Source organism: Phoxinus phoxinus, assembly GCF_949152265.1.
Source record: "Phoxinus phoxinus genome assembly, chromosome: 6".
Taxonomy (NCBI): domain Eukaryota; kingdom Metazoa; phylum Chordata; class Actinopteri; order Cypriniformes; family Leuciscidae; genus Phoxinus; species Phoxinus phoxinus.
In genome coordinates this window covers 42,271,674-42,342,502 of record NC_136881.1, presented here as the reverse complement: position 1 = coordinate 42,342,502, position 70,829 = coordinate 42,271,674, and the positions used below count along the sequence as shown (strand labels likewise).

General features: G+C 39.2%; 8 protein-coding genes and 1 long non-coding RNA gene across 12 annotated transcripts in view; 1 reads left to right on the top strand and 8 right to left on the bottom strand.

Annotated features, from left to right (window-relative positions):
• LOC306999931 (polymeric immunoglobulin receptor-like) overlaps positions 1–7,178 on the bottom strand; it is an 8,829-nt gene extending 1,651 nt beyond the window's left edge. The window contains exons 1-7 of one of the 2 annotated variants that reach the window (XM_079615044.1): positions 7,066–7,178; positions 6,682–6,978; positions 6,274–6,591; positions 5,783–6,100; positions 5,431–5,706; positions 1,950–2,036; positions 64–154 (exon numbers count right to left, since the gene is read on the bottom strand). In XM_079615044.1, coding sequence (XP_079471170.1) covers positions 1,951–2,036; positions 5,431–5,706; positions 5,783–6,100; positions 6,274–6,591; positions 6,682–6,978; positions 7,066–7,108 — 1,338 coding nt within the window. In that variant the 5' untranslated portion in view covers positions 7,109–7,178 and the 3' untranslated portion in view covers positions 64–154; position 1,950. Of the gene's footprint in view, positions 1–63; positions 155–1,949; positions 2,037–3,127; positions 3,294–5,430; positions 5,707–5,782; positions 6,101–6,273; positions 6,592–6,681; positions 6,979–7,065 lie in introns of those variants that run through there. The other variant, XM_079615045.1, reaches the window with a different exon arrangement.
• An 8,043-nt stretch (positions 7,179–15,221) lies between these two features.
• LOC306999977 (polymeric immunoglobulin receptor-like) lies at positions 15,222–21,666 on the bottom strand. The gene is made up of 9 exons (XM_079615137.1): positions 21,553–21,666; positions 21,169–21,465; positions 20,741–21,058; positions 19,798–20,100; positions 19,402–19,719; positions 19,050–19,325; positions 17,411–17,506; positions 17,190–17,230; positions 15,222–15,682 (listed from the first exon to the last, which is right to left on the bottom strand). Exons 1-9 carry the CDS (start codon positions 21,593–21,595, stop codon positions 15,461–15,463), a joined length of 1,914 nt encoding a protein of 637 aa, XP_079471263.1. The 5' UTR covers positions 21,596–21,666; the 3' UTR covers positions 15,222–15,460.
• Positions 21,667–27,442: 5,776 nt separating this feature from the next.
• LOC307000570 (CMRF35-like molecule 8) lies at positions 27,443–30,078 on the bottom strand (the record flags this gene model as incomplete). Its single annotated transcript, XM_079616213.1, has 4 exons — positions 29,893–30,078; positions 29,428–29,766; positions 27,995–28,072; positions 27,443–27,588 (listed from the first exon to the last, which is right to left on the bottom strand). Exons 1-4 carry the CDS (start codon positions 29,930–29,932, stop codon positions 27,443–27,445), a joined length of 603 nt encoding a protein of 200 aa, XP_079472339.1. The 5' UTR covers positions 29,933–30,078.
• Positions 30,079–31,641: 1,563 nt separating this feature from the next.
• LOC307000569 (polymeric immunoglobulin receptor-like) lies at positions 31,642–45,961 on the bottom strand (the record flags this gene model as incomplete). Its single annotated transcript, XM_079616212.1, has 8 exons — positions 31,642–33,810; positions 33,909–33,952; positions 34,175–34,276; positions 34,362–34,463; positions 44,533–44,856; positions 44,952–45,257; positions 45,474–45,791; positions 45,922–45,961. The coding sequence occupies 8 exons, from the start codon at positions 45,959–45,961 to the stop codon at positions 33,559–33,561; spliced, it is 1,488 nt and encodes a 495-aa protein (XP_079472338.1). The 3' UTR covers positions 31,642–33,558.
• Positions 34,929–36,462, top strand: LOC307000237 (uncharacterized protein; the record flags this gene model as incomplete). Its single annotated transcript, XM_079615672.1, has 3 exons — positions 34,929–35,260; positions 35,433–35,715; positions 35,803–36,462. Exons 1-3 carry the CDS (start codon positions 34,995–34,997, stop codon positions 36,460–36,462), a joined length of 1,209 nt encoding a protein of 402 aa, XP_079471798.1. The 5' UTR covers positions 34,929–34,994.
• Positions 45,962–50,408: 4,447 nt separating the features above from the next.
• LOC307001017 (polymeric immunoglobulin receptor-like) lies at positions 50,409–54,836 on the bottom strand. Of its 3 annotated transcripts, XM_079617106.1 has the most exons (10): positions 54,725–54,836; positions 54,341–54,637; positions 53,915–54,235; positions 53,499–53,813; positions 53,112–53,423; positions 52,716–53,033; positions 52,364–52,639; positions 51,268–51,354; positions 50,636–50,668; positions 50,409–50,547 (listed from the first exon to the last, which is right to left on the bottom strand). In XM_079617106.1, the coding sequence occupies exons 1-8, from the start codon at positions 54,765–54,767 to the stop codon at positions 51,269–51,271; spliced, it is 1,968 nt and encodes a 655-aa protein (XP_079473232.1). In that variant the 5' UTR covers positions 54,768–54,836; the 3' UTR covers positions 50,409–50,547; positions 50,636–50,668; position 51,268. The 3 variants fall into 3 exon arrangements, 2 of the variants coding, with proteins under 2 accessions (XP_079473232.1, XP_079473231.1); XR_013798147.1 differs by having other exon boundaries at positions 50,636–51,354; XM_079617105.1 differs by having other exon boundaries at positions 50,409–50,668.
• Positions 54,837–56,004: 1,168 nt separating this feature from the next.
• On the bottom strand, positions 56,005–61,145 carry LOC307000568 (uncharacterized protein; the record flags this gene model as incomplete). The annotated part of the gene is made up of 6 exons (XM_079616211.1): positions 56,005–56,816; positions 56,943–56,986; positions 57,186–57,281; positions 59,703–59,900; positions 60,384–60,710; positions 60,806–61,145. 6 exons carry the CDS (start codon positions 61,143–61,145, stop codon positions 56,463–56,465), a joined length of 1,359 nt encoding a protein of 452 aa, XP_079472337.1. The 3' UTR covers positions 56,005–56,462.
• A 414-nt stretch (positions 61,146–61,559) lies between these two features.
• LOC307001018 lies at positions 61,560–64,170 on the bottom strand. The gene is made up of 3 exons (XR_013798148.1): positions 63,861–64,170; positions 61,813–62,001; positions 61,560–61,672 (listed from the first exon to the last, which is right to left on the bottom strand). It is a non-coding gene; the product is annotated as an uncharacterized lncRNA (long non-coding RNA).
• Positions 64,171–65,719: 1,549 nt separating this feature from the next.
• LOC307000695 (uncharacterized protein) lies at positions 65,720–69,158 on the bottom strand. The gene is made up of 5 exons (XM_079616477.1): positions 69,039–69,158; positions 68,549–68,866; positions 66,986–67,387; positions 66,702–66,742; positions 65,720–66,614 (listed from the first exon to the last, which is right to left on the bottom strand). Exons 1-5 carry the CDS (start codon positions 69,076–69,078, stop codon positions 66,246–66,248), a joined length of 1,170 nt encoding a protein of 389 aa, XP_079472603.1. The 5' UTR covers positions 69,079–69,158; the 3' UTR covers positions 65,720–66,245.
• Positions 69,159–70,829: the final 1,671 nt, after the last annotated feature.

Here is a 70,829-nt window from a genome sequence, read left to right as displayed (position 1 = left end):
GCAGAGTTAAACTTACAGACAAAACCCACACAAGAACTTCAGTGAATGAAGACCCAGACTCACTGCTTCACTGTGTCTCGTTTGATGATGAACTCTACGACCACATTACATCATCAGCGATGAACAACAGTGAGATGCATCTGACAACACGTGACTTTGAAGATTTTAAAATGTAAAAAAAAAAATACTAATCATAAACATTTTTTGGGGTTAGTCTGTAGTTATAGTCAGCATCATATTAAACAGCAGTCAATTGACCGTTCGCAAAAGCCACGCCCCTTAGTTATTGTTACTACGCCCGTCAAACAATTGAGAACCATAGCCATGGCTGGGTTGAGATCCATACATTAAAGGGGGGGTACTGTACAATGGTGTTTCATGTATTCAGAGTTGTTTACAGAGTTAAAGAGATGGATTCTCATGCTAATAATGGCCAAAGTTTGAAAAGTTATTTTGAACGAATAACAGAGAATTTCTGTGCTGAAAATCATACTTCCGGGTTGCAACACGTTTCGGCTGGTTTTTTTCTATCGTAGATCTAATGACGTAGACCAGAGTGGAACTCCTTATATGAGCATTGCTCTCGGAAAAGCGCGTTCACGCACACGTCGACCAGAGGAGAGAAAGACCGCGCTCATCGGCGCATAGACATCATATATCTCTATATAATATCTATGCATCGACGCGCTACTACCAGAAATCATCATCAGCAGCGCTAAATAGGAATGGTTGATGTCAAGAATGTCTCCAAAAAAGTGTGTTTTGGGATGTGAGGGAAAGTTTACCTTGTTCAGCTTCCCAAAGAACCCAGTGTTACTGGAACAGTGGATGCAGTTTGTATTTCCGGGACAGCAAAGGAGTTTGGCAAGTGCGGTTTTGTGTTCTGGTCATTTCAGTGACGAATGTTTTATTAACAAGGCCGAGGTCGTTGCTGGATTTGCAAACCATATACTATATATATATATAGTAATATGACCTACCGCACCACGATCGATAATAAGCAAACCTTCCCGGGCGCTCCCGCTTGACTCTATAGCTCCGCCCACGCCCAGAATCAAGGACCTCGGCTTTTTCCGGTTAGAATCGGAAAGCTGTATTTTTATTTTATAAATATGATGAAACTAAAGACTTTTTGGAGATATGAAGGACGCACTATTACTCTATAGGTACTCAAGATTAACATGAGATTGACTGAAACTAAGTATTTTACCCCCCCTTTAAGTGATTGGTTTTGCAGTAATGCAGCAGACATATCCTTCAAGGCACAACAGAAAGTATAGACAGAATAGCGCATGGGAGCACATGCACAAAACAGTTTTGTAAAATTATATATCAATAATTTTTATTTGATCATATATAATTTTACAAAACTGTTTTGCGCATGTGTTCCCGCGCGCACTATTTCAGTCACAACACTGCAATCAGAGGACGCGCTGAAACCATCAACTCTCGATGCTGTTCTCTTCATTCATAACTCAACCGACTGAGAAGGATATATTTGTGTAAATAGTTGTGCAACTGCGCGGACTTTGTTTTGAAGTTTAATGCTTACGTTCCAGAGGAATTTGTGACTGTGTACCTGTTCAACCACATCAAAGTTTCGTAATTAGATCCGTGCCTTTTCTCTTTTTTCTCTCTTGTTTGCTGACTGATGAGTGGCCGCAGTGCCGTAGTGAAACAGTGTTTGTACATGTAGCCTATTTTTTTATAATAGTTGAAAGCAATCATAAAATACAGCAAGTTTTAAGCCCGTGCAGACCTCACTGCCATAGGCGCATCGTTTCACTATCTTGCTGAAATCGGAATGTTTGACGGAGGTCCTTCTCCTTAGTTACAGTTGCTGAGCTAGGATTGGACGAGAACCGTTCGAGGGCGGGGTTTTGCGAACGGTCAATTATATGTTCTCATTTAGATAAACATTTATGTGTGTGTGTGAAGGACAGCATCACCTCATCTTAATAAACACTCAGTCACAGTGAATCCTCCAATCAGCAGCAGAGTCAAACACAAACAAATAATGTTGATCAAAGAGAAATCTGGAAACACATAAACACACAGTGATGACTAGAGAGAAATTGGGATATATATATATATATATATATTTAAACAGCAAGCAAATAGAAAATTCATGGCAAATATACACAATTGTGAATTAATGAAACTGTAATATAGCTCGTCAGGGTTATGTTCAGTTTTCGTGTTTTGCTTTGCTCTAGTTCCCTTTCGAAAGGGATCTCGCACTGCGTCGATGACGCTATTGGGGAACACCCTTCACGTGAACCGGTGTATGAGAAGCTATCCAATCACGGCAATCGATATTGACCGGCGACAGCCTATGACGTCAGTGCGACCCGGAAGTATAAAAGGGGCGCCTGGAGAACATGTCATCTTCTTTTCATCTTCAGGGACTGTTTTGTTTGTAATCTTCAACCTGAAACTTCAAAAGGTAATCATGGCTTTATGAAAAATGCTTCAGGAAGTGTGTTGATCCGTGTCTAAGATATTGACACTTGATGATTCACACAACTTGTGTGTTTACTGTTTGGGCTCAGAGCAAGCACGATCAGTTCTGCTTGTGCCAACTGTGTTTTTTCCCTTGAGAAAATTCCTGTCTGGGCCTGTCCTCGAGGGAAGAGGGACAGACATCTGTGCAGGCGACTCAGGGACTCGAATCGTGGGGTTTCAGAGGGAGCTCGCCGAGGAGTTTCTATACAATGACATCAAGTTCAGCGTACAGCCATCGTCATTCGCGAGCAAACTACGCTGATGTTGAGGGGATGTGCGAACACAGGTATGTGTCGATGTGCGAACTATCTCACAGTTGGAGAGGCATCGACACGGAGTGCTCTGGCCCTGCCTTTTAAACAAACATCCCGCTTTAAAGTGCTGCAAGCACACCACGCTGATCTGCTGAAAGATTTGGACTTTCCCCTGACGCAGTGAAAACGAGCTGTGCCGCACTACAGATTAGCTCTCCGGGCCATTAATCACAGCCGCCGCGATCGTACGAACTCAATGGCGGCGATGGTGGCCAGGGATAGGCTTCTGTGGTTGAACTTTGACATTGGGGAGAAAGAAAGCTTTTCTTCTCGATGCATCAGTTTCACCTTCTGAACTTTTCAGCACCTCCTTAGAGACGGTGATGGGAAAGTTCAGAGAGACGAAGGCACGCTCGGCTGCATTAAATCTTGCATAACATTGCGGTCCGAATCTGCACACTTCCTATACCCTTCCCATAGGCCTCCTCTGATTGAGAGTCATCAGGCTTATATACTGTAGTGGGTAGTGCCAATCTGTGGAAGTGAACAGGTTGGCCGTATTATACAAAGAATTTCTAGTGAGGCCACCGTTCATCCGAGCTATATATTCAGACATATATTATTCGTGTGCCGCCTCGATATCTGGCTCAGGCTTAGTATTTAGTATTTTTGGAGGCGGTCTGCTAAGTATTCTCGCCTCGAGCCCCTCAGTATTTGAGTGTAGGTTCCTTTACATTTACATTTATTTATGTACATTTAGTTTCCTAGTACTAGCCTCCTCTTACTCAAGAGTCGTCTAGCCAATGTTCGCCTTTTGTATAGGTGTAAATGCTAGAAGAAGAACAAGTTTGATTTATATAGTGCCTTTCAGTAGCTCAGAGTCGCTTTACATTGTACATTACAATACATTTACACACCTGCACACACATTACAAACACATAGGACACATATAGCATTATCCAAAATACATGTTAAATATATATATATTTTTAGCTGAGTCTTGAATGTAGCCATATATGAGATATTACGAAGTGTAAGGAGTAGTGAGTTCCATAATTTAGGAGCAATAACACTAAATGACCTTCCACCTACAGTAGACAACCAGAAATGAGGGATGGACAATAAACCAAGTTCAGCTGATCTAAGGGAAAACTTTATTTCCCCATTGATTGACTGACAGCTCTCCTGCCCTCATGTTGAGGGAAAATGTGAGTAAGTGCGGAGGCGTTGGGTGCGCTGTGTGTGAACATGATGTTATTGCAATTCTAGACTAAATATGAGCATTTACTCATTTCACTGATACACAAACAGATTCAGTATTCCTCTAAATCAGGGGTGGGGAATGTTGGCCCAGGAGGGCCATTGTCCTGCAGAGTTTAGTTCCAACCCTAATTAAACACACCTGAACCAGCTAATCAATGTCTTCAGGCTATAATCAGGTGAGTTTTTTTCAGGGTTGGAGCTAAACTCTGCAGGACAATGGCCCTCCTGGACCAACATTCCCCACCCCTGATTTAGAGGAATACAAACTGTCAAATGTAAATTCTGAATATTACACAAACCTGCAATAATAATTAATAATGTATTTCATCTCACTTTATTAACCAATGTATTTGCTGCTGTCCGTCAATTATCCAATCCAACCATATACTTATAGGTAAAAATTACTCTAGATAAACATCACATTTGTGTTTAATTTTTTTGTTTTGTTTGTATTGCTAAAGTAAGAGTGTTGAACTTTCTTCTCCTGCGTGCTATTTCCCTGTATCCAGAAAGGAAGCAGCTGTGGTGTGTGTTTGAGCTGCGCACTACAGTACAGCTGGAGTTTATATTCCCTTCTGCCTTATTCATTTCACTTTTGGTGGGAAAAGTACTTTTATATTTGCCAAAAATAGTATTAATTTTGTTATTAAAAATCATAAAATTCAATTTTTTTTAATTAATCATAACTAACATTTATATTTATTGCAGGAATAACATTAATATGCTTTTGAATCATAAATGTTCCCAAAGCCTTTTACTGAAAAACTTGTGACTGAGTGTGTGTCCAAAAATAACACATAGGAGAAATGAAACTAGACAGATGTCTAGTTTTACAAACTAGTGATTTAGAGCAAACAAGAAACAGAGTTCTTCTACATAGTAACAGAAGGGTTTGCATATAAAGAATCAATCAAATTGTAGGGAAATTATGTAATGTATCATGTCACTTTTGCTATATGCTCCTGTTCTATAAAATCTGTTGTATTGTTTTTGCTGATATTTGTCTGAGATCCTCTGGCCGTGATTAAAGCATATGCAAAGGCCTTGTGTGGAGTCGGTTTAGTGCAGCAAGTGAGGGTTAGGGGACTCGGCCGACGTCGTTGAGTAGACGCGCTAGAGTATAAATATTATTGAACGGTGACCAGGTGCGAAAGAAGAAACAATCTACACTCGTTATTTTCCATAAAAAGTAACTAAGTCATGGAATTAGTTACTTTTTAAGGGAGTAACACAATATGGTAACATGTACTTTTAAAAGTAACTTTCCCCATCACTGGTCACATGCTCTAACAGGTGTGTGTTCTGTTCAATGTGCTTGAGACACGTTTTACACAGTTTCCGCGACCCAAAAAAACGTAATTACTTAATATTTTTTTAATCATTTTGTATTTAAAATTAAGTTATTTACCCTGTTTTACAGTGAGGTTGACTTTAGTGGTGATGTGAGATCCACACCAGTATATCCCAGAATCCTCTTCTCTCAGATCAGTGATGTTTACAGTAAAGACTCCAGAAGAAGCTTCATCACTGAAAGAGAATCGATCATCTCTGATCGTCTCCAATGAAACTCCATCCTTCACACACATGGAGGGTTCATGTGCTTTGCAGAAGCATTTCTGATGTTCATCATGATGTTTGCACTGGATTGACATGTCGTCTCCTTCATACTTAGTCAAGTTCAGCTCTGGAAATATTAGAAATATAAGAACATCAATACACAGCCATAGTTTCACATATTCAGATGTATAAACCTTCCTCACCCTCGTTCATGATGACGATCAGATGAGTGTAAAGATAATTCACGTCTCTCTCTAATGTCACTGCACACCAGTATTTCCCAGCATCCTCTGCTGTCAGTCCAGTGATGGTCCCAGTGAAGACACTTGCAGTGACGTCATCATTCAGAGTCAGTCGGTCAGTCTTGGTCTCTTTCTCTTCTCTCACAGTCTCATTGAGAGGATTTCTATCTCTAGTGGAGCACTTCCCCTTACAGAGAGACTTTGACTTTGATTTATAGGTTGAATCATAAGGGCAGAAGATCTCAGCAGATTCTCCTTCACGTCTCATTACTGGAGACACTGCAAACAAAGAACAGAATTATGGTGGTTATACAATATTTCTGTATTTGATGTAAACAATAAAACTTCAATTGCTCAGGTTCATCTTCAATTTCATGTCTGATCAATTCTACAACACACACTGATTTTAGAAACGTTTATGTAAGATTTGATTGAAAGGTTGTTTTACTTACTACCAATATATAGATGAACAGTATTAATAATGGAGTAACTGTACGAGTGTCTGTTGATCCAAACTCCACATAAATAAACTCCTCCATCATCTGGAGTCACAGCAGTAATTCTCACATTGAATGTATTTTTCAGTTTGTCCTCAGAAATATTGAATCTTTCGGTCTTCTTCAAGCTGCTGTAAATCGTCTCAATCGAGTCTTCTCCTTCTTTGAATATGATCTTAGGATCATTAATATGATTGTGTGAATATTCACAGCTGAAGTTTGCAGTTTCTCCAATATTCACCATCACTCTCTTTGACACGTTACAACATGAATCTGTTGTTTACAACAAAAAAACAAAAAACTTTTATACAGGCTTTAAAAATTATTTTGAATCACCGATATTTTGATCTTAAAATGACTGACCTTCTCCTACATTTAAAGTCATATCTATACCCCACTTGTAAAGAACACCAATCCAGTATCCTCCGGCGTCATGTTCATTCAAATCTCTGATGTAGATCATAAGGTTTCCCTCCTTATTTCTAAACAATGTGAATTTTCCATTATTGATCCATTTATCATGTTTCATATCATTCAAAATACTTCTCCACTCAGGTAATTTATTAAAGCTTTTAGTATTTTCACTGAACCAAAGTTTCCCAGAATCAACCAGAAGACTTCCTCCAGAATATCCAGTGACACTGACGCATCTCACTGCACCTGTCAATCAGATTGATACTGTGATCAGAAAGCTCATGAACAGAAAACAGCATCATTACTGCAGTGATGAAAGAGAAAAGCTCTGACCTGAGATCAGGGAGAAAGTGAAGAAGATGAGGAGGATCTTCATTGTGAGTTGAGTTCAGTCTTCTTTATGCTGAATGTTCTCTGTGTGAATCTCTCTGTCTCTACATCTGTGTGCTTTAGTTCCTCTTTCTTCAGCTCTTTATCAGTAATGATCAGCTTTACTGGCTCCTCCCACCATCAGCACTGACTGAATATTACATTCATCACACTGAAAGAGCGCCACCTAGTGGAGGTTACAGTGTCTGACACTGAGAGCTCATACTGGCTTCATCTTCTCTATAGAAGGTCTATGCAACAAATGTATCAGCACTGATGAAATCTTCCACTAGAGGGACATATATATAAACATATACACATGTACATTCAACGAGGTCACCTAGAGCCCAAGGTACTCTTAGAAATGGGGAAAATGCATCTGATACTTTGAGGAGTTTTACATTTTTCTCAGTTGTCAGAAACTTTAACAACTTATTAGAGTCACTGGAACTTCAGTTCATCTGCTTCCCTTTACTTTGTGGTCATTAAAACATCTACATGCACAATGAGTGTGGTAATGACCAAATATTAGGCCAAATTTAATTCCTACAGATTTACTCTTTCCATTAAAATATTATTTTCTCCATTCTGTCACCTGACAGAGTTTAGGTTCTTGCCACTGTCGCCTCTGGTTTGCTTCGTTGGGGACACATAATATTCAACGATAGTATTGATCTGATATACTGATGCTGTTGTGTGAGAACTGAACTGAGCTGAACAATGAATGTATCTAATGTAATCATTGATGATCAATAATAATTAAAAAAAGTTTACTCAGAAATTTAACATGAACTCACATTTGCCTCTAGATGGAGCCACAAGCTTTTTCAACACTTCTGACAGACACTAGATTGATATCGTGGTTAATATTCATACGCTGATTGTTCTCTGGGTAACACTTTATTTTAGAGTGTCCTTGTTGCATGTACTAACCATATAGTAAATGATGCATAATTACATGCAAATAACCCTCAACCAAATCATTATCTTACCCTAACCCTATATATATATATAAGTAAGTGCTTATATTGCTCAGTACTTAAATACAACATTACACTGTAACAATGACACCTTAAAATAAAGTGTAACCTATGTCTGTGTATTTCTAAATATGGCTGCAGTTTGTAATGTTTTGTACAAACTATGGATAATCAATATCAGACTACCACATCAGTGCTGGATCTTTTGTCTCTACATCTGTGTGCTTTAGTTCCTCTTTCTTCAGCTCTTTATCAGTAGTGATCAGCTTTACTGGCTCCTCCCACCATCAGCACTGACTGAATATTACATTCATCACACTGAAAGAGCGCCTGAGACTGCCCAACTAAAGGAAACACCGATAATAATAATGGTGATCAAACATTTTCAATAAAACATCAACATATAAACCTCTATTAATTCTTCTGTAGACGTATGACAGAAATAAAGTCAGTCTGGTTAGTAATAAGCTGGTAATGCTGTTTGTGGAGTTGTTTAATCCTCCTCTGCTGAGATCTTCACAGATTTAATGTCTTCTTTTCTCTTTAGTTGATTTCATCTAAGACTGTGACTGAAGTCAGTTGTAGTTCTTGTGTTTCTCTTTCTTTCAGAGATTCTGCTTGTTAACAGCAGGTGTTCATCAACAATGCCCAAACATCACATAATTAATCACTTCATTATCTCATTAACTCTTACACTGCTTTAGTGTAACTGAGGAACAGCTGTAAATATTAGGGATGCACCGAATCCAGGATTCGGTTTCGGATTCGGCCGAATACTCATTTTTTTAAAGGGGTTCGTTTACACTGCTTTAGTGTAACTTATAACACTGTAGAGTAGGACCAGTGGTCTGAGCAGTGTTGATTCTGCTGTCAAGTTCCAACAAGTGCATGCATACAACAGCTTTATTTGAGGAACAGCTGTAAATATTAGGGATGCATCGAATCCAGGATTCGGTTTCGGATTCGGCCGAATACGTTTTTTTTTTAAAGGGGTTCGGTTTCTGTCGAACCTTAGAATTTTTTCCCACCGAACCGAACCCTAGGCTTGCAATACATGCGGTACGATTGTCGACGTCACACCGCCGTTGATTACGGGAAAGTGTCTACGTAGTGTAACGCATTGTGTCAGGAAGAAAGATAGGGATACCGGTAGCTCACAGCTAAAGTTATAGCAGAGGCCAGACAGACTCATGGAGGCGATTGGCATCTTACAACTCGCACTTTAATCCCCAATCGAACTCATGTAACTGTCTGTCACACGTTCTACCATCCACAGCATTACTTAATAAAATAAGATAAAAATGAGCATCAAACACAAATAACCTGCATGGGGTAGAGGCGCATACAATACAATACAGACTGCCGACAGTTCAACAGGGCGCGTGCAGCTCTTAAAGGGGCCACACCTTATTTCCACTCGTTACAGTAGTGGACCGTTCGAATGCTGTAAGCTGTGAGAAAGTGAAAATGGAACTCGTAAGCAGAAAAGTGTTGTTTGGCAGTACTTTCAGTCAAAAGAAGGCAATTCAAGTCGAGCAGCCAGCTACATGTTCAATTTGCAATGACGATTTGTCTCGTGGTGGCACGGACCCTAAACAAATACAACATCACCGCTGTTAAAATGCATAATGTTGCTTAATCTTTTTCTTTTTTACAGTTAAAATAAAATAAAATGAAAAATCTACTGCTGTGATGGATTTCATTGATGTGTTTACTGTGTTAATGGACTGAGGATGGGAGTAGTATTCGGTATTCGGTTTTGGATTTGGCAGAATCTTAACCAGTGGATTCGGTATTTGGCCGAACCCCAAAAATCTGGATTCGGTGCATCCCTAGTAAATATAATTGATTACTCACAGAAAATATTCCTCTCTCTGATCTGCCTGTTCATTCATATAATGATTCTTCCCACTAACTTTTCCTAAGAAAAGGAAGGAGTGGAAACTGCACTTAAACGTCATTGGCTGTCACGTGTTTGTTGTTGTGCTATATTTGAATATGTAGGTTCTCTATGCCAATGTGGATGACAGAATACAGACACAACAACGACATTTCACATTTCTAATATTGATGTATTATTCCAGGTCTTCCAATTACAGAGTCATTGAAGGTTACGTAAAACAATATGTAAGGTCCCAGTGCGACAGAGAGCAATGTTTTATTTTTTTTACATTTGAAAAGCAAGTCGGTATTTTATAATGTACACTTATGATTGACATCTGAGGCTGAGACTAACTTATCTATGACTGCAGTTGGTTTGACTTATGAGCAAAATGCTTTATATCTCTCTAGAAAATATTTCAGATGACCAGAATAAAACTTTGTAGAAAGATATATTATAAACAAAGGTTTTTTTTTTTTTTTTTTTGCATTTTTATATATGTCCACTTTTATGGAGTAGACAATGGGTATTAAAAAACGATTTCCCTTTTCTTACTATTCCCTATTTCCAGCCGAAGGGCTTGTTGGTTTGACAAAAATAATTTGAATACAAGAACGAAGAAAACTGAAGAGCATCACATGTTGATCTTTATCACACTGACCACAGTATCAATCAACCCTGCAAACACAAAGCACCGAGATACTGAGTTAATGCCAAAAAATATTACAAATCTAAAAAATAAAAGACAAATGTACAAAAAAATATATAGGTGTTGCTTGTTTAAGAGGTTATTGACATTAAATAATGTTGGTACATTTATGTCAATGCACTAAATGCACAATGAAATGTCTGATATTTAAATTATTTTTACAGATATTCTGTCATTTAATTGTGGACTTGTTTTGTTTGATCTGTTTATAAAAGTAACACTGTCAAATCACACAATGGTAATTCATCTTGTTTCATAACTCAGTAAATGTTGTAGGCGAATTATTGAACGCAATCAACATTCATCTTCTGTCTGTTCAGTCGCATGTGTCTCTCTGTGGGTTTCCTGAGTAAGTGTGTTATATTAAACTGAACTGAGACCCTCGACCTTTTGTTGTTTTCTGTGGCTTTGAACGTTCATCATGCAAACAGAAAAAAACACCTCCAGCATTCGTGAAAAACTTTGTTAGAAAAACATCTCAGATTGACCTCAGATTAAAAATGACATTTCCAAGTCTTTGAATAATGACAATAGCGACAAATTGTACAAAAAAAGGTTCTGTTCAGACTTTAAAAAGAAACTGCTCTGACTATCTGTAAGAATTTTATCCAAAAAAATATCCAAAAATCACTTGCACAGTGTGATATATTTCCTGCAGTTGTGTACTTACAATATCCCAAAAGTTCCCAAAGATTTTTAATTTCAGAGAAATTCCAATTTTATTGGCTGTCCCGTAATCCCTGTTCACTTGTCGCCTGTGAAATGTTAGTAGGCTATATGATATGTATGTTATTTTAATGTTGATCTAGCTTACTGCTAGTCTCATATAGACAAACTAACACATAGAATGTATGTTATAATATTAACACTTTCAACACACTCAAATGCAGTTTAGTGTGATAGTGTAGAGCGAGTGAGACAGCGCTGTGTTACCTCACAAGTTTCACTTGTCTAATAAACTGAACTGTGTGAGTAATTCTGCGCTTGCGGGTAGTTCGGTAGAATTAAATGTCCTTATTCCTTTATATCCGCGGGACTCGCGTGTGTTGCTGATATCTGTCTCTCATTAGCAATCACGCCCTGCTTCACACCACAGTCATGATAAAAACATGAATGTATTCACTCATCCATAAACATTATTAGATTCTTTTAGCTTGACGACAAGTTGACGACAAGGAAAAGTAAGAATCTGTGTAGGTCTCACTTAACTGAATGAGAACGTGAAAAGGGGAAAGTTCATCTTGCCGACCACAGACAGCATCTTGCACAAACTGGCCGGAAGTAAGTTGTACACAACACTGGATGCTGCCAGTGGATTTTGGCAGATGGATCTGGATGAAGCAAGTTCAAAATGTACCACCAAATGAAAAACACCAAATGGTCGCTACTGTTTTAAACGGCTCCCATTCAGAATAACATCAGCACCAGAAATATTCCAAAGGAGGATGCAAGAACTACTGCATGATCATGAGGGCACAGTAGTTGTATATCGTATATCATATATGGGGCGGCAGTGGCTCAGTGGTTCATGTAGGTTGTCTACAGACCGAAAGGTTGGTGGTTCAATCCCCGGTTCCACCTGACCAAGTGTCGAAGTGTCCATGAGCAAGACACCTAACCCCAGCTGCTCCCGACGAGCTGGATGGCGCCTTGCATGGCTGACACCGCCGTCGGTGTGTGAATGGGTTAATGTGAGGCAATATGTAAAGCGCTTTGGTGGCCATTGGGTCTGTGAAAGCGCTATATAAATTCAGTCCATTTACCATTTACTTGTGTTTGGAGCCACTCTGGAAGAGCACGACAGCCGCCTGAAAAGGGTGATGGAGAGAATCCGCACATCTGGCCTAAAACTCAACCGCCAAAAGTGTAAGTTCAGGCAGGCTTCCCTTCACTTCCTGGGCCAGGTCATCAGTCAAGAAGGCGTGACTCCAATCCCAGAAAGAGTGTCCGCCATCACCGCTCTGGAGACACCTACAAATGTGAGTGAGTTAAAAAGAGTATTTGGTATGGTGAATAATGTTGGTAGATACATACCCAACTTGTCACAAATCCTTCATCCCCCTAATGAGTTGTTAAAAAATGCAGTAGCATGGGTGTGGGACTCACAGCAAGAAGCACCCTTCCAGAATGTAAAAACACTGATATCCTCTGCACCTGTTCTTCAGTACTTTGATCCAAAACTGCCCACTGTAGTAGGTGCAGAAGCATCCAGTTATGGACTAGGAGGAGTACTGCTGCAGAATCATGGAGGCACACTCAAACCAGTAGCCTACTGCTCTCGTACACTAAATGAAGCGGAAAAGAAGTAAGCTCAAATAGAAAAGGAGTGTCTTGCTAGTGTATGGGTGTATGGGCTTCGGAAAAGTTATATCTATACCTGTGTCGTCTAGAAAGCTACAAATTACTTACCGACCATAAACCACTCGTGACACTCATCAACCACAGAGACCTAGACAAAACTCCACTGAGGTGTCAGCGACTTCTGATCCGCCTAATGAAGTTCAACTGTGTTGCTGAGTACATCCCAGGTAAAAACCTGATAGTACCAGAAGTGTTGTCAAGGCACCCAGAGTCAAAAGTGGATGACACAAAACTGAGTGAGGACCTCCAGGCATACGTGGACGCCATCGAAGAGCTGGAAAGGCCTAAAACAGAGCTGGAGCGCATAAAGGCGGAGACAGAGAAGGATGAAACCCTGCAGAAAGTCAGACAATACATTAAGTCTGTCTGGCCGCGATACAAAAAGGATGTCGTAAGACCTGCTTTAGACTATTTTACGGAGAGAAGTAGTCTTAGTGAGCATGATGGACTGGTAAAGAAGGGAAACCAAATAGTGATCCCACAAACAATGAGAACTGAGATGCTGGAGAGAATCCACCATGGGCATCAAGGCCTAAACAAATCCAGGGAGAGATACAATGATGCCATCTGGTGGCTAATGATTATCCATGCAGTAAAAGAGAACGTTTCCTCATGCCCACACTGTAATGAGCACAAATCAAGCCAAAGCCGGGAACCACTCATCACAACACCTTTGCCGGAGCTCCCTTGGCTAAAACTAGCTGCAGATCTTTGCGAGTTTAAAGGAAAGCATTTCCTGGTTGTTATTGATTATTATTCAAGATGGCTTGAAGTATTGAGTCTTACCCAGACCACAAGTGAAGCAGTTATAAGTAAACTGATGAGCATATTTACACGGTTCGGGATACCTGAAGAGCTAATTACAGATAACGGCTCGCAGTTTGCCTCACGACAGTTCCAGGTCTTCACATCCAAGTATGACATCAAGCATACTACATCGAACCCATACTATCCCCAAGCTAATGGGATGGTGGAGCGAGCTGTAAGGACCGCTAAAAGCATCCTTAGGCAACAAGATCCACAGCTAGCTCTTCTGATCTACAGGAGCCAACAAAAGAAAGCCCGGCCAGACTCCTCATGGGAAGGAGACTGCGAACCACAGTGCACAAGGTCCATCATCAGTTGAAACCGGCATGGCCAAATCTGTCTATAGTCAGGCAGACAGATGCCAAAGCTAAGCAGACCTACGAATACACCTACAACAGAAGATACTCAGCAAAGCCGCTTCCCGCCTTAGGGGTCGGAGACAGAGTGCGACTGAAAACAGACTCAGAAAAGACATGGAGGGAACCGGGGTGATCCAGGCTTCGTGTTCAGCTCCCCGTTCGTTTGTGGTGAAAACGCTACAAGGAGACACCACCAGACGAAACCGGAGGCATCTGCAGATTGTCAACAAAGAAAGGAACGACTCTCCAACGCAGTCACCAAAAGTCTCCAGCCCGCCAGGTAGCATGGCATCTGCCACCTGTCCAACCCAAACTGACTCTGAGACTGGTAGCATACCATCGTCACCCAGAGTTTTGAGGACACGCTCTGGACGTGTTGTGAAACCTGCTGTCAAGCTGACTTACTAGTCAGAAGAAATGCGTTAACTAATATTGTTCACTAATGAGTACAGACCTGTGACGTAAAAGGGCAGAGAAGAAAGGTCTGAGCAGATTGTTTTTTTTATGTTTGCTAGTTCAGTTGTATTTTTGTTAATGTCTACTTAAAAAGTAAGTTTAAAATAATAATATTGATAAATAGAATAAGAGATATTGTGCTTATTGGATACATGGGTTTCTTAAAAGATGACTGCGGGAAAATATTGTGTTTTCATACAAAAAGGTAATTTCAGAATATGTTTCTGAGAAACAGTTGTTTTGTTTAATACTGTATGAAACCCCAGACTAAAAGTGGAAGATGTCACGTGAACCAGTTATGTTCTTTGATTGGATATACGTCAGTGACGGGTCATGCGTGACGAGCAGACAGAAAGATAACACGGAAGAGATTCACGTGTGTAAGAGAGCGTCATGTTGAAATAAAGTCGGGTTAAAGACGATCTACTGTGTCCTCATATATTATACGGAGTTAGTTACACTTCACATAGGGAGGGGACAGAATACTTAACAAACTACAGTAGAAAGCTTTAGAAACACAGACATGCATGCACAGAAAACAAGCTCAACATGTGACTGCCGGAGTTCATTTGTATCTCCTGTCGCTGTGCAGGCTCTCGTATTATTTATTTGCCAGGTTGCAAACACGTAAAACACGTAAAATAAACAACATGATCAGCAGAAACGTTAAATCTCTCATTATTCAACTCACTGTACTGATCGACCTTGATCAATACAACATCTGTTTAACACTAAATTATATGAAGCGATTTTATCAGCAAACTTTAAGCATAAGCAAATATGCTGATCTGTGATCTGTTTTAAGTTAGTTGAGTCTCATGCGGCGACTGACCGTGGCGTAATCACCGTCGATCTCGTTCTTACTGACAGTGACTGAAGCTTCACTGAGAGACTCTTCATGCTTCTTGAAACTGACAGACGCGTACAGGAGCTCATCAGAGAGGATTGTGGGTAGATCATCATGACTGTTAATCTGAGCTGATCCAGGATCTGTGAGAGAATCACGTCTGCTGTCTGCACATGATGACTGAACATGGATAAAATGTATTTTAAAATGAGAAAACATACACTCAAAAAAATAAATTGTTGAATGAACATGATTTAATCGTATCACCCATTATGCATCTAAGCAAGATTTGAATATTTTATTTGAACACAATATTGGTTTGTAAATTGAACATGATTGTAATATGTCAATGCAACTTCTTTGCAACTAATTGAATCAACATGTTTGTATTGTGTTAGACGAATCAAATGTATTCTCATTCACTCAAAGCACAGGAAAGCAGAATCACCAAAGGAGAAAATCTAATTTTTAAGTCACCATTATGGAGATCAGTGTGTGTTTTAGTTGGGCTCTTCACCCTTAAATTATTAACTTTAAGTTTTGTTTGACTATTGTACATAAGTTATAACAGCCAGATGAACAAATAGGAGGTGATCTGATGGTGTTGGTTGTGTATTAACATAACCATTATTTCACAATCATTTAACCTGAATCACTGAACTCATATAGAGTCCAACTTATGAGTTAGGTTTAATTTATTAATTTTAGCTGCATAATAGGTTTAGCCTTTTCGATGAAATTAAAACGATCAAATCAATACAAATCAAAATATATATATACACATTTCTTTTTTGGGCACAGACAGACATCAAGAATCAGTGTATGCATCTCAACAATGGTGACATTTATAAAGCATGTTGCAGTGCATTCTGTGTTGCACCAATCAAAACTCATTCATAGCTCCCATCATGCATTGCTGCATGAATAAATAATGAGCTTATGATCAGAGGTGATCTGTTTCTCACCATTGCTGAGATTCATACGTTAAATCTTGATGTCTGTGTGTGCCTAAAAAAGAAATGTATATATATATATTTTATTTTTATTGATTTGATCGTTTAATTTCATTGATAAGGCTAACATATTATGCAGCTAAAATTAATAAAATAAACCTAAATCATAAATTGGACCCTATATGAGTTCAGTGATTCAGGTTAAATGATTGTGAAATAATGGTTATGTTAATACACAATCAACACCATCAGATCACCATTCCTATTTGTTCATCTGGCTGTTATAACTCATGTACAGCAGCCAAACAAAACTTAAAGTTAATAATTTAAGAGTGAAGAGCCCAACTAAAACACACACTGATCTACCTAATGGTGACTTAAAAATTAGATTTTCTCCTTTGGTGATTCTGCTTTCCTGTGCTTTGAGTGAATGAGAATACATTTGATTAGTCTAACACAATACAAACATGTTGATTCAATTAGTTGCAAAGAAGTTGCATTGACATATTACAATCATGTTCAATTTACAAACCAATATTGTGTTCAAATAAAATATTCAAATCTTGCTTAGATGCATAATGGGTGATACGATTAAATCATGTTCATTCAACAATTTATTTTTTTGAGTGTATTATAGGCACAACATTTGGCGCACACACACACACACACACACACACACACACACACACACACACACACACACACACACACACACACACACACACACAACTCACCATTGCATTTGTATTTTTCTTGTCTGATGTCGTGGTTCTTCCTAATTGCAAAAAGAAAAAAAAAAGATCAGTAAGACAGAAAAACTAGATCAACGTCAGACATACAGCAGAATCTGAGACAGAAACTCATTGAGATTTTACTTCTGCAGATTGAAGCAGAACAGATACACTCAAATAACTTCAATTATTAATTTGTTTCAACAGATAATAAATGATCAAACCTCGTCTCTTGTGTCTTAATTTACACACAGTCAGAGTGAATCCACCAATCAGCAGCAGAATCACACACACACAAATAATGATGATCATGGAGAAACCTGAAAATAAAACACAAGCACACAGCGATATACAGGATTACAATAATATGTACACAAATATATTAAAATTATATTTAATTTCAGCCCTTTTGTATCCAACATAAATGTCTGTTTTAACACTTATGGATAATAAATATTCAACAACTTTAAGTACAAACATTTTATAAAAATGAAACACACTATACTGCTAAACGTTTTGGGATGTCTGCCTTTAAACTTGAAACATTTTGGTTACCTAGTAACAAGAGGACTCGTCTATGAAGAACCAATCAAATTAAGTAATGTTTCATGTCATTTTGCCATAACTCCTTATTCTATAAAAACTGTTGTATATGTGTTTACTGTGGGATTCTCAACTAAATTTGTCTGAGATCCTCCGGCCATGATGTATTCTTCTTTTTGGGGCAAATTCTCTAAGAACTGCTCGAGATCTCTCCCGGCCGTGATTAAAGCATTAAAAGGACATTTGCTGAAGTCTGTTTGTCGATTATTCCTCTCCAGGAAGCAAGTCAGAGAGGGAAGCAAGTTACGGTAAGAAACTCGAAGCCAGTTGTCGACAAAAGACGCAAGAGCTGGAGTACAAAGATTAAGTGTCGATGTGTAGACACTTGGGTGTCAGGTTTAGGGAAAAATCTACCACACCTTCAACTCAAGTATGTGGTTTTGATTGAGAATAAAAACAGCCTGTTCATCAAACACACTAAACACCTCCTGCTGTCATGTCTGTTTGTTCATTTTTCTTACTTTGTATTCATTCTCGAAATCATAGTTCCTGGTTTGTCATATACGTCCCAAGCTCCAACAGCCATGGAACTTAGTTCGCCATGGATCTCCTTGGTTACTGGATCAGTCTTGGTGCGGACGAGACTACAGAGGTCAGTGTGAGCGGTGAGCAAGTGAAGTGTGGTAAACCTAAGTCTAGTGGTCCTAAGTCCGGTGGTCCCCAAGTCTAAGTCTGGTGGTTCCTGAGATCATTCCTCTGTCCACGGTGCTTCTTGTATCCACTACACACTATCTCAGAGGAGGCGGCGTCTACTACAGATCATCCCCTGGTTGCAGCGTCCGCTCCTGAACCCTCTGCCTGTCCTGTTAAGACCAAGGAGGCCAACTGTGAACAATCTGTGCTCCCTGTCAAGGCTAAAGAGGCCACCTCCAAACTCCCTGATTGTCCTTTCTGCTGCGCCATGGCCTCCCGATCCACCAACTCCACCATCGTGGTCTCCTGCTCTACTGAGGTGGTGGTCATCTACCCCCAGTAGCTCCACTATGGTGGTCTCCATCTCTGCTGGTCCTGCCATGGCCACCTCATCTTCCATGTTCTTGTTATCTGCTCCCAGGTCCAGAAACATCATTGCTCCACAATCCAGGCCATGCTCCAGGCCCACCTTTGCTCCACGGGTAATGATCTAAGTCACCAAGTCACTATAGAATGACCTTCTCAGTGTCACTCTGGTAAATCCGCCCCTGAGTGATTGTTCAACTGCTGATATCTGAATATATAAATCTGACCCTCAGACAATGCAATTAAAATAAACTTTCTTACCCTGTTTTACAGTGAGGTTGACTTTAGTGATGATGTGAGATCCACACCAGTATATCCCAGAATCCTCTTCTCTCAGATCAGTGATGTTTACAGTAAAGACTCCAGAAGAAGCTTCATCACTGAAAGAGAATCGATCATCTCTGATCGTCTCCAATGAAACTCCATCCTTCACACACATGGAGGGTTCATGTGCTTTGCAGAAGCATTTCTGATGTTCATCATGATGTTTGCACTGGATTGACATGTCGTCTCCTTCATACTTAGTCAAGTCCAGCTCTGGAAATATTAGAAATATAAGAATATCAATCCACAGCCATAGTTTCACATATTCAGATGTATAAACCTTCCTCACCCTCGTTCATGATGACGATCAGATGTGTGTAAAGATAATTCACGTCTCTCTCTAATGTCACTGCACACCAGTATTTCCCAGCATCCTCTGCTGTCAGTCCAGTGATGGTCCCAGTGAAGACACTTGCAGTGACGTCATCATTCAGAGTCAGTCGGTCAGTCTTGGTCTCTTTCTCTTCTCTCACAGTCTCATTGAGAGTATTTCTATCTCTAGTGGAGCACTTCCCCTTACAGAGAGACTTTGACTTTGATTTATAGATTGAATCATAAGGGCAGAAGATCTCAGCAGATTCTCCTTCACGTCTCACTACTGGAGACACTGCAAACAAACACACATTTAACACACATGATTCTGAATATACTGTATTTACAGCAATAAACATCTGAATTCACTCACTGAAGAGGTCGAGCTGAATTTTGGTGGTCAGGGAGATGGAAGTCAAATGTGTGTCTCTGGTTTCTGCTCCACACCAGTAAACTCCAGCATCTCTCACGCTCACATTACTGATGCTCACTGTAAACACTCTCTCTTCATTTCTCTCAGATGAAGGACTCGTTTCTGTCACTGCAGATGTTCTCAATGTCTGACAGATGTGATCATCAATCTCTTTGCAGAAATTAACTTTATGTTCCTCTGGGATCTGACAGGTGATGTTGACTTCTTCACCAAGATGAGCAGATTCAGTCACAAATTTTGCATCTGTAAAGCAAGAGAAATTATTATATTTATTTATATATCTTCTCTGAACATCCATCTGGTTCTTTACATAAGTATTTTGGCTTGGTTTTGTGTTGAGGATGTTCACACTTGATCATCATACAACCTCCTGAGTGGCCGGTCACTCTAGACACGCCCACTTTAGCTGTTCTTCACAAATATCATTAAGGCCCCGTTTACACGATGGGAAAACGCAGATATTTCTCTGCGTTTTGGCCTGTCATTTACACGAAAACGCAGTTTTTATCCCAGAAAACGATTATTTCTAAAAACTCCGGCCAAAGTGGAGATTTCTGAAAACGCCGGTTATGTGTTGTCGTGTCAACTGGGAGAAACGGGGTTTTAGGTTCTCTCGTGTCGATTCTGAGGATTCTGATTGGCTTGCATGGCTTTATCCTTCTCCCTACACTGCCGCCCATAGGTTTGGCATAGTTATAAAGGCGCTCGACGGCGTATTTATGCGGGTTGTGTGCACGATGTTATTATTGAAAACGGAGGGGGGGGAAATATTTGTTTCTCTAAATACCCGGCTATGTGTAAATGTGGCCTAAATCTTCTAATCTAATTTCAAGTCAAATTTAATATTTTTTGCTAGATATAATTGAGAGTTTGTTGTACTTACTAATGCGTAGAAGAACAGTATTAATAATGGAGTAACTGTACGAGTGTCCGTAGACTGAAACTCCACATAAATAAACTCCTCCATCATCTGGTCTCACAGCAGTGATTCTCATAATAATGTGTTTATTGTGTATGTCATCAAAAATACTGAATCTTCTGTTCTTCTTCCATGTGCGGTTAATCATCTTCTCAATAGAGTATTTTCCTTCTTTGAATATTGTCTTGGTATCATTAATATGATTCTGTGAATATTCACAGCTGAAGTTTGTAGTTTCTCCAATATTCACCATCACTCTCTTTGACACATTACAACAGGAATCTGTAATAAAATATAAAATATAAGAAATAAATATATTTTATGAATATAAAAGCTTTGAAATTATCAGTAGTTTTACAACACAAAACCGTTGTGTTCTTAAAATGACCAACCTTCTTCCACATTCAAAGTCATATCAATGGACCACTGGTCTTCAACCCCAATCTCGTATCTTCCAGCATCTTGTTGATTTAAATCTCTGATGTAGATCATGAGTTGTTGCACGTTGTTTTGAAACAGTGTGAACCGTCCTTCATTAATCCAATTATCATGTTTCGTATCATTTATTATTGTTCTCCACTCAGGTAATTTGGCCATATATTTAGTGGAGTTACTGAACCAAATCTTCTGTGAATCAACCAGAAGACTTCCTCCAGAATATCCAGTGACACTGACGCATCTCACTGCACCTGTCAATCACATTGATACTGTGATCAGAAAGCTCATGAACAGAAAACAGCATCATTACTGCAGTGATGAAAGAGAAAAGCTCTGACCTGAGATCAGGGAGAAAGTGAAGAAGATGAGGAGGATCTTCATTGTGAGTTGAGTTCAGTCTTCTTTATGCTGAATGTTCTCTGTGTGAATCTCTCTGTCTCTACATCTGTGTGCTTTAGTTCCTCTTTCTTCAGCTCTTTATCAGTAATGATCAGCTTTACTGGCTCCTCCCACCATCAGCACTGACTGAATATTACATTCATCACACTGAAAGAGCGCCACCTAGTGGAGGTTACAGTGTCTGACACTGAGAGCTCATACTAGCTTCATCTTTCCCTATAGAAGGACAAATGACACTGAACATCCACTAGAGGGCGACAGTATGATTTACATGTAATGTGTCTATAGGGACCTCAGTAAACTTACAAAACATCTTCAAGATTAAAATGACTTAAAGTTAAAATAAAAGGTTAATACAACAAAACATAATGAAAATGCTAAAAATGCAAGATATAGTGCAAATACTAGATATAACTGACATAATTTGAAAATCAGGATATGTTGAATTACAAAGGCTGATTGACTCTTATATACAGAAACATATTGAGTGTTTTTTGTTTCTTTATTTAACAGCTTAATCTTGCAGAGACTTTGGGTTTCAAATCAGCTTTACAGTGATCAACAGGAAAACAGGAAAATGCTGAAGAATCAATGAAGAAAATTGAAACACAAGAACTAAAACTGACTTCCAGCCATAGCCTTAGGGGCTGTTTACACGACACCGGTTTCAACAAATTATTATTATTTTTTTAGCGTTTTGGCCGTTCATTTACACAACAACAGCGTTTTGGGGGTCTGAAAAAAAAAATATATATAAAGGCAGTATTGTGTTGTCCACAAGATTTCCCTATAACACTGTTATGTTAGGACAGTTTTTAAGTGCCGTTAGCTAAAGTTTGAGCCTCTTGATGTACCGTAGTGTTGATACGTGAGTAGTGCGTCATCTTTTCTTCAGTTCAAGTTATCAACTCTATATGACGTGCTGTGGAATAAACAGTCAAGCCACGATCCCGAACCCTTTTGTGTTTGCGTCCTCGCTCTATACCACCACCCACAAACATACACAACGCAGAGTAGCAGCGGCGGGGCTAGAGACCAGTAAGCACGCAGAGAGAAAGAGGGGTTACAGTGGTGACCCGGGTGGGAGTGAGGTTTGGGGGGTGAGTGTAACGGAGGCCAGCTAGTAGACACTGTGCGAGTAAACCTCACTCCTCTGATCTAAATAGGCTCTCTAGCGACAGATGCTAGAGGCTGCAGTCTTTAGCCTCCTTGTTAGAGCGCCCGACTTCCACGCCGGAGATCCAGGTTTGAGGACCGCACAGAACGGGGTAGGACCCGGGTGAGGGGTTACATTATAACCACTGTCCATATAAACGACCACAGCTATATATATCTGAAATAAAGGAGGAGCCCACCAACTATTTACTTAACGCTACTAACACCTATCTATGTATATTTCCCAGTGTGTTGTCACAAACAAATAAAAAAAAAACAGAATGAAATTATATCTTTATACAAGTTGTTGCGGTAATGATTTGATAGATCAGAAATCATAAACAGAACAAGTATGAATATATGTAAAAAAAAGAAAAATACTTTTGGTAAACCAGTACAGTAAGTCAAAAAGAATATAGAAAATCTTCAAAGTAAATTAAAGAAAAATAAATAAGGAAATGACAATAACAATAAAGAAACTTATATATATAATCAGTTCAGGGTTGGAGATTCCTTGGGAAAGAATAGATTCACTGCAATGAAAGTCAATTTTCAATGATGTTTGTGATGATGTCCCAGTACCACAATGGCTAGCAACATTGACCTTCAAAAACGCAAATAGTCCACAAAGTTACGATCCACCGTGGTTAATCATTACCCTCAGGACATTTATTAATCCATTAGGATTAAATGGATGAAAACCTTCTCTTTCTGGTAAACCTCAATATCCAAAAGGTGGGGCTTTAATGAATCGTACCGATTCCTCACACCATAATATAAGGTCACCTATAAAGAGTCCATCTACAAAAAAGGAACAAAAGTCTAGCATTAGCTATATAGGACCTAACATGAATAAACAAATGCACCACATAGAAGAAACAAAACTTACAAAATTGACCTGGAAACAAAGTTTCTCAATCTGGACTCCCAATAAGTGTTTGCTGGAGGTGCTAGGACAACACCATGCTTCCCGCTTCCAAACACAACTGACTTCCTCTACCCTACTACCAGTTTAAATCAAAGGAGTTTTAGCGCACAAGCGCCCCCTAGGAGTGTGTATGAAATATCACATGGGTAACAGCTAACACTGTTACAACATATAAAAGCAGAGTCCACACCAAAACTGAGAAATTATATGGTTGGGATCACTTTCAGAATGATTTTTCCAGCTGATGAACGATAAAAACATTGACAGCCAATCAGAATCCATCCTGCTTCAAAGAGTTCTGGTATTTAAAGCGACAGGAGACAAAACTCCAGCGCACTTATAATAAATTATATCGTCCATTGGTGTGGACGCTAATATAGTTATCATTATAGTTATCGTTCATGGTGTGAACCGGGCCATTTGACTTTTTTAACATTTGAAAAGCAAGCAGATCTTTTATAACGCACATTTATGACTGCATTTGGTTCAACTTATTAGCAAAAATAGTTTTGAAATTTCTCTTCCCTCCAGCAAATATTTCAGATGACCTGATTAAAACCTTTTGAAGTGAGAGCTGAAATATATTGTACATATTGTATTTTTTATATACTAAACAAATGCACATTTTGTTTTAAGGAGTGGAAAGTCTGTGCCCATCGATACTGAGATACACATCCTGTTCTTATCATATATACAGGCTGAAGGGTCCTGGTTTGACCCACAGTAGATAAATAGAGCAAAAGAAAACCACAAGCTGAAGAACATCTCATGTTGACGATCTTTAACTGACCGCAGTTTTAAACAACCCAGCAAACACAAAGCAAGTCTCTTTATAAGTAAAGAAAAAAAATACTGGGTTAAAGAGCATTTTTCTGAAACACTTTTGATTTTTAAAAATGCTAACACGTTCAAAGTTATGTTTTTTTTATTTAACACATTAGTTTAAACATTTAATGTAAAGAATAATTACACTGTTTATCATCTGTTTGCTGTCATCATACACATAATATCACAAACACATTTCACATTCACTGCAGTTACATCTATGTCTAGCTGACAATTGCGGCATTCAGAATAGCAGACTAGCATATTACTCTTAGTGCCATATAAAGATAACCTATGATACTTTGAATTTAGCCATGCAGAAAATAATGATGATAATCAGCTTCCGAATCAAATACAGCAAAACTACATTAAAACCCAGAGTTGTCGCTTGTTTAAAGTGATATTGGTGGAAATTGACCAACGTAAACAATACAAATGTCTGTCAATCTCTGTCATTTGGGCTCATTGATATGATCTAGTTTGATCTGAAGAGTACAATTGTAATATCACATGTGGATAATTGAAGAAAAAAAATTTTTTTACAGACATTGTTTGTCATTTAATTGTGGATTCAATGTTTTGATTTTAATATTTTTTGAAAGAAAATAGTCAAATCACACATGATCATAAAATTTTTTCAGTCTTTTCCTAAATTCATCACTTTCAGTAAATGTTTGAGGTGAATTACTGAAGGATCATCTAGTCTTTATTGTCTTCTGTTCATCTTCTGTCTCTCTGTTCAGTGTCGTGTGTCTCTCTGTGGGTTTCCTGAGTAAGTGTGTTTAACTAAACTGAACTGAGACCCTCAACCTTCACCTGTTTCTGTAGCTTTGAGCTGGACGGAAAAAAACTGTCGGTACATCCCGCAAACACAAACACACCTCCAGCATTCAACTTTGAGACAAAAAATGTAATCGCAGATTAAACAAATAAAAAAAATAAAAAAAACAGTAGGTGAAAAGTCTCCGGATGACCGACTACTTCCAGTGAGATTCTAAAGAGTGTATATGATGGACACTTTACAATCCCATGAGGCCACAGGAGAGGATTTGTGAATGACAGTGAAGCGACACGACTGACCATTATTGTGGGATTGACGATGCATTAAAAATTCATATTTTATCTTTACCTCAGAAAATGTAAAAGTTTTTACCTCAGATTAGATCTTGCTGAAGTACAAACAAATTAGAAAATAATATATATATATATTTTTTTTCAATACACTAATCTCTTATAAACAACTCTTATACATTAAGAATTGTAAAAGAGTCAGGATATTTAAATGTAAAGGAAAAAATCCATAAGAGGAACCAGACTCATCTGACAATACAATCAATCTACATATGATAAATATAATCTGTTTATACAGTACGCAGGGTTGCCAACTTTGGGATTTTGGCTGGATTGAAACTTTGTCAAATTTTAGTGTAACTAATTAACTAATTTTAAAAATGTCAGTACTTGTTTACTTAGTATAAACCCTGATTTATTCAAAAACAAAAAAAAACAAAAAAAAAAGAAGAAAAATAACCTAATAGAATGCAAATGCTTTTTCAAAATGTACAATTAATTTATTGATTGCACCATAAAAAAATGAAGATAGAGATGATTCAATAACAAACATGTAAAACACAACATCAAAACAATAAGAAATCTCAAAACAAAAGGGACACATAAAAGTTACTCCACCTCCCCAGAAAACCACAACACACACGTCTCACACATTCCCTGTTGTGTGGCAGTGGCAGTTTGGCCTCTTCACTACCTCTGCAGGAGCTCGTGTCTGAAGCGGGGTTCAAGGCTGCTCGTCTTCATTGTCATGATTGATGACAGGGTGCCGTAAAGTGACAGTGTTCCTGGTGTCAGTCTTGTTTAGACCAATAACTGACAAGGTTCGCATCCGCATTTGAGCAATGTTGGGTAAGTTACTTTAAAAAAGTAATTAGTTATAGTTACTTCTCACAAAAAGTAACTGAGTTAGTAATAGAGTTACATCAAAAGTAACGAATTACCAGCGAAAGTAACTGTTGCTTTACTTTAGATTTGGAGAACGTTCTTATAACATAAGTCTGTTAGCTGGGGTAACGGCGTTGTAACGGAGGAAACAGTAATTAGCTCAACAGAAAATGAACGGATTGAGAGGGGAGAAAATGGATTTTGCCGTGACATTTCTTGCGTGTGCGTGAGAGCGTGAGATTGATACTGAAAGCGTGAGAGTTGGCAACCCTGAGTGTGTGTGCTCAGATTAGACCCTGTTTATGTGAATCAGTCATTTACATCAGATGATCCGCTGTCGTAAGATGATTGACAGCGGCGTATTCACTGTAATCCTGATTATTCCTGAAACTGACACTGTCAGGACCGTCAGATTCCTTGTGGAAGTTCACCACTGCGTAGTTCAGATCCTCAGCAGATGTGAAGCAGCGCTGAGAGTCACCAGTGGCTTTCTCAACTGTAGCGTACACATAGTTAGAAGAAACAGAGGGGTTTGTGATGCGGTCACCAGTGGCTTTCTCAACTGTAGCGGGGGAATCAGAGGGGCTTGTGGGTAATTCTTTCTGGGCGTCTTTAATCTCCTTGTAATCACAACCAGCGTGAGATTCATGAGGGGAGACAAAACATGTATGTATTTAATAATAATTTGAATACAGCCTCAGTCTTTGAATCATCAGGTATGATATTTCATTCTCATTTTTTATATTTTTCCCAATCACAGTAATTCTACAAACCTCTTCATTGTTTCCTGGTGTGACTTGATATCTTTTGGGCGAGGAATCTGTCAAAGACAAGAAACATGAACTGTTTGGTAAATCTTTTCACATTCTCGTATTTCTCTATGTTGCTCATCTTGCAGCAAGCTGGAGTTATTTTATGAACAAAAGGGGAAATAAAAATCTCTATACAAATGTAAATGTGTCAGTTTAAAAAGTCCCTTTAAAGAGAGTAAAGATGGAAGAAAGAGTTTTACTGTGAGAGCGACGCCTCCTGCAGAGAGTCACGGTCACCAACACGAGTCCAGTGATGACCAGAAGCAGAAACACACACACACTGACCAGCAGAGGAGAGCCTGCACACACCAGAGTCACGATCCCAACCACAGATGCAAATGAGTGTGTTTAATTGTGTTTCAGAGTGTGTGTGTGTTTCAGAGTGTGTTTGTGTTTGTGTGTGTGTGTGTGTGTTTCAGAGTGTGTTTGTGTTTCAGAGTGTGTGTGTGTTTCAGAGTGTGTTTGTGTTTCAGAGTGTGTGTGTGTTTCAGAGTGTGTTTGTGTTTCAGAGTGTGTGTGTGTTTCAGAGTGTGTGTGTGTTTCAGATTGTGTTTGTGTTTAATAGAGTGTGTTTGTGTTTCAGTGTGTGTTTCAGAGTGTGTTTGTGTTTTAAGTGTGTGTGTGTGTGTGTGTGTTTCAGAGTATTTGTGTGTGTGTGTTTCAGAGTGTGTGTGTGTGTGTGTGTGTTTCAGAGTGTGTTTGTACCTGTTACAGGAGACGCAGATGTGATCGCTGGAGATTTAACTGATGATGATGATGATGTTGTTCTGTGATAATTTGTCTCTAAAACACAGAAATGTCAGTGTGTTTTCTTACGTTCTTCACTCACAGATCCTTTCATTTCCCTTTTCTCACAGACGCTGACTATTTTCACACATTATTCAACCATAAGACATGTTTCACACACTAAACCACAAAAGTGCCGACTTCTGCGCGTCTTGAAACTGTGTGCTGGATTTAATGAAATAAGTTTGCTAACACAGTATACATTTTAAAGGCCAATTTAAGATAATCGGTTTCCTCAAAAGAGTTAACACAGTTTTTAATTCAGTACAGGGTATTATTACATTAACACTGTAAAGTAGATTACGGTAAAGAACTGTAAATTCACAGCTGCTCTTGATTTGATGTTTTTACAGTATAATTGTACACTGTTAAAAAAACTGTGAAATTTACTGTTAAATATCGTCAGCTGTGGTTGCCAGTATTTTACCGTAAAAATTATGGTGGCAACCTTTTATGTTTTATGGGCAAAATAAAACACAATGTAAAGAAAACCTGTGAAATTTACCGTAACAAAATGTCAGCTTTGATGCCATTATTTTACCATAAAAAAATATGGTAGCAACCTTCCTTTGGACTTAAATTTACGACAGAAAATAAATGAATCAACAAAACATCAGCTGTGGTTCCCAATAATTTACCATTAATATACAGTAGCAACCGTTTAGTTTTTACAGGACAACCCTTATGTTTTCATTAGCCAATAAATATTATTATTCATTTTCACTAAAGTATTAAAATCTGCTTTTTAACTTTGTAATATACTGATAACCACCATAATAATACAGGCAGTAAATAATAAAAGAAAATCGCATTATGATTCAAAGTTCACCATTCGTTTTTCACAAGTTGAGGCACTCATTAATATATATTAGGTGCACAGTGTCATGCACATAAACACAAAACACCATCATGGTGACACACACACGACTCCAAATAAGTCGATAAACATTAAAACATTAAAAAAGAAGACATTAAATGTGTGAAGATCTCAGCAGAGGATTAAACATCTCCACAAACAGCATTACCATGATGGTGATCAGTATTTGCTTTAGTGGGGTCTTGACCTTTGACTTTCTAACATTAGTTTTTCTCTGTCTGATGTAATTCTGTGTTTATAAAACTCATTGATTATGGCAAGACAATCTGAGATAAAATAAATCAGGTAATGTTGGCTGTGTTTTGATGATTACATGACCATCATGTAGTTGCCGTAATCACTGAGCTCATTTATGAGTTTAAATCTTACATCAAGAGACAAAAAGGTTGTTGCTGGTTTCACGTGTGTTATTAGTCAGTGTCAGTATCGAGATGTTGTGGAGATCTTCATGAGTTTGAGGATCTCAGTTTCTCACCTGTTAAAACCTTCAGCTTCACTTCAGTGTAGGAATCTTTATATCTATTTATATCAACTGCACACTGGTACGTCCCAGAATCCCCTTCTCTCAGATCTCTGATGGTCACAGTGAAGACTGATGATCTTGTGTCGTCATACAGAGAGAATCTTCCAGACTGAACCCATTTATTCTTCTCATTAGTCTTGATGAGATCAGAACACCACACAAACTTTGGGTTTTTTGGCCTCTTTCCTCTACAAAAATACTTTGCATTTGCTGTATATTCTTCTTTATATCTGCATGTGATGTTGACTCCAGTTCCTGAATATCCTGTCACACCGGCGGAGCTCACGACACCTACAACACACCAGCATTTACATTCAATTAACTTACTGGTAATTCAATTCCACAACATGGACTGAAGATAAAGACGCTCCTCATCAAATCTGTGTTTCATGATTTACTCTGAGTTCAGATTCTTACCAGGAATCATCATCAGAGTGAAAGTCCAGATGATCTTCATTCTTCTCTCTTATTAAATGATCTCTTCTGTTGTTAGTAGATTCAGTTCTTCTGAAGCTCTCGGTGTGTGTTCAGATGAGTTTTGAGTGTTTCTTTCCTGGTTACATGTTTAACAGTAAGAGCTGAATGTGACAGAGACGCCCACTTCCTCTGAGAGAGAGAGAGAGAGAGAGAGAGAGAGAGAGAGAGAGAGAGAGAGAGAGAGAGAGAGAGAGAGAGAGAGAGAGAGAGAAGAAAGAGAGAGAGAGAGATTAATAAAGCGGGAAGTGCAACTAATGCTTCACATGTGCTTCAGTTGACAGTGACATCTGATGGAAACATACGCATACAGCAGCGCTTCATCATGCAACTATAAGTGCAGGTTTCTGATTGATCAACAACAGTGAGATATGACTGACAGAATAGAAAACAGAACTATGACAAAGTTCAGGGACAAACACAGAGAACGGAAGAGCTCCCCTTAAGGAGAGGATTCCCGACGCTCCACAAGAAACTGAAGTCCAGGAGGAATCGGGGAAGGGGGGGAGGGCTTGTGTGGTGGAAGAGGGCCTGGAGACTGAGAGGTCGACAGTGGGAAGACTTATATAGCACACCAACTCCACAAATATATATACACAGGGGCTAACAACCTTAACAAGAAATCAAGCTAACGGCACACCTGAAACCAACATGAAAAACTACAACAGGACTACAAAGATGGCAGACAGAACAGGAAACAGGAAGTATAACAATGTCCACGGACAAACAGAGAACAAAGGATACAATAAGACAATTCATTTGTTTTCTGAATGTTTAAATATGCAAATGGAGTATTTTATTGGAGTATTTCTAAAAAGAAATCTGAACATTAGAACTTTTGTTTAATTTTGTTGACACATTGATGTTTTTTCTTTTGTTTATAACTCCATAAATCAGAAAACACTGTCAACAGCCAGAGACAAACAGTTGAGCATATTTTCAAGAGTAAACTGTGAGTCTGATCTCCTGCTGGGGGAAGAGAGATGTTCAGCACCACGGACAGAGACTCTCTCTCTCACACACACACACACACACACACACACACACACACACACACACACACACACACACACACACACACACACACACACACACACACACACACACACACACAGTCTGTCCTGATGATCTTCTGTTCTCATCAACATCAAATTACTCTTCAGAAATCTCTTATGATGCTAGATAAGTGAACCTTCAATGAAACATTACATCAATCAACAAATCATAAATCAGTTTATTTGAACAGATGAGATTTATGTAGTGAGCAGATATTTATAAAAGCAATAAGTTCCATGAAACTGATTGAAGCTCTTTATAAATGTAGTTTGGCTTGGTTTTGTGTTGAGGATGTTCACACTTGATCATCATACGACCTCCTGATTGGCCCGTCGCTCTAGACACGCCCACTTTAGCTGTCAATCACACATATCTGACTGAATCAGTGTCTTCCTCAGTTTGAATGTGACATCTAGCAAATCCTGAAGCACACTGACTATGTGAACTTACTAAATGAGACTGATAGTTTGTTCTACTCGCCCATTATGTGCAAATAAACATTATTAATAATGGAGTAACTGTAATTTTCACAATTATGAGTTTCTGTTCAGTCACAGGATGTTTATCTTGTTTATGCTGAATGTTCTCTATGTTTTTAAAGTATGTGGCGAGCAGGACGAGGCAGAGGGCCGTGAGGCCGGTGGTGTGATTACTGATGAGCGGCACCTGTGAGACGTGCCGGTCTCGTATCTCTCACGGAGGAGCGGAAGCATAAAGGAGGAGCAACGACAGTGGAGATCGAGAGAGGACCAGGCCTGGATTTGTGTGATGTTTTGTGTGGCCAGCAGTCGTCCGCGAGAGGCTGCTGGCTTATACTTTCCTTTTTGAATTTGTTTTATTTTGTTATTAAAATTGTGAAAGGTTTGCCGGTTCCCGCATCCTTCTTCCCATAACAACGAACTGCGTTACAATATTTTTATTGTAATGTAATGTTATGTACTTTTAGACATGAGGTATAGCTTTACGTGGTCTCGAGATGCTTTGCAAACTTTGGTTTGTGCATTCATGTGTTTTGAAGGAGGCGTGGCTTTGGAGACGCTGAAGCGAGGGTGGGATCTAATGCTTTCAAAGCTAACTTGCTATAGCCACTCCGAAAATTGCCTACCCTTCCTTTAATAGCTGAAGTAAAAGAGACAAATGTGAAAACCCAGCAGAGAGGAACCTTTGGGAAGCAAGACTGGAAGCTTGTTAGAGTAAAAACCTTTACTTTCAACTTCAACACACTAAAACTGTGAGAATATATGAAAATGTAATCGCTGTGAGTCTGTTTATACGTTCGTACAGACACTAGAAACATCGGAACACCAATTAGGAGCAAAACTGAAACCTCAGAAATGAAGATCACTGAGATTATTACCAGGAATCATCAGCAGAGTGAATATAAAGATGTTCATTCTTCTCAGACTTTGCTCTTTATCTCTGGTCAAACGTTTCCCAACTAAATTCTCTATAGAATAATTTGACAAAAACTTCCTTTTTTGACTTCCTCTCTTCCTGTGTTTGTCAGAATATCTCTCTGATTTTCTGTTACACTAAAGGTGTTAAGTTTAAGCAGGGACGCGAGATGAGGATCTATACTGGAGCAGTTTAATTCAATAAACAAGACAATTACAACGGTTCCAGTGTAAGACCAAATATTGTCACCATAGTATGTGCTGTTGTCACCCTAAACCCTACCATCACAACAGTGCCTACTGCGGTCACAGAAATCATGGGCACAGAATTTGGTGTAACTCCGGCAAACACAAATGCAGCATGGCCAATCCTGATAGTCAACAGAACAAACTCAGAATCATACATGCACAGGATAATGATAAACTAAACTTGAAAAAGGTGAGGAACATAACCAATAACCAAATGAGAACATACTTAGAAACCATAGGGACTTAAGCAGCGGAGGATAGCTCCTATAACTATTGTCAGAAGTATCAGCTTTTTGGCGTTTTCGCACTGCAGGATCTCAATTTTAGTTATAGTAACACCTTTTAGGGGGACTAAATTAGCTCCTGTTTCAGAGTAGGGTCTAACTCAGCATCTCCAATCACGCTGTCCTCCATCCTCCAGTTGTTGACATTGTTGAATGCGGTGCTTAAATGACTTCGCTGTCGGCCGCTTATGTCACTTCAGAGTTCCTACTGGTGTTGCCAATGCAACCAGGAAATTGGCCCAGAGGGAAATTTGAGTTATCAGGGGACAAGCGTGGCTAGTTCTGTAACTACCTGGTGTGAAAGCCCCTCATGATCACCAAAGAAACAGGAACTAAGGACATAGGAACTATAGAATGAAACAAAAATCTAAATAAGAGCCCTTGAAAATAAATCAAAATAGATTTGACAGTACGGGATGGGAGTGAAGAAGGCCCTGACGGAAAGGGTCTCTCATTCTAGGGTATCCAGATCTGTGCTTGCTCCGGCATTGACATGGCAGCAAGCTCGGGGGCATACATGACCAACTAGTATTAGTAATAAAAATATCAAACATGGAAACTTAATGCCAAAGAAAAGGTGATAAAAACAAAACATTCTGCTCATGCATATCCTCTGCTGTGGCTCATCAAGCACTGAGATGATTGACAGCGGCGTATTCACTGTAATCCTGATTATTCCTGAAACTGACACTGTCAGGACCGTCAGATTTCTTGTGGAAGTTCACCACTGCGTAATTCAGATCCTCAGCAGATGTGAAGCAGTCACCAGTGGCTTTCTCAACTGTAGAGTACACACAGTTAGAAGAAACAGAGGGGCTTGTGGGTAATTCTTTGTGAGTATCTTTAATGTCCTCATAATCACAACCAGTGTGAGAAACCTGAGGAGAGACAGAGAAATGATTTACATCTCTGAAGATCGTCAGGATGGAAGGCATTCGATATTTAATTAAACATTTTATACAGTAACTGGACTCACAACTTCATGTTTTCCTGGTCCAGTCTGAGATGACGAATCACCAGCTGCCAAAAACAAGCGTCCTTTAATTAATTACATTATACATTATCACCTTTTAACAATTATGTATGTTGTAAATGTTTTTTAAAACATCATCAAATATCTGCATGTTGTATTTGTAGCCAATAGATGGCGACATATTTAAATTGGAAAAACAAATCTGTGTGTTTTACTCTCAGTATAAATGGAGAGCGTCTATATCTAAAGTAGTTAGGAAGGAGTTTTACCTTGAGACTGATTCTTCTTACAGAGAAACAGTAATAATAGTCCAGCGATGATCAGAAAAAGAAGAACCAGAACCAGAACCAGAGGGACGATCAGAGAAGAGCCTGAAAAAAATAGAGATAATAATAAGAGAATCTGATCACTTTGAGCTACATCAGATTATATGTTTATATTTCAGCACAAGAGCACCTGGAGACACTGATGTGATGTGAGATGTAGAAGTTTTGAAAACAGAAGCCGATGATGATGATGGTGGGGGCGATGTTGATAACGATGTCGTGTTTAGAACATCTAAAACAATAATACAATGGAGGGATAACTAAAAGTTTTTTTTTTTTTTTTTGATGCACAAAACACAGATCTTGACATCTTCTCTTTTACTGGTTTCTGATGTAATTCCCCTTCCCATAATTCATGTTTTCTGGTGCACAGAAGCCCAAAACCGCAAGCTGTTCATTTACAGTTTTTCTCATTTGCTAAGACACACTAAATGAAACTGGGATCCGCTTGATCTTCATCATCACATTATTAGCACAGCAGAAGTCTTCTCTTGCAAATGTTTTAACACTTTTTCATTTGTTTCACACATTTTTCACACGCTTTGTCAAAACAGTTACCACAGATCTCATTGAAAGACCCCAAACTCTTTTGGATTCACTGTGTTGAACAAAAGGAAAATATCTATTCACAGCTGATAGAAAGTACTTGCATAATTATAAATCTCTATGCACCTGTGTGAAACTCGTTTGCACAACTCTTCAATCAGCAATCAGTCCTCATCCATCTATAAAAGATGCCACCTCTGTGTTGCTATTTGCAAGCATGGATCAAAGAGGCCATAGGCACGGAAGGGGAGCAAGAGGCCATGGCAGAGGGGCCAGAGGAAGAGGAGTTTGTATGCGTGGTGGAGGAGCTGCAGCAGCAAGAGGACGAAATCGAGCTCAAGTTTCAAATGAAATTCGGGCAACAATTATTGACCATGTCATCAATCATGGCTTGTCCTTTAGAGAGGCTGGACAAAGGGTCCAGCCCATTCTGAGTCGGAGCACTGTGGCATCTATTGTCAGGCTTTTTCGGAATGAGAACAGGTAATTCACAGTGTTACTGTAATGTATACCACTGTGTATTTCAGCTTTACTGTGTTGCCCTGTTAGCAGAACAATCTGTGTCTACAGTAATGCAGATGTTTTATCAATCCCATTTATGTGACTGTCATACAGTAATGTCAATTTTGACATGCTTTTTGCTTTTACTTTATAGAATCCACACATTACCACACACTGGTGGCAGAGGAAAGATATTTACTATTGAACAGGAGTCTGCCATTGTAGATATGGTAGTGGCAAACAATGCAATCAGACTCCGTGAAATCCAGGCAGCAGTAATTGCAGATCAGGGAGCATTTAGAAATATAAACAGTGTGAGTTTGACAACTATAGATCGAGTCCTTAAACGAAACCATGTCAGAATGAAGCAGCCGTACAGAGTTCCATTTCAAAGAAACTCTGACATCGTTAAGGAGGCACGATTCCAGTATGTGCAGGTACATATTTTTTTATTGTGATGCATTGTTTACCCTAGTTACATGCAACTGGAATAATTTGCTTTATGAATTTTCTCTTTTTCTTAGAGAATAATGGAGCTTGAAGCTGAAGGGGCACATCACAAATTCATTTTTGTGGATGAAGCCGGCTTCAACCTCTGTAAAGTGAGGAGACGTGGGAGGAACATCATTGGGCAGAGGGCCACTGTCACAGTGCCAGGTCAGAGGGGTGCCAATATCACCATGTGTGCTGCCATCTCCAATGATGGGGTCCTGTGCCACATACCAACTATTGGCCCATACAATACAGAACGCCTCATCACATTTCTTGAGGCATTGAAAGAAATACTGATTCCACCCGAAGAGAGAGGGCTGTTGAGGCCTGGCATGACTCTGTATGTCATAATTTGGGACAATGTGGCTTTCCACCACTCTCGCCTTGTGAATAAATGGTTTGCAGCACAGCCTCGTATTATGATGCAATTCCTCCCTGCATACTCTCCTTTTCTGAACCCAATCGATGAGTTCTTCTCTGCTTGGAGGTGGAAGGTGTATGATCACCGGCCATATGAGCAGATGCCCCTCCTGGAGGCAATGAATGCTGGTTGCCTGGCAATAGGTGCAGAGGACTGCCAGGGATGGATACGCCATGCAAGGAGGTATTTCCCTCGGTGCATTGCAAGAGAAAACATTCAATGCGATGTTGATGAGAACCTGTGGCATAATCGTCAAGAACGAATGGACTAAATGTGAAAGATAATATTTTTTTTATTTTATTTTTTACAGTAAAGAAGGTATTTCCACCCATAAGTTTCCTTTGGTAGCTTTTTGTTTTTCCAGTATCCATTTAAGTTTGTAAAGTATCAAATTTCATATTGATGGCTGTATTTTGTATTTTGTTGTCCATTGTGTAATGATTGATTGAAAGAATAAATTAATTTGACCACAAGTTGTGGTGTTTGATGGAAATATTTGCTTATGTTGCATGTTTTTAATGTTTTGTGAGTGTTAGAGCATTTTGCTAACAAAATTAGTCATTTTGGCCATTGAGCTTCAGTTTTATCCTGTGTGTTAACTGTTTTAAAAATGTGATGTCAGAGTGGGCAAATGTGTTTAAGCAATCGAGAAAAACTGTAAGTTTGAGGAACTTATTAATAAGTATATATGTTTTCTCATGGTGAATAAAACAAAACAGCACAAATGAAGGAAAAAATAAAAATAAAAAAAAGTTTTTATTCTGTATGCACCCTTACCTTCAGTTTTAACTACAGTGTGGTAAAGTGGACTAACAGAAATACTGAAAACTGCACTTAATGTATCCACATTACAACACTAGTACTAATGTAAAAAGAGTGTAGTAAAACTGTGTCTAAATTGCCACACTAATGATGCAACACCAAATGACCACACACACTTTCACACTTTGCTCGGATATTCCTGAGTTCACACACTGCTGTATTTCTTCAAGAATATGACATGTAGACACTTCAGTATCTTCATCAATGTTTGATCCACTACAGGAGTCTCCAATCCTGTTCCCTGAGATCAAACCAACGCATTCTCATCCTAGGGCGTCATATACTGACACTTTTGACAAGAATCAGAAGAATCAGAAGATCAGAAGTAACTTTATTGCCAAGTATGTTTTACACATACGAGGAATTTGCTTTGGTCAAAGGTGCTACACGTAGACAAAACATACAGTTGACATAAAATATAAAACTATAAAATTTTGGAATGGACAATATATATATATATATATATATATATACATACAACAATAATAATTTAAAAAATAAATAAGATAAACAACAAATATGTGCAATGTACCAAGTTGTACATGATATCAAATAAAATAGTAATTGCATGTGCAAAGACATTTGTATAAGTTGCACGGGAGGGGGGGGGGGGGGGGGGGGGGGGGCAGTGGGGGCTGGGGCATTGGGGGCTGGGGCATTGGGGGCTGGGGCATTGGGGGCTGGGGCATTGGGGGCTGGGGCTGGGGCTGGGGAGTATCAGTGGGGGACCCGTGCCTTGTTAATGAGGCTAACTGCGGACGGGAAGAAACTGTTTTTGTGGCGAGAGGTTTTTGGTCCTGATAGACCGCAGCCTCCTGCCTGAGGGGAGGGGAGAGTCTGAAACAGTTTATGTCCGGGGTGAGAGGGGTCAGCTGCAATCTTACCTAATCGCCTCAGAGTCCTAGAGGCGTAAAGGTCCTGAAGTGATGGAAGATTGCAGCCAATCACCCTCTCTGCCGAGCGAATGATACGCTGCAGCCTGCTCTTGTCCTTGGCGGTGGCAGCATTGTACCAGATGGTGATGGAGGCGGTGATGATGGACTCAATGATGGCGATGTAGAAATTCACCATCATTTTCTTTGGCAAGCTGAACTTCTTCAGCTGCCGCAGGAAGTACATCCTCTGCTGGGCCTTTTTGGTGATGGAGGTGATATTCAGCTCCCACTTCAGGTCCTGGGAGATGATTGTGCCCAGGAAGCGGAAGGAGTCCACCGTGGTGACTTGGGAGTCAAACAGAGTGATAGGGGAAGGTGGGGCTGTGCTCTTTCTAAAATCCACGACCATCTCCACTGTCTTCAGAGCGTTAAGCTCCAAATTGTTTTGGCTGCACCAGGTCACCAGATGGTCGATCTCACACGTGTAGGCGGACTCATCCCCACCAGAGATGAGCCCAATGAGGGTGGTGTCGTCCGCAAACTTCAGGAGCTTGACGGTCTGGTGACTGGAGGTGCAGCTGTTGGTGTACAAGGAGAAAAGAAGGGGGGAAAGAACGCAGCCTTGAGGGGATCCGGTGCTTATGGTCCTGGAATCAGAGACATGTTTTCCCACTTTCACATGCTGCTTCCTGTCCGTCAGGAAGTGTAGTGAAGGGCCATGTTAACGGCATCGTCTACAGACCTGTTGGCTCTGTAGGCGAACTGCAGGGGGTCCAGGAGTGGGTCTGTGATGGATTTTAGGTGGGACAACACAAAACGTTCAAAGGTCTTCATAACCACAGAGGTCAGGGCTATGGGTCTGTAATCCTTTAGTCCTGTGGTCCTTGGTTTTTTGGGGACAGGGATGATGATGGAGTCTTTGAAGCAGGCTGGCACATGGCATGTCTTCAGTAAGATGTTACAAATATCTGTGAACACCGGAGACAGCTGATCAGCACAATGATTCAGGGTGGATGGAGACACGCAATCTGGCCCAGCTGCTTTGCGGGGTTTCTGCCTCCTAAATAGCCGGTTGACTTCCCCCTCTGAGATGGAGAGAGGAGTGGAGGGGGTAGAGCTGGTCAGCTCTGAGGAGGGAGGGGAAAAAGTGGTGGACTGAGGCAGAGGCTGAGCGAGGGAGTCACGAGGGATGGTGTCCGATTGGCTCTCAAAGCGGCAGTAAAACTGGTTCAGCTCATTTGCCAGGCGAGAGTCATTTATGGAGTGGGGGACTTTGGGTTTGTAGTTTGTAATCTGTCTGAACCCCCTCCATGCAGAAGTGGCGTCATTTGCTGAGAACTGGTTCTTTAGTCTCTCTGCGTACAACCGTTTAGCTTCTCGCACCTCTTTGCTAAACCTGTACTTTAACGCCCTGCACCCGGCCCTGTCACCACTCCTAAATGCCTCCTCCTTTTCCAACCTTAGCTGTCTGAGTTTAGCTATAAACCAGGGTTTGTCATTGCTATAACTTACCCTGGTGTGGTTGGTATACAGCTTTCTTCACAGAAGCTTATATAGGACGTCACCGCCTCTGTAAACTCATCTAGGTTGTTGGTAGCAGTCCTGAAAACATCCCAGTCAGTGCAGTCAAAACACGCCTGAAGATCCTCCACATCATCACTGGTACATTTCATTGATTTCCTCACTACAGGTTTACAGAGTTTTAATTTTTGTCTGTAAGCAGGAATCAGATGGACCATCGCATGATCAGAGTGTCCCAGTGGAGCGCGTGTGACGGTGTGATAGGCACAGCTAACTGTGGTGTAACAGTGATCCAAAGTGTTCCCCTCTCTGGTTGGACACTTAATAAACTGTCTGTATTTGGGAAGCTCTTGGCTGAGATTTCCCTTGTTAAAGTCACCGAGAACAATAACAAGGGAGTCCGGGTTTGTCTGCTCCAGACAGAGTATCTGGTCAGTCAGCATACGCTGCGCATCCTGCACATTGGCCTGGGGTGGAATGTAAACACCGACCAGCGTGAATGAAGCAAACTCACGGGGGGAGTAAAACGGTTTACAGTTTATGATAAAATATTCCAGATCAGGAGAACAGTGCTGGTGAATCACTGTCACGTCGGTACACCAGCCATTGTTAACCCCCTGGGGTCGGCAATCACGCCGGCGTGATCTGCTCGCTTTTTTTTCTTATCAGTGCAAAAGAGATTCAAAATACTCTGTTGGTTTTGATCTTACATTTAAGTGTTTTACATCATTCGATCCAGTTAAGTTTCTATTTTTTTTGTGTATACTCACAATAAAAACAAAGTGTTGTGTCTTTCGCCAAATAAAGAAAAATAAACATAATGCGAGTTCTGCCTTCTCTCTGTCAGGGAAGTCCATTCTGAAACCCGTCCGAAAATGAACTGTAACTCAGCGAATACTTGTCACTCAGGAACGAGAGATTTGTCTTTATGAAGCTAGAATTCTCTTCTTTTAAATGAAGTAATTTATATTAAAAAACACATATTCTTAGTTTATGTAATCCGTTTGAAACCAAGGAGAGGCGCAGTTTTTCGTTCTCTCTTCATTATTTTTAATGAGCTGATGCCGACACGCCCCCCGGCGCTATTCACATGCTAATAGTTTAGGTGATCTATACGCATCGCACACGCCCTCCGATCAATGCCATGATGACACGCAGTTTCTCGTCAGATTCACGGATAGTTCATCGCGTTTTGAGGATGGCACGCTTCTCTGGTAAAGTCGTCCTCCAGATGATTATGGACAGCGAGGAAGAATTCACCTTTTCCTCAGAGAAACGGTTGCATCTCAGACGGAGAACGGCTGCATTTTCAAGAGCGAATTGATCCCACAGAGGATACAAGTTCGAGTAAGTTGTTTAGTGTTATATAATTCTTTTTCTGATTATATAGAACTCATATGAATTTTCAGACTATATTTTGCTTAGTTTTGGTTAGCTTTTGACATCTTACAGGAAAGATTGCCTTACAATATCCCTAACATTCGTATATGGTCGTGTTTCAATGTGATATTACTCTCTAAACATATTGGTATTATATTTCAATCCGTTTTGATTAGCATGACACTGATTATCATGCTAAAAATACTGACTTTAGCGAATATCTGCTTAGGTGTAAATGATTTCGTGCAAATATATTTCAGCCTCCGGTAAAATGTGATACTGTCTAAATACTAGACATTATATTTTTATATATAAATGTTCGGTTTTGGTTAGCCTATGACACACGCTAAAATATTGCCACAGATGATTGTGAATGCAGGTGTAAATGTTTGAAATGCTCTAAATGTGTGCGCAGATAATAACAACAGCTCGCGGTGACGCATCTATGGCCCATAAATAGATATTATTCCGTCCTATGGCCCATCAACAGATATATAGACTACATGCATTGTGCGTCCATTCCCATTAATCGCCCATCTTTGGATAATGTATGCTAACACAGTTGTTTTTATTTTTTTAGGAATGTGTTTGCATCACGCTCTCCTTCTGCAGCAGAGGGACACGCAGGTGTCGTTCAGTTCTCAATCGAGAATGATGGTAAGTGCACAGACGTAATATTTTACTGATGAAATGTAATTGCAGTCGGAAAAAGGTGGCTTGCCTACTTCAGGTTGGTGGAGAGTTCCTGCCTCAAGTGGAGGAGTTCAAGTATCTTGGGGTCTTGTTCACGAGTGAGGGAAGGATGGAACGGGAGATTGACAGACGGATCGGTGCAGCTGCTGCAGTAATGCGGTCGATGTACCGGTCTGTCGTGGTGAAGAAAGAGCTGAGCCGCAAGGCGAAGCTCTCGATTTACCGGTCAATCTACGTTCCTACTCTCACCTATGGTCATGAGCTTTGGGTCATGACCGAAAGGACAAGATCCCGGATACAGGCGGCCGAAATGAGCTTTCTCCGCAGGGTGGCTGGGCGATCCCTTAGAGATAGGGTGAGGAGCTCGGTCACTCGGGAGGAGCTCAGAGTAGAGCCGCTGCTCCTCCACATCGAGAGGGGTCAGCTGAGGTGGCTTGGGCATCTGTTCCGGATGCATCCTGGACGCTTTCCCGGGAAGGTGTTCCGGGCACGTCCCACCGGGAAGAGACCCCGGGGAAGACCTAGGACACGCTGGAGAGACTATGTCTCTCGGCTGGCCTGGGAACGCCTCGGTGTCCCCCCGGAAGAGCTAGAGGAAGTGTCTAGGGAAAGGGAAGTCTGGGCATCTCTGCTTAGACTGCTGCCCCCGCGACCCGGCCCCGGATAAGCGGAAGAAGATGGATGGATGGATGGATGGAAATGTAATTGTGTTTACAATATACATAATATACAAGTAGTGCCTATTCTTGTGTGAAATTACAAAATCGGTTGTCTTTTTCTTAATCCATGGCCATAGTGATTGATAGCGATAATAATACAGTTTCTTTGATTGTGTTATCAATAGATGTGACAATGAACATGTCCAAGCACCGGTCCCGAAGAGAGCCATGGCAAACAAGCAACAGGTCCAAGTCCACCCTGTCATGGAAAACCGAGACTGATGTGGACATGGTTGCACAGACTGCGTGATTCCTGCCCGGGAAACTGGACCGCAAGTGACCTCTGTTTACTCACATTCGCCCATGAGTCTGTTTGTAACAGTATACACTACCTTTCTTTCTTTTTTTTAAAGGATGTGTTAAGTTATATTGTTAGGAAAGATTTCTATTTTGAATAAATGCTTTTCTTTTTAATCAGTGAATCCTGAAAAAAATATCACAGGTTATAAAAAAATATTAAGCAGCACAACGGTTTCCAACATTGATAATACCTGATTATCAAATCATGATATTAGAATGATTTCTGAAGGATCATGTGACACTGAAGACTGGAGTAAGGATGCTGAATATTCAGCTTTGATCAAAGAAATAAATTATATTTTAAAGTATATTAAAATAGAAAATCATTATTTTAAATTGTAATAATATTTCACAATATTACTGTTGTTTCTGTATTTTTGATCAAATAAATGCAGCCATCTTCCAAAAATATTAAAAATATTAAAAATGGTAATGTGTCCAAACGTTTGACTGGTACTATATGTTTATATATGTACGGTAGCACTGTGGTCTTGTAAAGCACAACATTTAGTTCCTCCACTTAGAGGAATTACAATAAAAACAGATTAAAAAACAAAACCTTTAAATGTCCTCTCATTCTCAGATTCTCCTCTCTGCCTCACAGCACCGTGATGGGGCATTAGCCATTGGGGGAGTGTCTATTGTCTCCCCTCATTCATATTCATGGCCATCAACACCCCTACGCATAAAGCAGTACTGGCACAAAAACTGACTTGCAAAGTTTAAATCATTATATTGTTGTTTTGTGAAAGAGTGATCAGAATGATTTTCACATCATTTTGTAGTAAACATTCTAGCCTACAAGAATGGTAACTCAAAAGTCTTGTGCCAAACTATTCAGTATGAGTTATATGGGCTCATTGCAGTGACAATTTTTTTCCCAAAACTTACTAACCACGCATAATATTTTTTTTCTATAAAATGCAAACATGTAACTTCCATTTTGCTCACATATTATTGTAGCAGAGTTTGTGCTGAATACAGCATAATTATGTGTTGGCCAAAGGTATGTTGTAAGTAGCTGAAATAAGCACAAATGTCAGGGCATGTCAAAACCTCTCAAGGGCCCCAAAAACCCCTCAGACCCCTGAGGGTTAATATAAAAACACCACCACCTTTCGTTTTACCGGAAAGTTCTTTGTCGCGGTCCGCTCTGTACAGTTGGAAGCCAGCCAGCTGCAGCGCGGAGTCTGGTATCAGTTCACACAGCCACGTCTCCGTGAAGCACAGAACAGAAGATAAATAAAAGTCTCTGTTTTTCCCCACCAGTCTACATCGTCTACATCCAACGCACATGCCACCCTTCAGCGTCAATATGACACGCACAGTTATGGTTGGGTTTAGGTCTGGGGTAGGGTTAGGGTTAGACCGCTAGGAGGCGCCTTCTGGCCCATTTCTATGTGCGTGTCATATTGACGCTAAAGGGTGCCATGTGCGTTGGATGTAGACGATTTGTCAAAGCGTCAGTATATGACGCCTTGGGATGAGATCGGGCTGGATCAAACACAACTGAACCAGCCAATGAAGATCAGGAGCACATGATCCTTACAGACACGTGTGTTTGATGATCCGGACTGGATCTGAACTCCAGAAAGAGGATTGAACGCCCCTGATCTATATCCACAACACAATCTGGGTTTCACCGAACGTTAGGAAATAAGAATATGAATGTACCAGAGCAGGACAAAAACATCTGAACATCAACTGATGTTTCAAATGAACCAATAACATTATACATATAAAGAATGACATGAAGAATAAGACTATCACAAACACGTGACCAGTGCATTTGCAGAACAACACAAGATCTAAACACTTTAACTGCAGAGACTGAAGTAATACTGCAGATCATTTCTGTGAGGACACTTCCTCTTGTGTAACTGTGGTTTGTGTCTTTGTTTTAACAGACAGCATGACTTAAAATAATCCTGTGTGCAAATCTACAAGAACAGAATAAGCCGGTTCTTCATTCTGTTTCCACATTCAAGCAACATGATGCAAGACACACATCACTGATAAAATCATCCGTACCTGTAACTCTGATCAGGACTCGTGTGATGAAGATCTTGTGTCCTTGATCAGACTGAACTCCACACCAGTATTCTGAGTCTTCAGTCACATGACTGATGCTTCCCGTCAGGATCTGCTGTTCTCTGTCATCATACAGCCGGATCTTTCCCTCATCCCTCCATCTTCTGTTCTCCTCCACAGACAGCTCTTCAGCACAGAGATCAGCTCCAGATCTCCAGCACAGAAACTTCACATCACGACTGTGGGATTGTGGGTATTTGCAGCTGATGTTCACAGATGCTCCTGCAGAAGCTGATAGACTGATGCTCTTCCCACAACAATCATCTGTTAAACATCCAAATAAAGTGCAGCAATGTTACAAGCACCAGATATATTCATGATTCTGTCACATAATGCACAACTGACTGAACGCAGCTCACCCGTCTTAATGTCCAGATTAAAGTCAGAGAAGAAACTGTAATCTTCAGAAACTTCGACTATAATCTTATATTCTCCAGAGTCGTTCTCATTCAGATCTCTGATAAACAGAAGTAAGAGTCCTGCAGATCTGTCATTATAAACGGAGAATCGTCTGTCATGTTTCCATTCTGCTCTTCTGTTTATTACAGTAAAACACTGATCTGTAGTTTTACAGACGTAGATCACTGGATTCTCTTCTTGAATCTTATATTTTACGTTTATAATGACGTTTCCTCCTGAATATCCTCTCACTCTGATTTGTTGACCTGAAAAACACAAACCCAGATAATTTGTCATTTTGTTCCCGATATAAACAATCTTCAAGTCACTTTGCAAGTTTATTAATGCAAGTCAAGATTATGAGTTTAAATCTTACATCAAGAGACAAAAAGGTTGTTGCTGGTTTCACGTGTGTTATTAGTCAGTGTCAGTATCGTGATGTTGTGGAGATCTTCATGAGTTTGAGGATCTCAGTTTCTCACCTGTTAAAACCTTCAGCTTCACTTCAGTGTAGAAATCTCTTAAATATGTATCAACTGCACAGTAATACGTCCCAGAATCCCCTTCTGTCAGATTTCTGATGGTCACAGTGAAGACTGATGAACTTGTGTCGTCATACAGAGAGAATCTTCCAGACCGAACCCATTTATTCTTCTCTTCAGTCTTGATTCTGTCTGTGCAGTCTGACCACTGTCCTTTACAAAAATACTTTGCATTCGCTGTATATCGTTTATTATATTTGCACATGATCGTGACTCCGCCTCCTGAATATCCTGTCACACTCATGGAGCTCACGACACCTACAACACACCAGCATTAAAACACTTTAATATACACACAAATGAACTTTCCTCAATAGTCAATAGAACAACATGAACTGAAGATAAAGACGCTCCTCATCAAATCTGTGTTTCGAGTTCAGATTCTTACCAGGAATCATCATCAGAGTGAAAGTCCAGATGATCTTCATTCTTCTCTCTTATTAAATGATCTTCTCTGATGTTAGTAGATTCAGTTCTTCTGAAGCTCTCGGTGTGTGTTCAGATGAGTTTTGAGTGTTTCTTTCCTGGTTACATGTTTAACAGTAAGAGCTGAATGTGACAGAGACGCCCACTTCCTCTGAGAGAGAGAGAGAGAGAGAGAGAGAGAGAAGAGAGAGAGAGAGAGAGGGAGAGGGAGAGAGAGCGAGTGACCACTGTGTGGCTGTAGAGAGAGGTGTGTGTGTGTGTAGGTGTGTGTGTAGGTGTGTAGGTGTGTGTGTAGGTGTGTGTGTGTGTGTGTGTGTGTGTGTGTGTGAGTGAGTGAGAGAGAGAGAGAGAGAGAGAGAGAGAGAGAGAGAGAGAGAGAGAGAGAGAGAGAGAGAGAGAGAGAGAGAGAGAGAGAGAGAGAGAGAGAGAGAGAGTGACCACGCCCACTTCCTCTGTCTGTCTGTGATAAGCTAAAGTGAAAAGAACAGGACCAAGAGCACAACTAAAGCAAACACTGATCACCACAATGGTGAATTCAAATGAAACAAATATCAACATCTAAACCTCTGTTAATTCTCACTAAGATCATCTGACAGAAATAGTCAAAGTATCTGTATGTAATGTCTGTGATTAAGTTCAGCACAAGTGTCTGGTTTCTCTCATGATCCAAAGATGTGTGATTTACAGAAGTGTCTTTTAGGTTCATGATTTTTGGACAAACACAAACTGAGTTGCTTTGCAATTACAAAAATAAAAAATGACATTCAAATAAACATAAGTTTTAGTTTAATGCATCCTAAGAGTGTTTATTTGGTCCAGAAACAGAATAAATTATATCTAAATGAGATCATAATTTATGTTGAAAGTATGTCCACAATGGCCACATCTGAACTAGTTTTTAACCTTGTACGAAGGTTCGATGAACGTTTATATCGTGCAGAACACGTCAAAAAAACACGTCATAAAAACTGTCATTCTGGCTCCTCAGTGGACGTCTTATGACTTTTGTGACAAAGACGTTGAAAAGACATTGGGAGATATTACTTATTAGTATGATACTATATGTGATTAGTATGATTCATATATTTAATTGATTGTGACAAAACAAGAAACAGAATGAACAAAAAAAATTAAATCTTATTTGCAAATAGTTCAAAATATCGACAATACATTATTTTACTGTTCTTCTTTCTTTTTTCTTTATTTCATTTTACATTCATTTAAATATTATTAAAAAATATTTAAACTAATTGAAAATTATAATTATTTAATTCCTTTAAATGAAAAGATCAATACTGTTCTCAGTTGATTTTGTGGTGTATTGAACTTTGTCAAACACACACAATCTTTTTCAGCAAGTTCTAGAGCCAGTAAAATTACCTTGATTTTCATTACAAAACAACACATACAATATCTTATCTGTTTAAATACTGAGCCTTTAGTGATGATGTGAGATCCACACCAGTATTTCCCAGAATCCTCTTCTCTCAGATCAGTGATGTTTACAGTAAAGACTCCAGACGTAAAATATACATCAGGACTCTCAGTCAACCAACAAGCAGATTCAACACAAACAATTAAAATAAAACAATTAAAAGTAAAAGGTTAACATAAATTCACCTGAACATTTTAAAATTGTAACATATACATACAACCACCATAACTGATACATCAGGAGGTTTACATGTTGAGGTACAGAGGCTCAGAACCATGTGTTATAAGATCTATTCTGAACATATACAGTGTTTCTCTCTGTCTCTCCTCAGATCATCCAGCCTGTTCTCACCCAAATGCGTCTCTATAGCACGCAGTGTGTTTATCGTGCAATTTATACGCGAAAATGAGTTTTTACGTGGATATGATACGCAGTTTTGCGCGTGCATATGATACGCACTTAATTTCGTGATATACACACGCACCCCACACCACTAATCCTACCCAAGCGTATAATACACACGCACCCTACCCAACCCTAAACCCAACCATGTGCTATCCATGCGTATACTATGCACGTAAAAACTCATTTTCGCGTATATATTACACGATAAACACACTGCGTGCTATATAGACGCATTTGGTGAGATCGGGTTGGATCATCAGAGGATCATCAGCTGAAGTCTGAGTCTGATGATGTTACTTTAACAGACAGGTGTGGACAGCAGCTGTCAATCAAACTCCAGCATCACTGACAGCAGCTGTCAATCAAACTCCAGCATCACTGACAGCAGCTGTCAATCAAACTCCAGCATCACTGACAGCAGCTGTCAATCAAACTCCAGCATCACTGACAGCAGCTGTCAATCAAACTACAGCATCACGGACAGCAGCTGTCAATCAAACTCCAGCATCACTGACAGCAGCTGTCAATCAAACTCCAGTATCACTGACAGCAGCTGTCAATCAAACTCCAGCATCACTGACAGCAGCTGTCAATCAAACTCCAGCATCACGGACAGCAGCTGTCAATCAAACTACAGCATCACGGACAGCAGCTGTCAATCAAACTCCAGCATCACTGACAGCAGCTGTCAATCAAACTCCAGCATCACGGACAGCAGCTGTCAATCAAACTACAGCATCACGGACAGCAGCTGTCAATCAAACTCCAGCATCACTGACAGCAGCTGTCAATCAAACTCCAGCATCACTGACAGCAGCTGTCAATCAAACTACAGCATCACGGACAGCAGCTGTCAATCAAACTCCAGCATCACTGACAGCAGCTGTCAATCAAACTACAGAATCAAAACTTCTTCATGAGCGATAAGTCCATGCAATGTCCAGGTATATATGTGTATGTGTATAGATGCAAATAACAAAATAATACTAATAACATAACAATTGTTAATTAAAGGACTGTTAGAATTAAAGGGGTAAGAATACACAAGTTTTACTTCTTCCTTACTTCTTTTCACACATGAGATAGAAGTATGTTCACACAGCAAAGTAAGATACTTTGTGTGCTGCTTTTTATATTTTTTCTTTGTTTTTATTTCTTTTCTTAATGTTTTGGACATTATTGTATCTTATATTATATATTTTTTCTTCTCTCATGTTCGAAATAAAGATTTCAATGAATCAATCAATCAAATCAATTATAAAGTCGCCTATTATTCGAAAACCCTTATTCCTCCAGATTCACTCTTTCGTGTTAAACACACAGGAGGCACGTACAGTATATCAGTGTCATTTATAATGAATTAAAATCATATTAATTAGAACCGACTCACCCTGTCAGCTGTCATAACACTACACAATGCTCATTTCAATAAAACCAAGACATTTAACAGCCAATTACATTTGCCACTAGATGGAGCCGAAGGTTTAAACGACTCATCTGATGACAAACACAAACTCTAAAGATTCAAAGAGACTCATTTAATAACTAGATTAATAAAATACTAATCCAATAACAAAGCTAATAAAAAAAACAGTTGTGCTGACAGACTTTTAACATTTGAACACCAAGACATTTTATAACACACACTGATCTTGTGCTTCCCTTTGATACTGTAAAATACTGTAAAATCCAAAGTCATTGCACATTCAACAGAAGCATTTTGACATCTATATTTCAAACAACCTGAATAAAAATATGTTTGATAATATTACACAAATTCACAGCATCTCTTTAAGGAGTGGAAAGTGTGTGTCCATCGTGACTAAAGAAACCATTTCCTGTCTTTATGACATACGCAGGAGCCTGAAGCACATCTTGGGTCACGTAAAATAATATAAAGAACATGAGCAAAAGAAAACCACAAGAGACACCGTTTCTGTTACGCTCACTGACCACAGATATCCTGCAAAACCTTACACACACATCTCAGCACACCGACTCACATTACCTCCAGATCATGTAGAATCTAGTTTGATCGATTTGATAATAGTCAGGTTGAAGTTTAAGAGTAATGTGTTGAACTCAATATATTAATGCATATTAATGCAAGTATTTTTATGATTTAAAATTAAGATTCACCGTAAATGTGGTTTCCATTCTTTCAACATTTATAGGATGTTTACAAATATTCTGTAATTTATTTGTGGCTCATTGTATTTATTGAATTTGATCAGTTTTTAAAAGTAAACATTTCATACCACACATGGATCATTTGTAAATCATAAAAGTTTTTCAGCCTTTCCTCATTAATCACAGTAAATGTTGAAGGTGAATTACTGAACGATCAGCTCTTTATTGTCTTCTGTCTCTCTCTGTTCCGTCTCATGTGTCTCTCTGTGGGTTTCCTGAACATGTCTGTTTGTTCATAGAAAAGATCTAAAATTAGAGTTGAACCTTCAGCTGTTTTCTGTGGCTTTGAGATGATCGGAAAATGGCCTGTGCATCACGCAAACACAAACACCACTGAGTTCATGGAACACCTCATGACAAAACGACATTCAAACCCTTTTACTTTTATTTTGAAACAATTTTAATAATAGAAACCTGATAATACTAATAATAATGGTTCAAATCAAGATCAAACAAACTGTTAGTCTATAAATCGCACATTCACAGATGTAAAGCAGAGGGGATTGTGGCAAGGTGAGTAGAGGACTCTACTCATGAATCTGCTCAAGAATGTGTGATCTGAAAATAAAAAGAGAAAAACATGATGTGCAGAATGAAACTTACAAAGGAAACACAAGAACTTCAGTGAATGAAGACCCAGACTCACTGTTTCACTGTCTCGTCCGATGATGAGATCATCCTTAAGATATAAACACAATCAGCAATAAAACAACAGTGAGATGCATCTGACAAAACATTTTAAAATGTCCTAATTTATTAAACATACTTAAAAAGTATAATTTATTTCAGGGTTTGGGTTAATCTTTAAAGTGTGTATGTCAGGTTATTTTTTTTTATTTTTTTGATATTTTGAATAAGGTTTAGATGTCTGAGTGAAAATGTAATTATCATTAAAATTATTACTGTAACTGCCCTGCAATAAGCTTTATAGCCATTTCTGTCAAGATCGTATTTTTAAAACACAGCTCAGCGACCTGGGGAGACGTCTCCCTCGTATGACGTCAAGCGATTCGTTTGGGGGGGAGGAGCAGTTTTCAGTGAGTACTGAAAATAACTAACTTTTTCATCTTAGCTGCCTTTAGGTATCACAAAACATACAAAACAATACATCAATTTGTCAAACGTGTATTTCCCCTTACTATTTTGTGTTCATCATAATTACAAATTCAACCTGACATACACACTTTAATAGTTAAAATCCACTTAATGTGGCAAAATGTTCGTGCATTTGTGTTTATGTGTGTGTGTGTGTGTGTGTGTGTGTGTGGACAGCATCACCTCATCTTAATAAACACTCAGTCACAGTGAATCCACCAATCAGCAGCAGAGTCAAACACAAAGAAATAATGTTGATCAAAGTGAAATCTGAAAACACACAAACATATTAGGGAGAAACAGGGATGTAATCCCATGTGTAAAAAAAAAGAAGAAGAATATATATATATATAGCATAAGTATGAAACATTCATGGCAAATATGTACCAGTCCTACTCTAACCGCTCTGAGGACGCTAAGATCTGCAGTCTCTAGCGTCTGTCGCTTACGTGCTTCTTGAGATCAGGGGAGTGACTTTTACTGACTGCCCTAAACCTCACTCCCATCTGGGTCACGGCACCAATTGTAACTGGTCCTACCCGACCCGCACAGAGCGGGATTCGAACCGGTGTTTCCAGCATGGGAGGCGGATCCACTAACAAGGAGGCCAAATACATCTGGTAGACATCTGCATGTGCAGAACGTCCAGCGGATGAACTGGCGATGCAAAGGCCATGAGCCCTAGCATCCTCTGAGAGGTTCTAAAAGGAAAAGCGCTCCTGCTCTGAATGAAATGGGGAGCCGTTGAACAGTCTGAGCGCGCTCGTGGGTTAGCACGCCCTCATTCTGGGCTGAGTCTAGAACTACTCTAAGGAAAGAGATTTTCTGTCTGGGAGACAGTGAGCACTTGGCTGGATTGAGTCTGATGGGCATTTCAAATGGCTGGGGACCACAGATTCTTCCTCTAACTGGGCCAAGATGAGCCAGGATGTGCATCCCCTTCTGTCTCAGGGGAAAAGTGTTGAATACTCGCGGGAGTATATAACCACAGGAGAGACGCTGAGTCAGCTGGCCGGAGCGCACGCTGATCACAGTCTGCTGGTCGCTGGTCTGCTCGATTGCAGGAGAACACTCGTTCCGCTGCCCGGCTTCTGCAACGGCGAGAAGGCTTCTTCGGGAATCAATGAGGTAAGTTCATCACTGAAGGAGAACAAATCTGATTCACGGCGAATATGAGCCCATCCAATAGGCACGCTCAGATTGCCACTGTTATGGCTGGGCAGTAAACGTTGCGAAAGGGAACCTATATTATTAGTATAAATCTTCAAAAAAGACTTACCAATATTAACAGTGAGGTTGACTTTAGTGATGATGTGAGATCCACACCAGTATATCCCAGAATCCTCTTCTCTCAGATCAGTGATGTTTACAGTAAAGACTCCAGAAGAAGCTTCATCACTGAAAGAGAATCGATCATCTCTGATCGTCTCCAATGAAACTCCATCCTTCACACACATGGAGGGTTCATGTGCTTTGCAGAAGCATTTCTGATGTTCATCATGATGTTTGCACTGGATTGACATGTCGTCTCCTTCATACTTAGTCAAGTCCAGCTCTGGAAATATTAGAAATATAAGAACATCAATCCACAGCCATAGTTTCACATATTCAGATGTATAAACCTTCCTCACCCTCGTTCATGATGACGATCAGATGAGTGTAAAGATAATTCACGTCTCTCTCTAATGTCACTGCACACCAGTATTTCCCAGCATCCTCTGCTGTCAGTCCAGTGATGGTCCCAGTGAAGACACTTGCAGTGACGTCATCATTCAGAGTCAGTCGGTCAGTCTTGGTCTCTTTCTCTTCTCTCACAGTCTCATTGAGAGTATTTCTATCTCTAGTGGAGCACTTCCCCTTACAGAGAGACTTTGACTTTGATTTATAGATTGAATCATAAGGGCAGAAGATCTCAGCAGATTCTCCTTCACGTCTCACTACTGGAGACACTGAAAACAAACACACACTTAACACACATGATTCTGAATATACAGTATTTACAGCAATAAACATCTGAATTCACTCACTGAAGAGGTCGAGCTGAATTTTGGTGGTCAGGGAGATGGAAGTCAAATGTGTGTCTCTGGTTTCTGCTCCACACCAGTAAACTCCAGCATCTCTCACGCTCACATTACTGATGCTCACTGTAAACACTCTCTCTTCATTTCTCTCAGATGAAGGACTCGTTTCTGTCACTGCAGATGTGCTGATGTTTTGACAGATGTGATCATCATCCTCTTTGCAGAAATGAACTTCATGTTCCTCTGGGATCTGACAGGAGATGTTGACTTCTTCACCAAGATGAGCAGATTCAGTCTTTGCCTTTGGATATTTTGCACCTATAAACCAGGACAAGTTTACATAAAGATCAGAACAAATATTGGATATGAGATAAAGTATATCCAGTTCCTCACCGTCTGTGACGTCCAGCTGAAGTTCAGTGAAGCTCTCAGTATAGTGAGACACATTCACTCCACATCTGTATGTTCCTGCATCTGCAGCTTTCAGCTCTCTAAAAAACACCATCAAGACTCCTGCTCTGGTGTCGTCATATAAAGAAACATCTCCATTCTCCATCCATTCATCCTGAACTCCTGGTTTCTTGCTCTCTGAACATCCATCTGGATCTTTACAGAAGTATTTTGGCTTGGTTTTGTGTTGAGGATGTTCACACTTGATCATCATACGACCTCCTGAGTGGCCAGTCGCTCTAGACACGCCCACTTTAGCTGTCAATCACAAATATCTGACTGAATCATCGAATGCAACATCTCACAAACTGAATATGAAAATATATTTATTTAGATGACACAGAGTTTGTTCTACTCACTCATAATGTGCAGATGAACTTTAGCACTAATGGAGTAGAAGAGTCTGTTGATCCAAACTCCACATAAATAAACTCCTCCATCATCTGGGGTCACAACATTAATTCTCACGGTGAAGAAGTTTATATGTCTGTCATCAGAAATACTGAATCTTCCTTCCTTATTCAATGTGTCAGTGGCGTGTATCAACTTTTCAATGGAGTTGTGTCGTTCTTTGAATATGGCTTTTGCATCATTAATATGATTGTGTGAATATTCACAGATGAAGGTTGCAGTTTCTCCACTATTTACCAAAACTTTCTTTGACTCTTTACAACATGAATCTGTAATTATAATCATCTCATGAATTACATAATACAAAATAAACTCCACAATTAACCATACATTTAAAATGAGGATTTACACAATTAAACACTTGAATTGCTTACCTTGTTTCACATTCAAAGTCATATCTATATACCACTTGTCAAGAACTCTGATTCTGTATTTTCCCGTATCCTTTGTGTTCAGTTCGATGATGAATATCATGAGGTTTCCATATGTGTTGCGAAAAAGAATAAATCTTCCTTCACTAGTCAATTCATTGTGTTTCTTGTAATTAATTATGGTTCTCCATGGATCATGTTTAACCATATATTTACCAGAGTCACTGAACCAAAGTTCCCCAGAATCAAGCAGAAGACTTCCTCCAGAATATCCAGTGACACTGACGCATCTCACTGCACCTGTCAATCAGATTGATACTGTGATCAGAAAGCTCATGAACAGAAAACAGCATCATTACTGCAGTGATGAAAGAGAAAAGCTCTGACCTGAGATCAGGGAGAAAGTGAAGAAGATGAGGAGGATCTTCATTGTGAGTTGAGTTCAGTCTTCTTTATGCTGAATGTTTTCTGTAGGGGTTTTATAGTTTGACGTCATAGACAGTTCTCCTTTGACTCAGTGCTAAATTAAACTGAGAAAGAGCGCCATCTGGCTGAAGTTACAGTTGCTGATTTTGACGGGCGTCTTGTTTTTATGCAGATATTAAAATTAATGTAAGAAACTTCAACATGTTATATAGATTTGTGCTTGTATTGTGTGTCAGTAAAAACATTTTGTGAAAGATTTGGGAGATTTCTATGTTTAAAACTATGAATACCAGCAAATAATTAAACATTTGAGAAGCCTCATGAAGAAGACTAGAATCTAAAAGACTAGAAATGGACGGTGACATCTAGTGGACACAGTGCAAGCAGCAGCAGTTCTCATAAGCACTAATTCCATTTAATTCACATTTATTTGTATAGCGCGTTTGACAATATATATTGTTTCAAAGCAGCTATACAGAAGATCTATGTCTACATTTCAATTCAGAGTGATTTGTAATTTACGTTTACATTTATTCATTTAGCAGACGCTTTTATCCAAAGCGACTTACAACTTAGAATAGAAGCAGTGAAACTAACAGTACACTGTAAAAGCCAACAAGTTAAGCTAACTCATTTCATTTGAGGAAACTGATTGCCTCAATTCAATTAAGTTTATAAAAACAATATTTATGAGTACTCTGAACTTATTTTAATCGAGTCCACTAAAATAATTATATTTCGTAATACACAATTAAACTTTACACTGCATTTAAATACTTTATAGCTGAAACTTCACTATATTGAGTAAAAACAGTGAAATGACAAACTTTAAATGAACTCAGAGCACTTGCAGTTACTGCTAGCTCACAATATCATTACTTGTATGTGTTTCTTATAAAAAAAAGGCTATATCAACTTCTTTAACAAACTATGAAATCATGGCTAATTTATTCCTATCTCTGCCTACATTTGTATTTAAGAAACCCAGTTTTAAAAGTTCCATAGAGAGATGGAAATAGAGAGAAAAAATATATATACAGATTCAGGAAATAAAGTATGAAATTCGCCTTGTGCATTTGAGCATTATATTTTTGCAAAGTTCTTTTTTCTTTCTGTAATTTAGCTAGAATCTTCTTCAACCGAAACCTCTTGTCGCAAAGGACAGCTCTGGGACTGTCCAGAGCCAGGTGCTGTCGTTCGAGGGTTGGAGAGGAGTAAGGCATGACATGACAAGATGGATTCCGGTGCAAAAAGAGATAATTTATTAACAATCCAAGGGTAATCCGTGCAGAGTACAACTCAATAATAAAAATAATAATAAAAAGTGGGCGGAGTGGGATGCCTTGATGGAGCCGGTGGAATAAAGACCCCCAGTGGAGCAATAGGAGCAGAGTCCAGGACAGAGCCGGAGAGATGCGAGACCAAGGCGGAGCCAGACGGCTGGAAGACCAGGGCGACGCCACTGGACCGCAGGGACAAGGGACAAGGACAAGGCAGAGTTTTAAAGATGAGGGACCCCGTGTGAAGCTGGAGGGATGGAGGTGATGGTGCAGAAACAGGACAAAACCGATAAAGGTGGTGGAGCTAATGAACTGTGGGACCAGTGAAGGAAGAGAGCATGGGAACCGGATGGGTCCAGCAAAGCAGGTTGAGCAACATGGAAACTTAATGCCAGATTTATATCCTCTGCTCTGGCTTGTCAAGCACTGAGATGATTGACAGCGGCATATTCACTGTAATCCTGATTATTCCTGAAACTGACACTGTCAGGAAAGTCAGATTTATTGTGGAAATTCACCACTGCGTAATTCAGATCCTCAGCAGATGTGAAGCAGTCGCCAGTGGCTTTCTCAACTGTAGAGTACACACAGTTTGAAGAATCAGAGGGGTTTGTGGGTAATTGAGCAGTGGCATAAACAGTATTAGAAGAATCAGAGGGGTTTGTGGGTAATTGAGCAGTGGCATAAACAGTGTTAGAAGAATCAGAGGGGTTTGTGGGTAATTGTTTGTGAGCGTCTTTAATCTCCTCATAATCCCAATCAGTGTGAGAAACCTGAGGAGAGACAGATCAATTATTTACAGACATAAAGATGATCAGGATTGAAGACATTGGAATTCATTGTCATTATGAATAAAAAATAAATCTATAAATATTATTTTATACAGTAACTGGACTCACGACTTCATGTTTTCCTGGTCCAGTCTGAGACGACGAATCACCGCCTGCCAATAACAAGTGCCCTAAAATCATTATTCCGCATTTCAACACTGATATCTTCTGTAAATGTTTTCACACATCATCAAATATCAGTATTTTGCTCACATCTTGTTGTAGCCAATAGGTGGCGACAGAATCAAAGAGAGATTAACAAATCTGTGTTTTAAACTCAAGAGTTTCTTCATCTGAAGAAGGAGTTTTTACCTTGAGACTGACGCTTCTTACAGAGAAACACTAATAAGAGTCCAGCGACAATCAGAACCAGAAGAACCAGAACCAGAGGAACGATCAGAGAAGAGACTGAAAACACAGGAGAAATAATCTGAGAATATGATCATCTGAGCTAAATATTAAACAGATCATGGACGGAGCTTGACGTGTAGCTGGATGTACCAGCCAGTTTGTCCTAAATGCACTTTTTGTATGGGAGTAAAGAGTAGCAAAACTCGAGAGCACGTAGATGTGAATTTGAGAACTTGTACAATAAATATTTGTACTTGTTCGTGAACATTTACACTCACAGCTCCAATGTGAAAACCTGTAAAATAAAAATCTGAAGTTGAATGTTGAGATTTGCACTCGCAGACAATAGTCACAACCCTGTATTCTGAATTTGAAGCTGCAGATAAGTCACAAATGTGTAAAATGCCATTCACAGATATACAATGACAGACACAAACATACATTTGCATTTATTCTTACATTCACAATACAACCTCAATTAGGCACTCGCAACTCCTCAAATCTGTCACTGCAAGTTCAAATTTCACGCCTTGACTTTTGCTACTATTTTCGCGATAAATGAGGTGCAAAACTGACTTGTGTAACTCAGCAGCGGCGAGAGAGAAAGGGGGGCGGGAGCGAGAGCGGGGGCGGGAATGTTCAAAGGAGCCGTTTTATTGGTTGGCGCCGGGCCAATGAAATGGGACTTCTATTGTACGCTATGATGTCATGAAACCCGCGTCCTCGGGGACAGGTTTTCACATTGGAGCTGTGAGTGTAAATGTTCACGTACAAGTACAAATAGTTATTGAAGTTCTCAAATTCACATCTACGTGCTCTCGAGTTTTGCTACTCTTTTACCTTCATAGTCCTAAATGCACTCTTTGGACCATATAGGTTATAACGCAACATTTAAAAACCTTACTCAAATGAACACGTTTCCCATCACCGTTTGGTCTGGCAGCGCACAGAGGAATTAACCCAGCAGAAGCGACGCTACACCTGAACCAGTGATGATTTAAAGAGACAGTAACACAACGTCACACTGTGAAATCCCAAAAAAGCATTGCACAACATTTTGCTATCGAGGAAGGAAATGCAGTATCCTATAGTCAAGAGTTATACGTTATATTTCTTATATTTCTATATAATATTTCTATATTATTTCAACCAGAGTATTCACTGGAAGTCCAATATGTAAACAAGACTGAGTATTGTTGTTAATATATTAACGATTTAAAATTGTATTTAAATCATTAAACTATTAAATTTAAATGTATGTTTTAGGTGAAAAATCAATATATTTCGATATATTTCTAATAATATGTTTCAGCCACTAGGGGCGTCAGGCCTCCTCACAAGCTTCACTCATTGATCACATGTTTGTATTTCAGCACAAGATCGAGAAGGGTATTCCTGCACAACGGGAGGCTGCAGTTTCAAGACCCCAGTTTTAGGACCGCAGTTTTAGGACCCTAGTTTATTGTGACAGCGCCACCTACAGAACTGGATTACCAAAAACAAATTTAACCCCTTTCGCGGCAAAGATAACAGATCACATTGTTAATCACAACAGATTGTTCAACATTCATTACTCGTTAAAACATCACACTCTTACTTATTTTATCTGGACAAACTGAGCATCATTAGAAATATTTAAGACTCGATAGTGTTTATGATAAAACTCAAACAGCGAACACAGAGAGATCTCGGTCTCCTCTTCCTGATTTGCGTCAGTAATGTACGCAAGTCTCATTCGCTGTACAGCTGTCAATCATCTCACGTGACATAAAAGGTTTAACGTGACAATAATCCTGCCCTTCTGCATGACGCGGTCCTGTTATCCGTGATAACAAAGCTAAGACACATCTCTTCACCCGAAACAAGAAGCTAATAAATGCACGATTTCGAGTATATGTGGTTTGTGTGTGATTTTCGTGCAATTTTGGGTATTTTCATATGAATTAAGAATGTTTACAGTATTGCCAAGCAAGGTGTAGCCATTAGTTGCATATAAATTGCTTTATTATACCATATTTCAACATCTTTTTATGACTTAAAACCATTTTAAACCGCGACCGGAATATGGTACAAATATCCTATCTTACTCGATGGTGGTTTAAAGTGAGCTTTAAGTAAAAGTTTAATATAAATCTTTTAAATTGTATCGTGTAGCTTGATGCTACTTGCTCTAATCCACCTGCTGCAGGAGCTATTCTATTCCATAATCTTATTTGTTAAAACATATATATATTTTATTTTCTAATGAGACTTAGGATCAAGGTGGATCTTGATACTATGTACAAACTAAACCACCTGGATCCTAGAACTGCGGTCCTGAAACTGCAGCCGCCGCTATATCATCCAGTTCGGTAGGTGGCGCTGTCACAAAAAACTAGGGTCCTAAAACTGCGGTCCTAAAACTGGGGTCCTAAAACTGCAGCCTCCGGTTGTGCAGGAATATACTACTGACAAGATCACCTGATGATGTGGACACACCTGTGAACGGTGGAGGTTTGACTGATGATGAAGATGATGATGATGATGATGATGAAGATGATGATGATGATGATGATGATGATGATGCTGATGGTGATGATGATGATGATGATGATGCTGATGGTGATGATGATGATGATGATGATGATGATGATGGTGATGATGATGATGATGAAGATGGTGTTGTTGTTTCTGGAACTTTTGTATATAAAACAATAAAACAATGAATTTCTAAAGGATGTTTTTTTTTCACACACAGAACTTGACATCACTTTTCTCATGATACTCGATGTCTTTCATTCACACATTCACTACCCAGAATTCATTTTTGTTGACACACAGACACTTAGCAAACAGCTGTTCGTTTGAGTTTCCAGAACTGAAGCCTGTGGTTTCACACTGAATAATACAGTCACTGATGACTGAGCACTGTTAAACTGCATTAACTGTACAAGTAAAAGCAGTTTCTCATTGTTCTACACAAATCTGCACTTTTACCTGCATAAACTGAAACACACAAACTGTAGTTTGTTTTTATACTTCCTCTTTTTAACTGTATTGTGGTTTTGCTTTGTTAAACAGAGAGAACACCCAAATTAAAAAATAATCCTGTGGTTAAACTGCTCAAACAGAATCAGCAAAGAAACATGACACACAACATTCAGTGATCTTCATCTGTACCTGTAACTCTGATCAGGACTCGCGTGATGAAGATCTTGTGTCCTTGATCAGACTGAACTCCACACCAGTATTCTGAGTCTTCTTCAGTCACATGACTGATGCTTCCCGTCAGGATCTGCTGTTCTCTGTCATCATACAGCCGGATCTTTCCCTCATCCCTCCATCTTCTGCTCTTCTCCACAGACCGCTCTTCAGCACAGAGATCAGCTCCAGATCTCCAGCACAGAAACTTCACATCACGACTGTGGGATTGTGGGTATTTGCAGCTGATGTTCACAGATGCTCCTGCAGAAGCTGATAGACTGATGCTCTTCCCACAACAATCATCTGTTTAACATCCAAATAAAGTGCAGCAATGTTACAAGCACCAGATATATTCATGATTCTGTCACATAATGCATAACTGACTGAACGCAGCTCACCCGTCTTAATGTCCAGATCAAACTCAGAGAAGAAACTGTAATCTTCAGAAACTTCGACTGTAATCTTATATTCTCCAGAGTCGTTCTCATTCAGATCTCTGATAAACAGAAGTAAGAGTCCTGCAGATCTGTCATTATAAATGGAGAATCGTCTGTCATGTTTCCATTCTGCTCTTCTGTTTATTACAGTAAAACACTGATCTGCAGTTTTACAGACGTAGATCACTGGATTCTCTTCTTGAATCTCATATTTGTAGTTTATAATGACGTTTCCTCCTGAATATCCCGTCACACTACTGATTGCTGGACCTGAAAAACACAAACCCAGATAATTTGTCATTTTGACTCAATATAAACATATCGGTCAGTGTTCTGCAAATATATGAATGCAATTCAAGATTATGAGTGTAAATCTTACATTAGGAGACAAATTAATGTTATTGTTGGCGTATCTTTTGAGTTACACATGTGAACGTCAGTAATAACAGTCAGTGTCAGTATCGTGATGTTGTGGAGATCTTCATGAGTTTCAGGATCTCAGATTCTCACCTGTTAAAACCTCCAGATTCACTTCAGTGTGGGGATCTATTCCTGATATATCAACTGCACACTGGTACGTCCCAGAATCCTCTTCTCTCAGATCTCTGATGGTCACAGTGAAGACTGATGATCTTGTGTTGTCATACAGAGAGAATCTCTCCTTCTGAACCCATTTATACTTCTCATCAGTCCTGATTCTGTCTGGGCACATTGGCCACTGTCCTTTACAAAAATACTTTGCATTTTCTGTATATACTTCACTATATTTGCATTTGATCGTGACTCCGCCTCCTGAATATCCTGTCACACTGATGGAGTTCACGACACCTACAACACACCAGCATTAAAACACTTTAATTTACACAGAAATTAACTTTCTTCAACAGTCAATAGAACAACATGAACTGAAGATAAAGACGCTCCTCATCAAATCTGTTTCATGATTTACTCTGAGTTCAGATTCTTACCAGGAATCATCATCAGAGTGAAAGTCCAGATGATCTTCATTCTTCTCTCTTATTAAATGATCTCTTCTGTTGTTAGTAGATTCAGTTCTTCTGAAGCTCTCGGTGTGTGTTCAGATGAGTTTTGGGTGTTTCTTTCCTGGTTACATGTTTAACAGTAAGAGCTGAATGTGACAGAGACGCCCACTTCCTCTGAGAGAGAGAGAGAGAGAGAGAGAGAGAGAGAGAGAGAGAGAGAGAAAGAGAGAGAGAGAGCGAGAGAGAGAGATATTAATAAAGAGGGAAGAGAAACTAATACTTCAAACACACTCAAAAAAATAAATTGTTGAATGAACATGATTTAATCGTATCACCCATTATGCATCTAAGCAAGATTTGAATATTTTATTTGAACACAATATTGGTTTGTAAATTGAACATGATTGTAATATGTCAATGCAACTTCTTTGCAACTAATTGAATCAACATGTTTGTATTGTGTTAGACTAATCAAATGTATTCTCATTCACTCAAAGCACAGGAAAGCAGAATCACCAAAGGAGAAAATCTAATTTTTAAGTAACCATTATGGAGATCAGTGTGTGTTTTAGTTGGGCTCTTCACCCTTAAATTATTAACTTTAAGTTTTGTTTGGTTGCTGTACATAAGTTATAACAGCCAGTTGAACAAATAGGAATGGTGATCTGATGGTGTTGGTTGTGTACTAACATAACCATTATTTCACGATCATTTAACCTGAATCACTGAACTCATATAGAGTCCAATTTATGATTTAAGTTTATTTTATTAATTTTAGCTGCATAATATGTTTAGCCTTTTCACTGAAATTAAACGATCAAATCAATACAAATAAAAAATATATATACACATTTCTTTTATAGGCACACACAGACATCAAGATTTAACGTATGAATCTCAGCAATGGTGAGAAACAGATCACCTCTGATCATAAGCTCATTATTTATTCATGCAGCAATGCATGATGGGAGCTATGAATGAGTTTTGATTGGTACAACCCAGAATGCACTGCAACATGCTTTATAAATGTCACCATTGTTGAGATTCATACACTGATTCTTGATGTCTGTGTGTGCCTAAAAAAGAAATGTGTATATATATATTTTTCTTTTTATAATTTGATCGTTTTAATTTCAATGAAAAGGCTAAACCTATTATGCAGCTAAAATTAAACCTAACTCGTAAATTGGTCTCTATATGAGTTCAGTGATTCAGGTTAAATGATTGTGAAATAATGGTTATGTTAATACACAACCAACACCATCAGATCACCAGTCCTATTTGTTCATCTGGCTGTTATAACTTATGTACACCAGCCAATCAAAACTTAGTTATTAATTTAAGGGTGAAGAGCCCAACTAAAACACACACTGATCTCCATAATGGTGACTTAAAAATTTGATTTTCTCCTTTGGTGATTCTGCTTTCCTGTGCTTTGAGTGAATGAGAATACATTTGATTAGTCTAACACAATACAAACATGTTGATTCAATTAGTTGCAAAGAAGTTGCATTGACATATTACAATCATGTTCAATTTACAAACCAATATTGTGTTCAAATAAAATATTCAAATCTTGCTTAGATGCATAATGGGTGATACGATTAAATCATGTTCATTCAACAATTTATTTTTTTGAGTGCATGCTTAGATGCAGAACAGACACGTGCAGATAAAACTCATTATAAAGTGTTAGTTTACAGGTATTTTTCACAGAAAATTCTATTATTTCAAAGGCTCAGTTTTACAGTTTCTCAGAACCATAATGTTTAACGTTTTGACTTAAGCGTTTAATAAAGTGTTTGTGGCGAGGGGTGTGGTCCAGCGAGGTCGGCAATGGGAGAGGTCAAGTGTTAGTAGGTCAAGATCTGTCTCTCAGTTCAGGAACTGGCGTGGAGAGACAGGATGAAGCTGCTGAGTAACTGGGGAAAGCGTGAGAGAGAACTGTGCGTCTGGAATTGGTTGTTATATTTGAGTGTGAGAAATGCGAGTGTTTGTTTCTGGAGAAAATTACTGAATGAATGTATGATTACCTCAGTCGACCGTGTCTTTTCCTTCTTGCCCTGAAGAGCAGTCGCACTGGTGAACCTGGGGAGGAGAAGAACGCAGTCAAAGGTTCGCCATTAGCAGATTTGATTAAGTTGCTTGCGGGCCACTATCTGGAACACCACCAAGCACTCCTGGATCTGAGGGAAGATCAGGAGCATCGGTTCCAAGCCCTCATCAATGCGGGGCAAGAAGACTGCTACCCGTCCCGGAGCCGGATGATCCGGATGATTCGGGCCACGGAGTCTCCATCCTCCACTCACGTGCCAGCGGCTCCGATCCGTGGAGCGGAGTGAGAGTGGCCGGCCCAACAACTCCAGGACACATGGCGCACACGGTAGAAAAATTACTGTAACATTTACAGTAACTTACTGGCAATATTGGTTGTAAATGTACAAGAGTACTGTAAATCATCAACTACACGTATGCTAAACACAACATCCCTTTAACCCTCTTATGGTCTTCGTTTCCTGTTTACACTTATTATCTTTGGGGTCTATATGACTAAGGCATACATCTGCTGGTTTGAAATTTGTTTGCAGATAATATAGTTTTTGCTATAAAGTGTAATTGCCATATACTTCCAGTAGAGGCCCATAGAGATCCATTCGTTTTTCTGGATGTGACTTACTGCTTTATAACAGCTTTTTTTATGAATATATATATATTTAAACATTTTAAAATACATTAAATCCCTATTTTTGTCTAAGTTTAGATTTGTTGTTGTTGTTTGATGTCTTTTGAAGTGTCTTGTTATTGCAATAATGCCACATAAATTTGCAATAATGCCACACGTTGCCACTAAAAGAATACACTTGATTACAATTACATATTATTTCAATAATCGAAATGTATAAAATTATTAACTTTAGAATAAGAAACACCTTTTAAAATAAGTAAATATAACAAAAAACAAACAATAAAATAACAGCTATAGGCGGATAGGAACAAGAGTAAACACACCTGTGTGTGTTTGTGTGCGCGCACGTATACAGGCCTTCATTTATGTGTGAACATTTTTAGATTCAATAATTATTTTATATTTTATTTGCCAATTTCAATAAAAATGCTCCCTATTGCAGTCACACCTCTATGTGTGTGTGTGTGTGTGTGTGTGTTTGTGTCTGTGTGTGATCATGTTCTTTCCACATTGCATTTATGTTCTAGTACCAGATTTGTGTGAAAATCTGTAGATTTGTGCAAAAATGATTGATTTATAAAAATGCTCTCTATTGCCGTCACACCTCTCTCTCTCTATGTGTGTGTGTCTGTGTGTGTGCAAATATGTTCATTTCACATTGCATTAGTGCTCTAGTACCAAGCCTTTATTTATGTGTGAGAATTTTCAGATTTTTGCTGGAATTATTGATTTTATTCGCCAATTTCTATAAAAAATGCTTTCTATTCCAGTCACACCTGTGTGTGTTTGTGTGTGCGCGCACACGTGTGTGTGTGTAAGTGTTCATGTTCGTTCCACATTGCATCTAGAACCAGGCCTTCGTTGTGGTAACATTTTTCTGATTTATTCTGGATTTATTCTTTTTTTGACAAATAATAAATAAAAAAACGATTTTTTTTAGATTTTCCCATTCATTTCAATGTGGGGTCATATTGACCCCAAAAGCCATAAGTGTAAAAAAATGTTTTACACACCTTTAGAACCGAATCAAGCCTAGTTTTTTGTGTGTGTGTATAGATAGATCATTTAGAAAAAGTCAGAAAATTGTATGCAACTGAGATGAAGGGAACTGTCACAGGTCGGGGCGGGTCAAGCCAGACTGCACCCACCCCTGAAGACCGGGAACCACCTCGAGGAACGGGTCAAGGACCAGACAGACAAGGGAATAAAATAATGACAGTTTATTTTATTATATTAAAAATGGTAAATTGGATAAGTCCTAATTAAAAACTTCTTCTTGCCGCCAGGGCAGTTCAAGCGTCTCTGGACCTCCTGGAACAGGAGGAGGGGAACGGTCGTTGCGTTCACTTAAGTCATCAATAAAAAAAATTATTAGGATACTCTGTTTTTTTTTTTTTACATAATTGTGTGTGAATTTGTCCGCTTAAGTGCAAAAGACGTGAAAGAGAGCTCAGTTTAGTATTCACGCCCTGTATGATGCAGCTGTCTGGGCGCGTGCTTTGGATGAGTGTGCACACACAACTTTCCACACAGTGTGCGAGTAATGAAATTAGTTCCCTTTCGCTTCATCTTGAATATTGTCAAGGCTTAAACTTCCCTAGTGATGCAGCGCTTGCCCGTCAACTGTCCCGAGCATCGTTCACGTTCCGGCCAACTGGCAACTTGCATTTGGCACTTGCCGAGTGTTAATTTTAGACCCTGCCTTTAAGGTTCTATTTAAAACGGCAAACTGTTAAACTGTAGCGTAAACTGCACTAGAAGAATCAGAGGGGTTTGTGGGTAATTGTGGTGTGGCATAAACCGTTTTAGAAGAATCAGAGGGGTTTGTGGGTAATTGTGGTGTGGCATAAACCGTTTTAGAAGAATCAGAGGGGTTTGTGGGTAATTGTGCAGTAGCATAAACCGTTTTAGAAGAATCAGAGGGGTTTGTGGGTAGCTGATTATTGCACTGTTTATGCCACTCCACAGAGGGGTTTGTGGGTAAGTTAGCAGTAGCATAAACAGTGTTACAAGACTCAGAGGGGTTTGTGTGTAACTGGGTGTTTTTGCAGTCAATGTGAAGTCTGGTGTCTTTAATCTCCTCGTACAGCGGTTGAGGAACCTGAGAACAGAAAGAGAAATGATTTACAGCTTTTGATGATGGTCATTCAGTCAAACACATTATTATCAACAATTTGACTTTACACACCGCTTCACTGTTTTCTGTTCCGGGTTCAGGTATTTTAGAGGCTGTAAAACAAATATAATATATTAAATATAGTCATACATATTGACAACAATAATTCACATTGGTGGTAAAGACATGCGTCTTGCATTGACCAGCTGTGACCAGCAGGGGGAAGCAACATCTTCATATTCACTCATTCCACAGACAACAGTGTAATTGACTGGCAAACAACTATAAACATTATTCTGACAAATAAATTACTAGAGAAACTTCTAAACTTCTGAGAACATTGTTGGCTGGTTTACCTCGAGTCTGATGCTTCTTGTAGAGACTCACTATACATGACACGAATCCAATGATGAGCAGAAGCAGAACCACAGTCACACCGATGATCAGAGATGATGATGATGATGATGATGATGGTGAAGATGATGTTGAAGATGATGATGATGATGATGTTTTAAATGATGATGTTGATTTAAATGATGATGATGTTGGTGAAGATGAAGATGTTTTAGATGAGGATGTTGATTTAAATGATGATGATGGTGGTGAAGATGATGATGATGTTTTAAATGATGTTGATTTAAATGATGATGATGGTGAAGATGATGATGTTTTAGATGAGGATGTTGATTTAAATGATGATGAAGAAGTTAATGGTGAAGGTGATGAAGATGACAAAGGTCGTGGGTTTGCGTTTTGCTCTAAAAATAGAGAAAAACTTTCTCTGTGACAAACAGTATGTACATTTTTAAGCTTTAAAAACTCCAGAAACCCCATACATTCTCCTTTTTGTAAATGGGAAATCTTGAAAAACTATGATTTTTATAAACCTCAAGCTTATTGAGAACATGAGGCAAACATCCCGTCTATGATCATACTACACCTTCAGCTATAAATATCATACAATACAACCAGGGATTATATCAATATTTACATACATTATGTATCTAGAACAGACTTTTCCATTTCTTTAAGACACTGTTCTTGTTTAGGGGAGCGTTTAGCATGTGTTAGTTAGAGGAATGTGTTGTTCCAGGAGTTTTGGTTCTGTTCTGTCGGTGCTTTCCTCATGTGTCTGATTAAAGAATCTGTTCACCTGTCCTGTTAATCATCTCATTATTTATTCCCCCGTCTGGTTCTGTTCTTTGTCTGGTGTCGTACCCAGATAGCAAGCAAGCGGGAATAAGCAGCAACATAAGAACAATCTACTGCCTAACACAGAACTGTTGACATATAGGCCTAATGCTTTGTGGATGAACATTAAGCATTTTTTCCACATAAGACTGTAAGCAATTGTCATAAGTTCCTCTTTATTATTCTCCTGGCTTTTGAATGAAAAACAAATATTATAATAACATGAAGTAGTAAGTGAACACACTTCTCATAATTTCACTTTACTTCCCGTCTCGATTTCCCTCAATATCCACATTCTCATTCTCTATTCAAGTATTTGTGAATAAATTTACTTCTGCATTAACTACAGAAAACACACACTTTACTGCATGCTTGATCATTAAGCTTATGTTTTAGTGAACAATTACAGTTTAATAAAATATATTACATTCTGTCATGACAACTCTCGGAGTGATTGGCATTATTTGACAATGTAAGATATATATCTGCTAAACTATATAAGATATAGATCTGCTGCTCATGTAACATACATGAAATGTTTTTTTTTTTTGTCAGTTAAATAAAGTTAATACGGAATTAACAAATCACAGATTCTTGATTTAATTGCATTTTGCAACAATATCACTCTTTTCTGCATTTGGGATTGTACAAGATTAATGACTTGATCTCTCACTCTCCGCTTGTTTCCATGCAGTTCATTTCTGTTATTAATAAATATAATCACTTACTCTCTTTAACCAGCAACATAATCTCTGAATAGACATCAGCCACACTCCTCTCCACAGCACACCAGTATTGTCCTTCATCCTCTGTTCTCAGATCAGTGATGGTGACGGTGAAAACTCTCGCCGTCGTGTCGTCAGTCAGAGAGAATCTCTCGTCTTTAGCTGGAGATCCTGATTTAACCATGTTTTTATTTAACAATGAACACTCGCCTTTACAAAAATACTTTAAATATGTTTCATATCCAGATTGATATGAGCATCTGATGTCAACTCTCTCTCCTCTGTATCCAGTAATTGTCTGTGAATCTCCAACAACAACAGCTGAAAACACAGATATCATTATATAGAGCTGTTAGTGTGAGCAAGAGACATAAGCAGGCCAGAATAATAACTTACAGATATCATCATATGAGTCTGATGATCATGTGATAAAGAGGAAACACAAGAGAAGATGTCAAACTGTGTGTAAAAGAGCTGAGAGTCTCAAACTCACCTGTACAGATGCTGGAAAAGAGCAGCAGGACGTCCAACATGATGAAGTTTCACAAGCGTTTCGCTTCAATAAAAGAGCAAACTCTGTGTGACAAACGTTACTGTCGTTCTCTTCCGTACTGAGAGAACAATGTGCGTCAGCAACTGATATATTTCCTTCCCCTTCTGTCTGTGTGACTTTGTCACAAAAGTCGGACGTTTGAAAAGACGTCCACTGAGGAGCCAGAATGAAAGTTTTTATGACGTCTGTGTTCTGCACGTCTGATATTGGGTGTTATATAGACGTTCATCGAACCTTCGTACACGGTTAAAAACTAGTTCAAATGTGGCCATTGTGGACATATTTCTAACATCATTTATGGTTTCATTGAGACATAATTTACTGTTTCTGCACCATATAAACACTCTCATGATGCATGAAATTAAAACCCACGTTTATTTCAATGTAATTTCCTTTTGTAATTGCAAAGCAACTCACGGACAGAGTGTGTTTGTCCAAAAATCATGAAAATTAAATAAACCAATTTTCAAAACACACCTTTAGACAGTTTAGCATCTGTAATCCACACATCTGTGGATCGAGAGAGAAACCAGATCTGAAGGAAAGTCTTTCTTGCTGTGAGGAGACGGTGTTTCCCACCCTGATCACACAACATACAGACACTGACTGTTTCTGTCAGATGTCTACAGAAGTTCATAGTGGGAATTAACAGAGGTTTGATGATGATATTTGTTTCATTTGAATTCACCATTGTGATGATCAGTGTTTGCTTTAGTCGGGCTCGGTCGCTGTTCTTCTTGTGTTCGCTTTTCTGTGGCTGCTGTAACTGTGTTTGTGTAACACAATGATCAACCCGATCCCAAGATAAAGTGAAATCAGGTGTTATCAACTCGATGATGATGATCACAAAATATTGTGTTTTTAATTGTGTGTTTATATTTGGCATTTCTATCTGCCAAACTTTATATAAACGCATTAAATAGACTAATAGCATTGAAATGATCACTTATCTGAAGGTGGAACAAAAGCACACTGAATGTTCTGAGCAAGTGTATCATATTCACACACAGACATCAAGTTTGTGGAGTTGTTTAATCCTCCTATGCTGAGATCTTGAGAGATTTAATGTCTCTCACGGCCAAACCGCATGAGAGATATTCACCGCACGTTCAGTTGGTCAGGCGATGTCCACCATGGTGGTCCAGGAACGCCATATACGCAGCTAAACATGGAAACCCTGTTGAAAGCACGAACGCTTATTTCACTTTAGTCTTTTCTCATATCCGTAGCGTAGACAGCGTATCCTCACTGCAATTACATACAAAAGCCGCTCGCTGCTGCAACACATCATGTTATGTGAGATGACACACAACCCCAAAACCACCTGAGCGAATAGTACAATAGTTTAGTGTCATTAGATAATCGTCTTTGTCGAAGCCTCTATCCTCCTATTGTATATGTGGAGTCCTCTAAAACAGTAGATGAATAACAGAGCATGACTCTAACACTTCAGATGAAATCAGCCCGAACACACACGTGCAAAAATGAAAAAAAAAAACACCCTTGGAAAATAATAAGGTTGTCATTGCTGTTGAAAATATAAGACAACATTGGAATCTGAATCAGTTAAACATGCTGCTGCTGGACAAAAGTACCAATAATGGCAATCTGTTTGAAATGCCGTACGAGTGAAAGCCTATTTCACTTTAAAGAGTTCACATGTCAGCCCGCTTTGCCTCTGTATCCTTACGACAACTACATGTTTGCTGCTGCATAAACCTAATACTGCAT

Coding starts and splice junctions, on each gene's coding strand:
- LOC306999977 (XM_079615137.1), bottom strand. CDS start 21,595: ATGAAGATCCTCCTCATCTTCTTCACTTTCTCCCTGATCTCAG. Junction 17,231..17,410: donor ATTAAGACACAAGAGACGAG/GTTTGATCATTT, acceptor TTTTGCAATTAG/GAAGAACCACGACATCAGAC. Junction 15,683..17,189: donor AGAAAAATACAAATGCAATG/GTGAGTTGTGTG, acceptor ATCCATGTTCAG/TCATCATGTGCAGACAGCAG.
- LOC307001017 (XM_079617105.1), bottom strand. CDS start 54,767: ATGAAGATCCTCCTCATCTTCTTCACTTTCTCCCTGATCTCAG. Junction 54,638..54,724: donor CACTTTCTCCCTGATCTCAG/GTCAGAGCTTTT, acceptor TCTGATTGACAG/GTGCAGTGAGATGCGTCAGT. Junction 53,814..53,914: donor AGTTCATCTGCACATTATGA/GTGAGTAGAACA, acceptor TGTGATTGACAG/CTAAAGTGGGCGTGTCTAGA.
- LOC307000695 (XM_079616477.1), bottom strand. CDS start 69,078: ATGTTGGACGTCCTGCTGCTCTTTTCCAGCATCTGTACAG. Junction 68,867..69,038: donor CTTTTCCAGCATCTGTACAG/GTGAGTTTGAGA, acceptor CTGTGTTTTCAG/CTGTTGTTGTTGGAGATTCA. Junction 66,615..66,701: donor GAACAGAAAACAGTGAAGCG/GTGTGTAAAGTC, acceptor TTCTGTTCTCAG/GTTCCTCAACCGCTGTACGA.